Source organism: Lathyrus oleraceus, chromosome 1 (assembly GCF_024323335.1).
Source record: "Lathyrus oleraceus cultivar Zhongwan6 chromosome 1, CAAS_Psat_ZW6_1.0, whole genome shotgun sequence".
NCBI lineage: Eukaryota > Viridiplantae > Streptophyta > Magnoliopsida > Fabales > Fabaceae > Lathyrus > Lathyrus oleraceus.
The window spans coordinates 371,402,466-371,474,554 of NC_066579.1; the positions used below are offsets into that span (position 1 = coordinate 371,402,466).

The following is a 72,089-nucleotide window of genomic DNA, read 5'->3' on the forward strand; positions in this document are numbered from 1 at the left end:
AGAAAGAGACGTTAATCTCCTCTTCCAAGAGAAAAGATACTACTTGTGGTAAGTAGTCACTTCTAAAAGAAAAAGTCTCCTGCAGAAGCTATTTATGGAATGGCGTAATTACATCTCATTGTCCAGCAGTTTTAACTCTACTTCAACTCTATTTCAACACTACTTCACCTCCTATATAAATAGAGAAGAAATCAACATTCAGTAAGCAAGAAATCAACTAGCCAAAACTATACTGAATTATTTCACGCTCAAGAAAATCATCTTTGTTTTCAAAGAATTTCACTAAGCTTTTGCTTATCAAGTGAAAAATCTGTTCTTAAATTTGTAATACTTGCTTAACTAGAAGCACTCTAGATTACATATCTTGTATCTTTTATTTGTTTGATTTCCTCAAGTGACTCTTTGTAGTCTGTAGACTTGAGAGGACTAAGAGATTTTCTTCTCTCTTAGGGGTTGTTTGTAATCTTTCAAGATTAGTGGATTAAGTCCTTGTTGAAGGCGAAATCACCTTGGCCGGGTGGACTGGAGTAGCTTTGTGTTATAAGCGAACCAGTATAAAATCATTGTGTGATTTTTTTTTTTGGAAAAGCGCTTATTTTTCAAACAATTCAAACCCCCCCTTTCTTGTTTTTCTCACCTTCATCCTGCGCTCCCTTTCCATCATAGGATGAATAACGTCGGTGGCGGCTCTGTAAACTGTGTTTTTTTCCGCCGGTTGTTTTTCGCGTTGCGACATAAGCCCTAAAGGCCAATACTTTTGGTACTTATATCGAATTATTTATTAATAATAAAAGGCTTTTTCTTTATTATGTTTGTTTAATAAAGTCCCTAGAATAGCTAGTCCATTTAATGTATCAAGTGTGACTTGATCATGAGATCACATTAAACATAAGGACACTATTCTTAAAGTATCTGTAGTCGAGCTTTATTGTGAAGTGGGATAACACTAAAGCATTAAGACTATTATGTATATAGACTGATGATCATATCTCATGGATCATGGATAAGGAGTTATCAAGTCTTAAACATAGGTATGAATATTAGGAGTAATATTTATACCGGGTTGACCCGCTATGAGAATACTATATAGAAAGTTATGCAAAGTGTCATAAGTTATTCTCATGGTGATAGTGGTGTATACCACCCTTCGACCTGAAACCACTATGGACCCTAAATGTAGAGTCGAGTGCTTTATTGCTGATCAAACGCTGTCCGTAACTGGATAACCATAAAGACAATTGATGGGTACTCCACGAAGCATGCTGAGGGACATGAGTGACCTAGATGGAATTTTCCCATCCTGCATAACAGGATAAATGTCTATGGGCCCAATATTGAACTGGACAAGGATGACACGGTTTATGCCTTGTGTTCAATATAGACATAAGGGTAAAAGGGTAATTATGCACATAAGTATTATCACAGAAGGATTTGTCAAATCACATGACATTTTCGTGTCTTGGGTAGTAGTGATGTGTTGCTAGATACCGCTCACTGTTTATTATGTTAAATACATGATTTAATATAATTGACAACGCCGCGAAAACCTACAGGGTCACACACAAAGGACGGATTGATGAGAGATAGAGTAACTAACGAACACCGTAAGGTACGGTGCACTTAAGTGAATTATAGAACATCGTATGGTACGGTGTACTTAAGTAGAATACAAAATATGGTAAGGTACCATGGGCTTAAGTGATTTTGGGCATATTATAAGATATGGGCCAAAATACACTTAAGTGGGCTTTTAGCTTGAAGCCCACACAAGTGGTTCTATAAATAGAACCCTTGTGCAGAAGCATTCATTGCGGTTGCATTATTTTCGTTTTCTCTCTCTCTCTCTCTCTCTCTCTCTCTCTCTCTCTCTCTCTCTCTCTCTCTCTCTCCCTCTCTCTCTATCTCTCACTCACTCAAAGCCTTCATTCGTACCAGCTAGCACTGAGATTGAAGGAATCCGTTCGTATGGACTGAGTAGAGACGTTGTCATCGTTCAATGTTCGTGATCGCTCTGTGGATCTGCATCAAAGGTTTTGATCGTCACAAGAGATCTGCACCAAAGGTTTCAATCTTCACAAGAGGTAAATATTCTATCACTGATCATGACCATTCGTAAGGATCTCTAAAGGAGAAAATTTTAATTTCCGCTGCATTTTGGATCGCAAATTCTCCTTCAGTGGTATTAGAGCCACTTACGAAACCATGAATCGGATAGCTGTTTATTTTCTGTATTAATATGATTAAAAGACAAAATGAATCAATTAATTAAACGGGTAATTAAATTTGGCATCATGAGTGTACGAGTTGGATGATTGATGTTGACTATGCTTCGAAACCGACATTAGTATGGTGAAGCAGCGAAACATCGATCGTCCATAGGTTACGCAATTGAGACCGATCAACTTATATATGATATAAGTAATCCTAATGCAAAGTACGGTATATATGATATACTGTTTCTATTTCGTTCATTCAAACACTAAATGGTTGTTTTCCTTTGAGCGATCAATGGTCATTTGCTTCGGAATCCGACATTAGTATGGTGAAGCAATGACCTATTGATCAATCATATTGAATCAACAATCGAGGTGTGTTTGACGGTCTGGAATTGGTGCATTAGGGTTAGTGACGGTGCAAAGGTTGTGCCGTCAAGAAGTTGTGAATTAAGGGCTTGTTGGAACACGTCTGTTGACTGTTTCAAAGCGCTGGTTTTTGGTCGCGTGACGATCGTCATGGACTTGTGACGATCGTAACAAGCTGGACGTGACGGTCGTCACGTGCTTTGTGACGATCGTCACATTCACAGATCCAGAATTCTAGGCGTTTCTGTTTTTGGCCGCGTGACGTTCGTCATGGGCCTGTGACGGTCGTAACATGCTTATGACGTTTGTCACACTCACAGAGTCAGAATTCTCGGGGTTTCTGTTTTGTGACTGCGCAAGAGTTGTGTCGATGCAAAACGACGCCGATTTCAAATGAATTGTTCATTAAAATTTTCGGCCAAGGGCGCTGCCCCCTTCAACACCCGTTCCCGCTGTCCGGGCAGCGGACCCCCGGCTAACTCTGCGTAGTGTGATCGGTCGCCGAAATTTAATTTGGTTTTAATTAATTAAAGGAATTAAAAATTAATAATAATAATAATGTGTTTGTTATTATTGTCTTGTGGTGATCAGTTATGGCCTTAGTTGTCCTTTATTTTGTTTTGGGTTTTAAATACGACCTGCGTGTCGTGCCTCTCCTTTTAATCTCTTAATGTAACTTCTTTTCTCATCTCACTCTCTCGTATGTAAAACGAGTTTCTTCTGTAATATAATGTTATGAAGAAAGAAAAGAACTCAATATCAAAGGAGGACAAGGTTATGAAGAAAGAAAAGAATTCAATATCAAAGGAGGACAAGGTTATGAAGAAAGAGAAGAATTCAATGTCAAAGGAGGACAATATTATGAAGAAAGAGAAGAATTCAATATCAAAGGAGGACAACCTTGAAGATCTTGCTTGGAGAATCTTAGATCGTTATTAGGTTAGCTTAGGTTCTCTCATTGGCTTGGGAGAACAATTGCGTTAGGGGCCATAATTCTTTCATTATGTATGTTGATGCATGTGTATGTATGTTGATGCATGTGTATGTATGTTGATGCATGTGAGAGACGATTTATATGATAAATAAGCTGGTGAGATTAGAACAATTGCAATTCCCTCAAACTAAATATTAAGTTTATGCTTTCCAAGTTTTAGCACTCATCAAGACTAGTATCGGATAATCTAGGTTTCGCCTACGCGAGGTGCATGTTCTATATTAGTAAGGTGCGATGGGATAATTGTAATATCCAACTGCTAAGACAATGGGTCAAACTCAACAAATTATAATAATATTATATATGTTTAGAAGCAAGAGTTGGGAATGATCCATATGATGGATTGGAATAAGGAGTTATTCACCCAACTGAAATTTTCGAGAGTTGTATGAGATACAATTGGAAGGAGTTCCTACCTAAATAACCTAGTTTTGTGTAATCCGCCTACGCGGACTTAGAACGAAGTGAAATATGGATCTCGACCCACTAGAAAATCTTCCAACGGGATTTTCCGAATCAAATGATGAGGGTCATTTGTTTTGAGTAAAATAGTGGGAGCATATTTAATTAAAGGCCTAATTAAATATGTTAATGATACTTATATTTTCATTAATCTCAACAAACACCTCTAACAAACATTTTGCGATCAATCCTTAACAAAGATAAATTGTCTAGGACAAATTTCATGGATTGGCACCGAAATCTGAGGATTGTCCTCAAACATGATAAAAGGCTGTATGTCTTGGAGAAACCTGTTCCTGAAGAGGAACCTCCTAGTTATGCACCTAAGGCCGAAAGAGATGCTTAAAAGAAGCATATCGATGATGCCAATGAAACTGCTTGTCTCATGTTGGCTACCATGAACTCAGAATTGCAAAAGCAACATGAGAACATGACAACGTTCGATATGATCGAACACCTGAAGATGCTCTATCAAGAGCAAGCAAGGCATGAAAGGTTTGAAGTTTCAAAAGCCCTTTTTCAAGGCAAGTTAACTGAAGGAGCCCCTGTAGGTCCCCATGTGCTCAAGATGATTGGGTATGTGGAAAATCTTGAAAGGTTGGGTTTTCCCCTCGGAAAGGAACTTGTGACTGATGTGATCTTGCAATCGTTGCCAGATGGATTCAGTCAATTTGTCCTAAATTTCAATATGAATGATATGGACAAATCTCTTCCTGAACTGCTAGATATGTTAAGAACTGCTGAGCAGAATCTGAAGACAAAAGGGAAGTCCATTATGATGATCGGAAATGGAAAGAGACAGAACAAAAGGCCCACCAAGCAGGGTGATAAAGGGAAAGGCAAGGAAGTTGCCAAACCCAGACCCACTGTTGCTGCTTTGAAGCCTAGTGGAGGCATAACAAAGGCAGGCACCTACTTCCATTGCGGTAAGACTGGACACTGGAAGAGAAACTGCCCAAAGTACCTGGAAGATACGAAGAATGGAGTAGAGACTTCAACTTCAGGTATTTTTGTTATTAAAATAAATTTATCTACTTCTGCATCATGGGTATTAGATACTGGATGCGATTCTCACATTTGTACAAATGTGCAGGGGCTGAAAAGGAGTAGATATTTGGCAAAAGGTGAAGTTGACCTACGAGTTGGCAATGAAGCAAAGGTTGCTACTTTAGCCGTATGATCTTATGTATTGACTTTACCTAGTGGTTTAATAATTCAGTTAGAGAACTGTTATTATGTACCTGCAATTAGCAGGAATATTATTTCCATTTCTTGTTTGGATAAGTTTGGTTTTTCATTTATAATAAAGGATAATTGTTGCTCAATTTATTTGAATGATATATTCTATGCTACTGCACAAATGAGAAATGGACTATATGTCCTTGATCTCGAAATGCCTATTAATAACATTAATACTAAAAGGGTGAAACCTAACGAGTTAAAACCAACTAGGTAAGAATATTAAAAACTCTTCGATCAGATCGAGGTGGTGAGTATTTAAGCCTAGAGTTCGATGACCATCTGAAAGAGTGTGGGATCCTATCCCAACTTACTCCTCCTGGAACACCTCAATGGAATGGTGTATCTGAGAGAAGAAATCGAACCCTGTTGGACATGGTCCGATCCATGGTGAGTCACGCCAATCTTCCAAACTCCTTTTGGGGACATGCACCATTGACAGCAGCTTACACACTTAACCGTGTTCCATCCAAAAAGGTTGAGAAGACACCATATGAGATATGGAGTGGTAAGAAACCACATATGTCTTACATGAAGATTTGGCGTTGCGAAGTTTATGTGAAATGACAAGTTTCAACTAAGCTTGAGCCCAAATCTGACAAATGCTTATTTGTGGGGTATCCTAAAGAAACAAGAGGGTATTGCTTCTACAATCCTTCTAAGGGCAAAGTGTTTGTCGCTCGAACTGGAGTTTTCCTAGAAAAGGATTTATTTCCAAAGGAATCAGTGGGAGGAAAGTAGAGCTTGAAGAAATTCAAGAATCACAAAGCATTGATACACCTATGGAGGAATTAGAGCAGGAAACACAAGTAGTTGTGTAAGAGCAACCTGCTCAAGTAGAACAAGACCAGCGTAGGTCAGGTAGGATACGTCACCTACCTGAGAGATATGGATATCTCATAACTGATCAAGGTGATGTATCACTCATGGATCAAGAACTAAGATGAACCTTGTGTCTACAAGAAGGTTAGTGGGAGCATGATCGTTTTCCTGGTATTATATGTATATGACATATTACTCATTGGAAACGATGTCCCTGCACTGTAACAAGTAAAGTCTTGGTTGGGGAATTGCTTTTCTATGAAGGACCTAGGTGAAGCAGCCTATATATTAGGAATCAGAATCTATAGAGATAGATCACAAAACTGCTTGGCCTAAGTCAGAGTACATACATAGACAAAGTGCTGAGACGCTTTAATATGCATGATCGCAATCTGGTTATGTGTTTTGTTTAAACGGTGGCGCTGTGAGCTGGAAAAGTTCAAAGCAAGATACAGTTGCTGATTCTACAACCGAGGTCGAGTATATTGTTGCATCAAGTGCAGCAAAGGAAGCTGTTTGGATCAAAAGTTCATTAGTGAACTTGGCATAGTTCCTGGCATTGTGGATCCCATTGGTCTCTATTATGATAACAATGGTGCTATCGCACAAGCTAAGGAGTCTAGATCTCACCAACGATCCAAACACATACTTAGGCGTTATCACCTCATTCGAGAGATAACAGATAGAGGAGATGTGAAAAATATGCAGAGTACCTACACTTGACAATATTGCTGACCCACTGACAAAGCCTCTTGCGCAGCAGAAGCATGATGGCCATACTGGATCAATGGGCATTAGGGGTATGCCTGATTGGCTCTAGTGCTAGTGGGAGATTGTTGGTGTAAGCCCTATAGGCCAATACTTTTGGTACTTATATCGAATTATTTATTAATAATAAAAGGCTTTTTCTTTATTATGTTTGTTTAATAAAGTCCCTAGAATAGCTAGTCCGTTTAATGTATCAAGTGTGACTTGATCATGAGATCACATTAAACATAAGGACACTATTCTTAAAGTATCCTAGTCGATCTTTATTATGAAGCGGGATAACACTAAAGCATTAAGACTATTATGTATATAGACTGATGATCACATCTCATGGATCATGGCTAAGGAGTTATCAAGTCTTAAACATAGGTATGAATATTAGGAGTAATATTTATACCGGATTGACCCGCTATGAGAATACTATATAGAAAGTTATGCAAAGTGTCATAAGTTATTCTCATGGTGATAGTGATGTATACCACCCTTCGACCTGAAACCACTATGGACCCTAGATGTAGAGTCGAGTGCTTTATTGCTGATCAAACATTGTCCGTAACTGGATAACCATAAAGACAGTTGATGGGTACTCCACGAAGCATGCTGAGGGACATGAGTGACCTAGATGGAATTTGTCCATCCTGCATAACAGGATAAATGTCTATGGGCCCAATATTGAACTGGACAAGGATGACACGGTTTATGCCTTGTGTTCAATATAGACATAAGGGTAAAAGGGTAATTATGCACATAAGTATTATCACAGAAGGATTTGTCAGATCACATGAAATTTTCATGTCTTGGGTAGCAGTGATGTGTTGCTAGATACCGCTCACTGTTTATTATGTTAAATACATGATTTAATATAATTGTCAACACCGCGAAAACCTACAGGGTCACACACAAAGGACGGATTGATGAGAGATAGAGTAACTAAGGAACACCGTAAGGTACGGTGCACTTAAGTGAATTATAGAATATCGTATGATACGGTGTACTTAAGTAGAATACGAAATATGGTAAGGTACCATGGGCTTAAGTGATTTTGGGCATATTATAAGATATGGGCCAAAATACACTTAAGTGGGCTTTTAGCTTGAAGCCCACACAAGTGGTTCTATAAATAGAACCCTTATGTAGAAGCATTCATTGCGGTTGCATTATTTTCGTTTTCTCTCTCTCTCTCTCTCTCTCTCTCTCTCTCTCTCTCTCTCTCTCTCTCTCTCTCTCTCACACACACACACACACACACACACACACACACACACACACACACTCAAAGCCTTCATTCGTATCAGCTAGCACTGAGATTGAAGGAATTCGTTCGTGTGGACTGAGTAGAGACGTTGTCATCGTTCAACGCTCGTGATCGCTCCGTGGATCTGCATCAAAGGTTTTGATCGTCACAAGAGATCTGCACCAAAGGTTTCAATCGTCACAAGAGCTAAATATTCTATCACTGATCATGACCATTCGTAAGGATCTCTAAAGGAGAAAATTTTAATTTCCACTGCGTTTTCGATCGCAAATTCTCCTTCAGTTTGATCATTGTATGTACCTCTTGATCTTTAATTTTATTCAATTTCTTTTTGTTCATAATACTTTTTATGTGAGATACTCTTTTAATATGATTTTGGACACATAGGAAATACTGACAATTAGTTTATATGTTGGACCTAGGGAAATTGTTGCACTTACGCTGGTTGAATAGGGATAGGACACCACGAGTAGTGGCATATAAAATTAACATTGTATACATCGCCTAACCCTGCTTACGTTGACGGACTAGGAATAGAAAGCTCCTGGTAGTGGTTAGTGAGTTATTTCATGAGGGATTGTCTATAATGGTTTTGTTAATTCGTCGTGAGGTTATAATGATTAGATCATTCATAGAGAGTATTAAACATCAACAAGAGATGAATAGGGAATTCTACAATACAACATGACCGCTCTCGTGACATTGTATACACATTTATTAACTTTTCACATTGAAACTTGAAAACTACCTTTTTTTACTAGTTTTTATAAATTACACACATTTTGCCTTGCTTGGAGACAGTCCCTGTTAATTCGATCTTTTTATTATTTCGACAGTATCGATACACTTACCGAGAAGTCATCAAAGAGAAAATATTTTAGAGAGAGAAAGGAATGTGGAAAATCTCATATTTCTAGATGTGAAAAAGTGAAACGGAAGACCTCTATTTATAGGCTAACGGATGGTTCAAAAAAGGAAATGATCTATGGGCAAAATTAATTGTGCAAGTGATTGGATCCTCATTCCAATCGATTAGATAACCTAAATAATTCATTATTTGAACCAATTATTGAAGTATTTGATAGAGAGTTATTACCCTTCATTAAGAGACTATCGCAATCGATTATAGACTCAATTTTCTCTTATCTAATCGATTAGATATATGCTCTAATCGATTAGACAGTTCAAAAACCATGTCTTAATCATTGTGACAGTTTCCGACTCATTTGGTTATGCTCCTAATTATTTTTATGTTATTTTCTTTAATAAATAGAGGCTTTAAAAATATTTCTAGTGAGTGTGTGTAATTTAGCCATATTACTTTATGAAAATTACCTTGTGATTTATAAAATAGAGATCATTCATACACGATCAGGCGAGCTTTCACACTTTCTCTCTTTCACACTTTGAAGCTTCGAGTCTTTTTATCAAATATAAAAATAACATAAATACTTAACTTGAATATTCTTGGATATCTGGTTTGAGATATCTTAAAGTTAGACGCAATCATTAGAGTATATCAATGGTGATCAACCATAATTCTTCGACTTTATTCAAAGGAAGAGATTGTTCAAACTATCTTGTTCATCTTTGACCGCTTGAAACAATTTTAGCTATTGCTTGTCTATATGATTTGTTGTCGTCAAAGTCATATTTCATATTCACGAGTTATCATCATCAAAACAATGATAGGTCTAGACATGACTTGCTTAACTTTGATCACTTTCTGATTTAACTTGCAAACACATAGTTCAACAAACTCTAACAATGTTTCCATTGCTTGAGGGTAAATATTCTTAACTAGAGACTTATAATCTTTCCACACATTCTAATGCAGATTCTCACATTTCACAAATACATTTGGTAAATTTTGGGATTTTAATCCCTCGACGAATCTCAGTTTATAAAACTACACCAGATAATATAGAAACAAAATAAGCCATGTTCTCATAGCTTACGATGAATCCATGTATATGTCTATTAAGCTCTCGTTCAACTACATTCTCTACATTTTTCCTTACCCACTGTTTGACATAATCCATATTCTGATGGCTATTATATTAGTTTGAAGAGTTATTATTTCTTCTTTGAGGAGGGTTAGTTATTTTACCGATGTGTAACCACATTCAAACTCTATGATTTGAAATAAATGATTTTTAAATTGTTTTTTTTTTTGTGTGTGAAATTTTATTGACTTAAATATAATTTATCCAACAAATAGACTTAAAATTAGTCTATGATTTGATTCACATTCTAAGGGGTTTCCAAATTAATACACTTATCATTCGAATCTTTAGATATGGATAACTCAAGGACAATTTAAGCCTCAATTCAAAAAGTAATTCAAAAAATTACTACTAAAAAGACCTAGAAAATTTTGTAAATTGACTATATTATAAATAATAACGTTACATTACAAAAATCATTGGTTCGAGTCACATACTTCATCCACTGAGCCTCTAACTTGATAATGAATGTTGACATGTTTATAAAAAATAATCACTCACTACGCCAAAAACTGGAATAGACAGCGCACCTTAGAGGACGCTTTATTACAAAAGCGCCCTCTAAAGTGAAGCGAAAAATAAGGAGCAATAGACAGCGCACTTTAGAGGGCGCTTTTGTAACAAAGCGCCCTCTAAGGTGAAGCGAAAAAATAAGGAGGAGATAGAGGGACAACAATACATGGCGCTTTTTAGAAAGAGCCCTCTAAGGTTACCCTTAGAGGGCGCTTTTAATAAAGCGCTGTTATAAGTCCATGTGCATTTCCAGCTTATAGAGCGCTTCTGGAAAGCCTTAGAGAGCGCTTTCATAAGCGCCCTCTTAGGCCCCCTTTAGAGGGCGCTTTGTTTCCACAAGCGCCCTCTAAGGTGAAACGAAAAAATAAGGAGGAGATAGAGGGACAACAATACATGGCCCTTTATAGAAAGCGCCCTCTAAGGTTACCCTTAGAGGGCGCTTTTAATAAAGCGCTGTTATAAGTCCACGTGCATTTCCAGCTTATAAAGCGCTTCTGGAAAGCCTTAGAGAGCGCTTTCATAAGTGCCCTCTTAGGCCCCCTTTAGAGGGTGCTTTTTTTCCACAAGCGCCCTCTAATGTCCCCTTTAGTAAACATTAAAATTATAACATACTGCGCGTTTTGTTATTTCACTATCTGTTATTAGCGTTCTTTTTCACGTTAGGGTTCTGAGGCGTTTTCCTTCCACCTCTGTTAGATCTACATGCGCGTTTCCTCCTTCTACCAATCAAAGGTACACGCTTTTCCCAATTACTGTTTTATGTTATTGCTTTGTTTTAGCTTTGCCCAATTTCTGTTTTACCTTATTACTGCGCGTTTCCTCCTTCTACGTTTGTTTCGACCATGATAGCGGATGCACTAGGAAATTGACGGTTGGTTTTTAGTGACCATGATTGCGGATGCAATGGGTTATACGACCTATGAACATCTGATTTTGTGTCAACACCAGTATCATTAGAAACCTAGGTCCGAATGTGTTTGAACTCTTCTGAAATTGTTTTTTATTTATTCTAATTAGTAATGGATAATACATGGATGTCTTCCAATCGATTGTCGAGAGAGTACGAGAATGGGGTATCAGAATTCGTTAAGTTTGCCGTTGCGCACGCCGAAGACCCCAGTAGAATGATATGTCCTTGCTTGGGTTGTTGTTATGGGAAACGGGTTGACGCAGTTCAGTTGACATCACATCTAATGAGGCATGGAATTGATCGAAGTTATACATGTTGGAATTTGCATGGTGAGAAAAGTAACGAGAATGTTGAACCGGGGGATAGTACGACCTATGCCTCAAACTATAGTGGCGCAGATACATACGATTGTGATCGAGTTGAAGAGATTGCAGAAGCACTTGAAGGAGATCTTAAGGATTGTCCCGAAATGTTTGAGAGGTTGGTAAGTGATGCAGAGAAACCTTTGTATGATGGTTGCACTAAATTCACAAGATTGTCTGCGGTATTAAAGTTGTACAACTTAAAGGCGGGCAATGGGTGGTCGGATAAAAGTTTCACAGAGTTATTAGCCCTTTTGAAAGATATGCTTCCTGAGGATAATGTTCTTCCCAATCGAACATATGAGACCAAAAAGATGTTGTGCTCTATTGGCATGAGCTATGATAAGACACATGCATGTCCAAACGATTGCGTTTTGTTTCGAAATGAGTATGCATCGTTAAATGAGTGTCCTAAATGCGGTGTCTCGCGATATAAGAACAAGTTGTCTCCAGCAAAGGTCTTGTGGTATTTTCCTGTTATTCCGAGATTTAGACGCATGTTTCGTAGTGAAACCGATTCAAGACACTTGACCTGGCATGCAGATGAAAGAATTATAGATGGAAAGTATCGACATCCAGCAGATTCACCATAGTGGTTGAAAATTGATAATGATTATCCTGAATTTGGAGAAGAATCAAGAAACCTTCGCTTGGCATTATCTACTGATGGAATGAACCCACACGGTATCCAGAGTATCTCACACAGTACATGGCCTGTGATTATTATGATTTATAACCTACCTCCATGGCTATGTATGAAGCGTAAGTACATGATGTTGTCTATGTTGATTTCTGGACCTAAACAACCAGGGAATGACATAGACGTGTACTTGAAGCCCTTAATCGAAGATTTAAAGATTTTGTGGGAGACCGGTGTGGAGGTTTATGATGGATATAGGAAAGAAAGTTTCAACTTGAGGGCGATGTTGTTTGGCACAATTAATGATTTTCCAGCATACGGAAATCTATCAGGGTATAGCATAAAAGGTCAATGTGCGTGTCCTGTTTGTGAAGATAAAACAGATTGGAAGCGCTTGGAGTTTGGTCAGAAGAATGTCTTTCTCGGTCATCGGAGATTCTTAAATTCAAATCATCACTACCGTGGATGGAGAAAGGCGTTCAATGGAGAGACAGAACAAGGCAGAGCTCCACCTATATTGACGGGTGATCAAATTTTTGAAAAGGTGAAAGATTTGGATACTCAGTTTGGCAAGCCTTTTGCCCACACACTTGTCAAAAGTGGGTGGAAGAAGAGGTCAGTTTTTTTTGAATTGCCGTATTGGAAGTCCTTGTATGTGAGACATTTTCTTGATGTTATGCATATTGAAAAAAATGTATTTGAAAGTGTTATTGGCACGTTACTCAATATACAAGGAAAGTCTAAGGATGGCCTTAAGGCAAGAAAGGACTTGATAGCGATGGGAATAAGAACTGAATTAGGACCCTTGAAGAAAGGAAAACGAACATATCTACCGCCTGCTGCTTATACTCTATCTAGAAAGGAGAAAAAAACATTGTGTAAGTTTCTAAGTGAAGTTAAAGTTCCAGAAGGGTACTCTTCAGATATTAGAAGACTTGTGTCTATGAAAGACCTCAAGTTAAAGAGTTTAAAGACCCATGATTGCCATGTTATAATGGAACATTTTCTCCCAATAGGTATACGTTCTATTCTTCCAGAAAAAGTAAGAAGCTCTATAACTAAGTTGTGTTCTTTCTTCAAGTCAATTTGCAGTAAGGTGATCAATCCTGCGATCTTACCAATGTTGCAAAAAGAAATCGTTATTACTTTGTGTGAGCTTGAAATGTTTTTTCCTCCATCATTTTTTGACATAATGGTACATCTAGTTGTTCATCTTGTGAAAGAGACACAATTGTGTGGACCAGCTTATATGAGATGGATGTACCCTGTTGAACGTTATATGAAAATATTAAAAGGGTACGTGAAGAACCGAAGTCGACCAGAAGGTTGTATGGTTGAAAGATACATTGTTGAAGAAGCGATTGAGTTTTGTACTGGATATTTTTCTAATGTTCAGTCAATCGGACTCCCCAAGTCTCAGCTTGTCGAAAAGAAAGAAGGAAAAAATCTAATTGGAAATAAAATCGTGGCAGTATCAAGGGTCGAACGGGATCAAGTGCATTTGTATGTTCTGCACAATGAGAATGAGGTTGAGCCGTATGTTGAAATTCACAAGGATGTTCTCCGAGGTTGAAATCCCAATAGAAATGAAAATTGGATAGTACGAGAGCACAATCGATGTTTTATACCTTGGTTTAAGGATCATATTTATTCAAAGTATTATTCAGATCCCGCTTCAATAACAGAAAGGTTGAGATGCTTAGCATATGGTCCAAGTTTCCATGTTTTTTCTTATAGCGCATACGCGATTAATGGATACACATTTTATACCAAAGAACAAGATGATAAAAGTACTATGCAGAATAGTGGTGTCACCGTGGTAGCTGAAGCAATGCACATATCAAGTGTGAAGGACTTAAACCCCAAATTTGCAAATCTGTCGTATTTTGGTGTTATCGAGCGCATTTGGGTGTTTGATTATGAGAAGTTTCAGATTCCTATATTTGGTTGCAAGTGGGTTGAAAATAATAACGGCATTCGAATGGATAAGTCAGGATTTTTGCAAGTGGATCTTAATAGGGTGGGATACAAAGATGAGTCTTTTATTCTAGCCTCTCAAGCTAGACAAGTGTTCTATGTCAATGATCCGAAAAGTACGAAATGGTCTATAGTTCTTTTTTCCAACAAAGTAATTGATGAAAACACTGGAGATCAAGGTGATATTGATGTTGAGATTGAATCGTTTACCAGAAATGATCAAGATGAGAATATTATATCAAATGATTCATATATTAGAAATGATCATAATGAGGGTATTTGGATCAATCCAACCGTCCGTGTTGTTAAGAGACATGTAGAACATATTCCAACCAAGAAAAGAAAGAGAACTTAGTGAAAAAGGTACAGGTCAAATGATTTTAATTGTTTTCTTTATTACAGGTAAAATGACTTTTATGATTTTAATTGTTTTTACATTTGTCATCTGATTTTAATTGTTTTCTTTTTTACAGGTAAAATGATGGTGCTGGATATTTGTTTAGATGGAGATGCTCTATTGTCGTCAAGCCTCATTCGCGTAGATGATGATGCTGGATATTTGAAAGTATCCCTCTACGACAATGGAACATGTCCATCTAAACATATATCAATTCTATCTTCAAAAGATAAGGGTTCAATGTTGGCAAGTTACATTGGTTTCCTTGTTCGACAACATATTCCGATTACATGTGATAATTGGAGAAGTCCGGACTTGAAGGTTGGCAAAGAAAAAATATGGTCGGAGATACAGGTACTTACCATATATTGTTATATGTTTTTTGTTGCATCAACTTTGCAGCCCTGTATTGTAGGCAGAATTTAGGACTTCTCAAAGTTGATTTCTTGTTACTTTGTCGTTCATAAAATACACCACTAAATTCTCTGCGTTTAATTTTTAATTTTTTTTCATCAGGCTTGTGTCTCAATAGAGGATGGGTATCTACCTAAAGTTACTTTTGTAGTGGTCCAAAAGAGACATCACACCCGTCTCTTTCCTGTCAACCCCAAAGAGACAGATAGAAGTGGAAATATTATGCCAGGTTTTTTCAATATATTTCTCAACGCAGCTGGTATATATTATCATTTGAATTTATCACTTTTTGCTGATTTTGTTGTTCTAAATTGTCAAAGGAACCGTGGTAGACACCAGCATTTGTCACCCTAGGGAATTTGATTTTTACCTTAACAGCCATGCAGGAATTCAGGTAATATTAGCTATGTCATTTAACTTTATGCCATTGTTTACTATTTGTTGCTCAATCGCCTTTTGACAGTTCTGTGTTATTTGCATTTGGACGTGTTCTTTTTGCAGGGGACTACTTATGCTGCCATCTGTTGTTTTGGTTGAGCCTTATTTTGTATGGATGTGCGATAGAACTACAAGACAGCTTTTGGATATACAGAACATGTTTGCCACCATGGGTGGATGGGCGTTTTTGTTTAGTATTGGTTAGAACTACTAGACAGCTTTTGGATACAGTGGTCACTGGGTGTTGGTTGCTATGTTTTATTCTCTTAATTGTAGTACTTTGAGAATATGTTGTTGTATATTGTTGATCAAAGAATCATATATTAATGTTGTATATATGGAGGATTAATGTTGTATATAAATGGATTCATGTTGTATATATCAATGGATTAATGGTGTATAACATTGGATTAAAGGATGAAATCAATATGAATTTTACACTTTTGCAGCATGCGAACAGGTTACCAATTAAATATATATCCACTGTTTTTCAAACAAATTTTTTTAAAATAACTAACACTTTAGAGGGCGCTTTGTCCAGAAAGCGCCCTCTAAACACTTTACATTGACAACTTTAGAGGGCGCTTTTTCCTGAAAGCGCCCTCTAAACACTTTACATTGACAACTTTAGAGGGCGCTTTTTCCTGAAAGTGCCCTCTAAACACTTTACAATGACAACTTTAGAGGGCGCTTCTTCCTGAAAGCGCCCTCTAAACACTTTACATTGACAACTTTAGAGGGCGCTTTTTCCAGAAAGCGCCCTCTAAACACTTTACACTGACAACTTTAGAGGGCGCTTTTTCCAGAAAGCGCCCTCTAAGGTGTCCCTTTATGGACCACTCCAGAGGGCGCTTTTTTCTTAAAGCGCACTATAATGTGGCCACTTTAGACAGCGCTTTCTCCAGGAGAACAAAGCGCTGTCTTTACCTATGCCAGCGCCAGATTAGAGGGCGCTTAAAAGCGCTGTTATAGGCCAAAATAAGCGCCCTCTTTTCCCTTATTTGGCGTAGTGACTCTTCTATGAGATTTAATCAATTTATTTACACTAGATAATTTTGTTTGCATATCTAACACATGAATACGATTAAGAAAAAATCACTTTAACTAGCTAAAACTGTTATAAGTTTAAAAACAGTTGGTGTCACTTCGAACATATTTTTGTCATATAATTATTTATCTATAATATTTTGAATGCGTCTTCTCTTATGTTTATTTTCAAAAATGTCTCTATACTATTCCTTAATCTTCCATATACTCTTTCTCGAAACTCTTTCCGAATTTTAAGTTTAACATTAAGGATATTACCTTTTCCTCCCTAAATGGTGCTCCCGCAGCACTCTTATGAAAAACTAAAAATGTTCATAAAAGTTGGAAATATACTTTTGGACGCACCTCAAATACACTAAATTTATGCGTAACTGAGTCACAAGGATGCAGTTTTAGTTTCACATTCCTACTGATCTTGATCGTGTGAAGTTGAATGGGGAAGATGTTCTGATTATAATGTATAACATACAATGGATGCAGTGTTTCTTCTATGTGTTAAGTGAGGAAATTGATGCACCATTGATGAACATGAGTGTGCATGGAATAGAAGATGAACATGGATTATGAATATCAAGCTTTGATTAATTTCTCTATGATAATTCTCATTGCATTGTGATTATGGCTAATGCATATTTATATAAGGGTAAAGTTAGTTATATTCTAACTAACTTCATGCAAGCTCAAACAACCTTGTCATGCATCCTAACTACCATAACATGCACATTCACTATACTCCTTATATTTACATTCTAATACTCCCCCTCAAACTCATGATCGTTTAACACAAACAACCTTGAGTTTGTCACAAAAATTATCGAACAAAGCGAAGGAAAGAGGTTTCATGAAAATATCTGCAACCTGGGCCAAAGCTGGTACATGTTGTATGTGAAGTTTGTCTGCCATAACACGTTCACGAACGAAGTGAATATCAAGCTCAATGTGCTTTGTTTGTGCATGTACTATAGTATTATGAGACAACATGACAACACTCATGTTTTTACATAAGAGAGTTGGAGTTAGATGGGGAATTGTAAGCTCTCGAATTAATGATTTAATATATGAGATTTCAGAGGTGGCATGAGTTATTGCGTGATATTTTGCTTATGCACTCGACCCGGAAACAAGGGACTGCTTCTTGGATCTCAAAGCCACAAGATTGGGACCAAGAAAGACACATGGTCCTAACGTGGACCTACGGTCATCAGGATCAATAGCCCAATCTGAATCACTATATGCACGAAGTGAGAATATTGGGGGATTGGCGGATGACTTTAAAATGAGTCAATGATGTCATGTGCCACTTAGATAGCATAGGATCCTTTTTATGACACTCTAGTGTGATTCAAGTGGAACATCCATGTATTGGTCAACCTTGTTCACTGAGAATGCAATGTCTGGCCTTGTTAAGGTGACATATTGGAGTGCACCAATAGTGGACCTATAAAGGAATTGATCTAGCATGATGTCATCCACATGCTTGTTGAGTTTGCACGTACTGAACATGGGTGTGTTAACACATTTTGTTTCTGACATATTCACCTTGCACAATAGATATTTACTATACTTCATTTGGGTGAGGATAATGGCTCCAGTTGATGGATGATGGACCTCAATGCCCAGAAACAATTGTGGTGTGCCAAGCTTCTTGAGAGAAAATGTAGTATGCGGTTTTTCGATGAGTTTGTGTAGTAGTAAAGGTGGGGATCTTGTAATTAAGATATCATCCACATATACCAAAGCATACATGGTGACACTGTGATGATGGTAGATGAAGAGTGAGTGATCACATTGGCTTGAGACAAAGCCAAACTGAATCAGAGATTGATATAGTTTTTCATACTAGGCAGGTGGAGCCTGCTTCAGTCCATAAATCTCCTTCTTGAGTTTACATACTAAGGTGTTGTCCATATCAAGAAACCCTTATGGCTACTACATGTATACCTCCTCTTTTAAGTCACCATTCAAGAAAGCATTATTCACATCCATTTGTTGTATTTCCCATTTGCACGAGATGGCCAGTGTGAGGATGATCCTAATTGTGATGGGTTTGACCGTAGGGATGTAAGTTTGTTGATGCTTCCATATGCATTCTCCTTTACCTTGAATACCCATTTACACCCAATTGGCTTCCAATCTGATGGTAGGGATGTAAGTTCCCATGTGCCATTCTGCGTGAGTGAATCATACTCAACTTTCATGGCTAGAAACCACTGAGGATCAGCTAGAGCTTGTTTACTGGATGATGGTTCAGTGTGCACCACAAGAACTTTGGGTTTGGATCTGCCACTTTTGGATCGAGTGAGCATGGCATGATTATTTATAGTAAGTGGAGCTTGTGGTAGATATGTTTGTGTGTGAATGGAGGGTGGTCTCGTGTCTGAGCTAGAGACATGCTGGTTAATATGACTAGTTTTTAAGGACTCAAGGACAGGTGTGACAGTCATATCAACTGATTATGGATGATTAGTCATGGAGTTATGAGCCTGTATCTGAGGTGTGCCGGATGGTGGTGAGTCATGAACCAGAGGAGAGTTTGTGTCAGATACATGAGATGTACTTATATGTGTTTCTTGGAGAGGAGAATTAGAGGACATATATGTAGTGTGTGGCAAGATAGGATGTTGCACAATAGGATGTGACTAGCCATATGTACAAAGCCTCATAACTTGTGAGGTATTAGATGACTTATGACTGATAGCAGGTTGAGAAATGCTTGATGTGTAAGAAAACTCTGTTTCATTAAACATCACATTTTGGAGATGAAGATTCTGCCATCCATATTCAAACATTTGTGACCTTTGTGAGTGGGGGACACACCAAGATAGAGGCATTTTGAACTTTTGAACTCCAATTTATGCTTGTTGTATGGTCTCAAGTGTGGATAGAAAGCACATCCAAAAACTTTGATTGCTTCATAATCTGGTCGTTTATTGAACAAGACCTAAAATGGTGTTTTGAATTTAGGTAAGGCACTTGACGGAATTATGTTAATCAAATAAACAATTATGGTGAAGTTATGATCCCACAACTTCATTGGCATGGAAGCATGTGCAAGTAGAGTTAGCCCCATTTCAACAACTTGTCTGTGTTTTATTTCCACTATGCCATTTTGATGGGATGTATGTGGACATGTGAATCTGTGCATGATGCCTTTCTCATTGAGAAGTTTGGTAAAAGGTCTATACTCTCCCCCAAAATCTGACTACATGACTTTAATCTTAGCAGTGAATTATGTAGATACATAGCTTTGTAACATTTTAAATGCAGTCAAAGCATCACTTTTGTGATTTAGAAGATAAATCCAAGTGTACCTGGAAAAAGCATCAACAAATGCAATATAATAGGAGTATCCACTGCTTGAGAGTGCAAGAGAGGGACCCCATAAATCAATGTGGACCAGATTAAACATAGTAGTATATCTAGTATTTGACAAGGGAGCATATTGTTTGTGAGACTTGCCAAGGGAGCATGAATGACAAAATTAAAAGGTTTCTTTACTACTAAGAGAAACATTATGCATTTGCAGTACTTTGTGCATAGCTTTAGGGTGAGCATGTCCTAACCTAGCATGCCATATATCAGCTTTATTGGTGTTAGGACTTACTGCTCTAGCGCTACTTCCTAGTTGATCAACTGATACAGCATTATTAACAACTGAATTTAAATTTTATTACTTGAGCTTCAAGTTGGCCTTGGAAGGTGCTACATTTAGCTTATTGAAACAATATAAACCACTTTCTTCTAAGAATCCCTTTAGCAGCACATGATTAGACTCATAAGATTTCACAAAGCATGTGTTATGATGGAATTCAAAGTATACCTGATTATATTTGGCAAACTTTGAAATAGATATAAGGTTCCTAGTAATATGTGGTACATGAAGTATATCAGTAAGATTTAAAAGAGGATTAGACTTATAAGATGACTAGACCTTAGAATCTCCTATTGTTTTAACTTCAAGAATGTTACCATTGTCAACTACTATTTTGTTTGGTCTAACACATGATTTAATATAATGCAAGTTTAATAAATCAGATGTAATATGATGAGAAGCACTTGAATCAGCAAACAATGCCTGAGATTCCAACTCTTGAGGATATGCAGTTGATCCTGATGAGCTACATAGGCATTGGCTTGAGTAAGAGCATATGCTGTAGTCTTGTTGTTAGCTTGAACATTGTTTGTGTTGTGAGATGAAGCTCCTTGAGATTGTGGCTTGTGTGTTGTTCCTTTGAAACTGAAGCCTTCAAGTGCAGTAACAACCTTGTAGATGCGTGAATAAGATGAATACAGTGTCACTGACATCGTGAAGTTGTTGAGAGGTGAATGTAGTGGTGCGTTATGTGTGCAGTGGAAGACTAGGTCCCTTAGGTGATTGATACCATGTTAAGTGAGGAAATTGATGCACCATTGATGAACCTGGTTGTGCATGGAATAGAAGATGAACATGGATTTTGAATATCAAGTTTTTCTTGATTTCTCTATGATAATTCTCATTTACCAATAGTCATAAGTGGATTCTCTTGAATAATTTCTCTAAAGATGCATATCCACCTGAGGTATGAAACTTTTTTTGTTGTGATTCTAATGTATAATGTACAATGGATGCAGTGTTTCTTCTGTGTATAATTTATCAAACTTTTTCATAAATATTTATTTTGATAAGTATTTAAGAATCATCCTCAAGGTGCTATAGTAATGGATTATGCTTATATGATACACAATAAAATTGGCTATAAGATTCAAATATTTAATTTTATAAAATAATTTTTTATATGATTCTAATGTATAATGTACAATTGATTATGCTTATATGATACACACTGAAATTGTCAATAAGATGGTAGCTGCAAAGGTATCACCATTTTCATACTGATGGAATCAAGTGTCGGTCAGTAAAAGACAGGTACAGAGTAAAACCATTTTCATATAATTGTGTTATTTTTATATACTAATTTTATTATTATTATTATACACTAATTTTATTATTGAATAGTGTTTTAAATGTTGCTCAAAGATAATGCAAGTATTCAAATATTTTTATAAATAATCAAAAAACAAAAATAATAGTTATATACGGGAAAAATGCATTTTTGATTAAAATATTTTTATATAAGAAAAAAAATACTATTTTTATAAATGGAACAACTTTACTATAATCCAAATATTGAATAGTAGAAATTTATCGATCATATTTTTTAAATATGTGAAAAAGATTAAAGGAACTTATTAAAAAAGATTGAGTGTATATTTTAAAATTATTTTCTCTCTTATAAAATCATTGTCTTATTTGTAAAAAAAAAACTAAAACGACTTATTTATCTAATACAAGTTTTAATAATTTTTATTTTTAATCATATTATTCATAATATTATTGTTTATATTTCATATTCTACGTTTATTATTATTTCAACTTAAATTTACTATTATTTTTAAGTTTTTTTCTTTTTTTAACTTTTAATTTTTATGACAGTTTGCAAACAAATACACGTCCAAAATCATATCTCATCCAAAATGTACCCCGTGTGTAGGCACGAGTTTGTTACTAGTTTATCTTGAATATTTTGAATGTGTCTTCTCTTAGGTCTATTTGAAAAAATGTCTCTACACACTTCCTTAATCTTCCATATACTCTTGTTCGAAACTCTTTCCGAATTTTAAGTTTAACATTAAGGACATTACTTTTTCCACCCTAAATGGTGCTCTCGCACTCTTCGGAAAAATAAAAAATGTTCACTAAATTTGGAAGTATACTTCTGGACGCACCTCAAATTTCACCAAATTTATACGTATATGAGTCACACTCTTATTTTTAAAATAAATAAAAAACTAATCTAAAAATATATTTTAAGGATAAATTCGAAAATATACTTCCATATTCCACCAATCCTTTCACTTGACAATTTCTTCTTTATACTACTATTGTTTCTTTTATTTTTACATTCCACCAATCTTTCCACTTGAGTAAAAAATGTGTAATATAGAAGTATACTTCTGCATTTGTTTTAGAAATTTCTTTCAAGGAGGTGCTGAGTTTCTGCTTGGTGTCAACATGAGTGGTTGATGGTTTACAGGACGCCATGCCAGCATGTTCAATGATCTCTGAAGGATAAGGTGCTTTGACTGAGAAATATGCCATCAGGATGACGAGGTACTGCAATACCCAGAAAGTAACTTAGAGGGCCTAAATTCTTCATTGCAAACTCAGATGCTAAGAGTGACATAATTGATTGGCGGAGGACCTGAGTAGAGGTGATGAGGGTGATGTCGTCTCCATACAGCAGAATGTAGGTCATGTCTAAACCTTGTCGATATATGAAGAGGGAGTGGTCTGATGTGCTATGGCGAAAGTCAATGGTGGCGACATAGTTAGCAAAACGTTGGTACCATGCCATAGGCGCTTGCTTGAGACCATACAATGACTTCTTCAACCAACATACATAATCTGGATGATAGAGGTCGCGGAAACCCAATGGTTGATGCATGTAAACAGTCTCATGAATATCACCATGTAAAAAGGAATTCTGGACATCCAGTTGATGAATGGGCCAGGATTTGGAGAGAGCAATGGTAAGCACTATTTGAATGGTAGCGGCTTTCACCACGGGGCTAAAAGTATTATCACAATCCACACCTACAACCTGTGACCTTCCATCACCTACAAGACGAGCCCTATAACGCTCAAAGGAGCCATTAAAAATTTTCTTATGCCTAAAAATCCACATACGTCGAATAAGATTAGCATCACAAGGACGAGGAACTAAATCCCACGTCTTATTTCGAATAAGAGCATCAAATTCAGATTGCATTGTGGATTTCCAATTCAGGTCTGATAGGGCTAGTTTGGGGTTTTTAGGTATCGGAGAGATGGTGTGGTCAGAGTGAGACATTGATAAGTTAAATATCGTGTGGGGTTTGACAATTCCTTTCATGCTTCGGGTGGTGATGGTTCGTGTAGGTGGAGGTGGATGCGGTTGAATTGGTGGTGGTGATGGAGAGTTTATTGTAATGGGTGTGTTGATCGAAGAGGTAGGAGATTATGATTGTTGGTTTATTGAGGGTAGTGGTTGGTCAATTGGGATTGTGGGTGTTGGTTGGTTATGTGCAACAGGTGGTGGAATTTGATTTTGCCACTGATGTATAAGGTAGGGGTGAAAATCATCATCTAGGAATTGATAAGAGTGAGGTGAAGGGGAGTGTATCTTGGTGAAAGGAAATTGAGTTTCATCAAAGATAACATGCCTCGAAATTATTAATTTTCTATTAGACAAATCAAAACACTTGTAACCTCTATGATTCGGCGGATAACCCAAGAAGACACACGGAGTAGAGCGGGGTTGTAACTTATGAATGGTAGATGACAGGAATAATGGATAACATAGACAACCAAAGACTCTGCGATGTGTGTAGGTGGGATCACGATGATACATGAGTTATGTTGGTGACTGATTATGAAGTGTTTTACAGAGAATAATATTTAACAGGTAAGTTTCCATGTGGAGAGCATGATGCCAAAACGAGGGGGGAACAAAAGAATGAGCTAGCATAGTGTGTGTCATATTATTAGTGGTTCTTATCTTGCGTTCCGCTTTCCCATTTTGTGAGGATGTGTGGGAACAAGAGAAGCGAAAAACTAGACCATGATCAGTGCAATATTTTTTGAAAAAGCTCATTATTATATTCACCGCCATTGTCACATTGAAATGTTTTGACTTTTTGCAAAAATTGAGTTTGAATGAGTTGAGTAAGTGACTTGAACGTTTCAAACACATGAGATTTTCTGCTAATAGAAAAAGTCCACAAGAAGTTTGTAAAATCATCTAAAAATAAGACATAATATTTATGACCAGCATGACTTAAAATTGGAGACGTCCATAAATCACTATGTAAAATGTCAAAAGGCATCAAAGTTGTAGTTTGAGAATAAAAAATTGGCAATTTAACCAGTTTGCCTAAAACATAATAGTCACAAACGACCGAAGAATTAGAAGGTTCACAATATATGAACTTATTTTTGTGAAGGGAATTCAAAACAGACACGCCAGGATAACCAAGATGACTATGCTAAAGACTGGATGTGAGACCGCCAAAACTAGGAGGAGTGGTAACTGGATAAAGATCTCCAAGACTGTCACATCTGAGAAGGGTGATCCGCGTCTGAAAATTAGAGACAGTAAAACCAAAAGGGTCAAAGTAAACATAAACATTGTTGTCAGTGGTGAGTCGTCTCATAGAAATTAAATTTTTAATAATTTTTTGGGCACGCATGGTTAAGGTGAAGTGGTTGGTGAGATGTGGTTATTTGTGTGTGTTCGGTATCGTGAATTGGAATTCTATAGCCACTACAAATAATGACCTTCTGATTTGAATTACTTACTGAAAAATAAGACGAGAGATTACCTTGTGATGCGGCTATGTGAGATGTTGCGCTCGTGTCCATGTATCACTGATTGTCAGAAGTGTGGAGTGACATGGTGTGCATTGTGGTCTCAATGTCTGTCGGTATATGAGATGAGGTAGAGGTTGCATACACCTGAGTATGCTGTCCTAGAATGCATGGCTGCTTAGGAGGACCGGCAAGGCGTGTCCACTAAGAGGTGGGATTGAAGGAGAAGGGCGATCCAAAACGCAACGGAATTTAAAATTTCTCCTTTAGTGATCCTTACGAATGGGCATGATCAGTGATAGAATTGTTACCTCTTGTGGCGATTGTAATCTTTGATGCAGATCTACGGAGCGATCACGAACGTTGAACGATGACAACGCCTCTACTCAGTCCACACGAACGAATTCCTTCAATCTCAGTGCTAGCTGCTATGAATGAAAGCTTTGAGTGAGTGAGAGAGAAATGAAATTGCAACTGCACAAATGCTTCTACACAAGGGTTCTATTTATAAAACCACTTGTGTGGGCTGCAAGCTAAATAGCCCACTCAAGTGTATGTGGCACATATCTTATAATATGCCAAAATCACTTAAGCGCGTGGTACCTTACCATATTTCGTATTCTACTTAAGTACGCCGTACCTTACGATGTTCTACAATTCACTTAATGGCACCTTACATTACGGTATTCCTTAGTTACTTTATCTCTCATCAATCTGTCCTTTTGTGTGTGACCCTGTAGGTTTTTGCGGCATTGGCAATTATATTAAATCACATATTTAACATAATAAACAGTGAGTGGTATCTAGCAACATATCACTGCTACCCAAGACACGAAAATGTCATGTGATCTGACAAATCCTTTTGTGATAATACTTATATGTACAATTACCCTTTTGCCCTTATGTCTATATTGAACACAAGGCATAGATCGTGTCATCCTTGTCCAGTTCAATATTGGGCCCATTGACATTTATCCTGTTACGCAGAATGGGCAAATTCCATCTAGGTCACTCATGTCCCTAAGCACGCTTCGTGGAGTACCCATCAACTATCTTTATGATCATCCAGTTACGGACAATGTTTGATCAGCAATAAGGCACTTGACTCTACATCTAGGGTCCATAGTGGTTTCAGGTCGAAGGGTGGTATACACCATTATCACCATGAGAATAACTTATGACACTTTGCATAACATTCTATATAGTATTCTCATAGCGGGTCAATCTAGTATAAACATTACTCTTAATATTCATACCTATGTTTAAGACTTGATAACTCCTTATCCATGATCCATGAGATGTGATCATCAGTCTATATACATAATAGTCTTAATGCTTTAATGTTATCCCACTTCACAATAAAGCTCGACTATGGATACTTTAAGAATAATGTCCTTATGTTTAATGTGATCTCATGATTAAGTCACACTTGATACATTAAACGGACTATTTATTCTAAGGACTTTAGTAGACAAACATAATAAAAAAAGCCTTTTATTATTAATAAATAATTCGATACAAGTACCAAAAGTATTGGCCTCTAGGGCTTACACCAACAGGGATACGTACACGGTGGCATAGTCCATGGTGGTGGAGTCCAACCCCATGGTTTCCAGGTTGGGTATTACTGTTGTTGTTGCCAAGAAGGAGCAGACCAAGGTGGGGGAGCACTGGGAGTTCCATATTGAGGTGCGTTGTGGTTACCACGTCCCCCTCCGCGACCCTGGTTGCCAAGGGAGCGAGAACGGTTGCCGAGGCAGCGGTTGCCACGCTGAGATGTGTCTTCAGTAGGTTTCTGTTGAGTGATATGCATAGCAACATGAGAGCCTGTGTTTTCCATCTTATCCATACCGACTTCTTCCAAAGTGAGCATGGAACGAGCCTGATAGAATGTCGGAAGAGGGTTGCTCTGGCGAATCAAAGTAGCAACGCTGCGGTAAGCTTCTGGGAGACCAGAGATCAGCTGAAGGACCAGATGATGATTGTTGACAGGGGAGCTGACATTTCTCAACTGATTAGAAAGCATCTTAAGACGTTGATAGTAAGCAGAGACATTGCGAAAATCCTCCATACGAGTGTTAGAAAACTCTTGCTCAAGAGTGACAACTCGAGCATTTTGGTTGTCCTGAAAAATATCTTCCAAGCGATTCCATGCTTCCATTGCAGTGGAGTTGGGTTCCAGAATAGTGGTCAGCAAATCGGTAGAAATAGTGGAATAAATCTACTGAAGAACGGTGGCATCAAGAGTGGATCATTGTTCATGGTTAGCGTCGGTAACAACTGATGGCTCTTTTCTGATAGATGGAACGATGTGATGTAGGACTCGATGTGAGCGAGCATGGATGCGGAAAAGCTCGAACCAGGTACCATATTGATCTTTTTCCATCTCAAGAATAATAGGAATGTGGTTCATAATATTGGAGACGGCAAGAGCGGGATGAAACTCCGATTTAGAACCTCGAGACGTGGTATTCTTGGGCTGGCCAGAATCACCAGTATCGGCAGATTTGTGGGTATCGGTGTCACTGTGTTCTGAATGGTCTGAATCAGACATGGCGGAAGGCAAGAGAATTGGGTGATTCTCGTGTTCGGCGGCGGTGGTACAGAGGACGGTAGTCCTGTTGCGGCGACAGACTTCAAGGAGGGAGAAGAAGCATGCGGCGACGGACTGTAATGAGGGAGAAGAAGAAACGCGTTTCTGTGTTTGCTTTTTTTTTAGAGAGAGGGATCGATTATGATTGATATCATGTAAGATAATGAAAATCGTGTCCTTTTCATTGATCAGAATAGAATATATATACATCAATGTGTAACATTTGGTCAACTATCTAATTATGATACAACATAATTATAAGAAATTAATTATGACTAATTATAACAAAATATTCTATTCTATCAGGAAATTATGTTGTATCAGGAAATTATATGAAATTGGAGAAATCAAGTTATTGATCAAAATATTGAATGATAACGAGAACAATTTTACTATTGATTCAAATACTTTTATAAATAATCAAAAAACAAAAATAATAGTTATATACGGAAAAAATACATTGTTGATTAAAATATTTTTATATACGAAAAAAAATGTTATTGTTATAAATGGGAACAACTTTACTACTGATCTAAATATTGAATGATAGAAATTTATCGACCATGTTTTTCAAATGTGTGAAAAAGATTAAGGGAACTTATTAAAAAAGATTGAGTGTATTGTTTTCTCTCTTATAAAATCATTGTCTTATTTGTATAAAAACTAAAACGACTGATTTATCTAATACAAATTTTAATAATTTTTATTTTTATCATATTATTCATAATATTATTATTTACATTTCATATTCTACATTTATTACTATTTCAACTTAAATTTACTATTATTCTTTAAAAAAAAATAACTTTTAATTTTTATGACAGTTTGCAAACAAATATGCGTCCAAAATCATATCTCATCCAAAAACCCGTATGTATGCACAAGTTTGTTATTAGTTTATCTTGAACATTTTGAATGTGTCTTCTCTTGGGTCTATTTGAAAAAATGTCTCTACACAATTCCTTAATCTTCCATGTACTCTTGCTCAAAACTCTTTTCTAATTTTAAGTTTAACATTAAGGACATTACTTTTTCCACCTTAAACGGTGTTCCAGCACTTTTATGAAAAACTAAAAATATTCATAAAATTTGAAAGTATATTTCTGAACGCACTTCAAATACATCAAATATATGCGTAAGTGAGTCACACTCTTATTTTATAAATAAATAAAAAATTAATCTAAAAATACACTTTCTGTATAAATTTGAAAGTATACTCTCATATTCCACCGATCCTTTCACTTGACAATTTCTACTTTATCCTACTATTGTTTCTTTTATTTTTATATTCCACCAATTTTTTCACTTGAGTGAAAAGATTTGTGTAATACAGAAGTATACTTCTGAATTTATTTTAGAAATTTCTTTCAAGAATATATTTCTTTAGTAAAATAAAGATGTGATTCATTTATCCATAAATTTAATAGATTTGAAGTGCCTTTGAAATTAAAGACAAAGTAAAATTGAAAATCCGAAGACCTTATTAGAGAATGTTAAACTCTTCCTATGATCCATCGAAGCAGTGGTTTAAAAGGTGGCCCACAGACCTTAGCATCGATAGAGAGTGGAATAATGGTTGGAGACACAAACTCCTTCACGACCCTCGTACATCTCTCTCACAAGTCCTTTTCTCAAGTTGTACATGATTGACAATTATGGAAGTATTAAATTCTGTGATGCAAACTTCAATTTAGGTATCGTGCATTTCTAACCTCCAAGTCCATATTGTTTAATGCAAGTTTGGACTTTGGACCCATACATCGTGTTTCTTTTTTATTCTATTTTTTAATTCTATTTTTAGTAGATTAAGGGTAGGAAGCAATCTCATGTTGATAGATGTCTCTTAGACTTTGCTTGCAAAAAACGTTAATAACAAAAGTTTGTTTTTCTCAACAAAGTTAAACTCCAACTTTTCAAAATGAAGAAAACATTATCTTCATTAGCCGAAGAAATTTCGTTGATAATCATGTTTTTTTTTTCTTTTTGTTTGGACTTGTGTACAACCATGTTTTGACATTAATTGATAAGAAGCTACATATATTCCACAATTTTTATAAAAAAATAAAATAAATAGAAACGGTAGTAGTACTCCATTGTTAGAAAATTTATCATCTTACAAGGTGGTAATCCTTTTTATCTTAGAAAATTTCAGCACAAATCCTTAAAGGTAAAAATATGTATGTCTATCAAAATCAATCTCAAAAAAATATATGATTGAATTAACTACAATTTTGTTGAAAATTGTTTGAAGGAGTATAAATTTTCGATAAAGATTATTCAGATGATCCACTATCGTATTTCACACATACGCATACGCGCGCGCACACACACATATATAGAGACAGAGAGACCCAATAAGATATATATACAAAATACATTGATTAAGGTACAAGTAACAAACAAAAAATAGAAAAATCCAAAGTTGTAATCGGTTACGTCCTAGCAATAACTGATTATTGAACGAACCTATATTTGGATTAATCGGTTACTCAACTATTGGTTTGTTTTATCCAAAGGGGCACAAGTGGCTACAACCCCGCAGTAATCGGTTACAAGCATGTGAATTACTTTTTTCACTTAATACACCACCTTAATTCATGTGCTCCAAGTCTTCCATGCCCAAATGTTTCTTCAATCTTTTGAATATTTCAATCGACCCTCCTTTGGCCAGCAAATCGGGTATTTGGTTTTCACTTCTACACTACTCGAACTTCAATCTTCCTTCACTAACAAGTTCTCATAAATAGTGAAACCTCTTCTAAAAATGTTTGTTTTTGCCATGTGTAATGGAATTCTTAGCAAGATTTATAGAGAAAGTGTTATCAACCATGAGCATTACAACCTCACCCTCTTCACTACACAACTCATTTAACATTCATAAACCATACGGCTTGACAAGCACACAACGAAGTTGCAATAAACTCGGCCTCACAAGAAGAGAATGTCACTACTGGTTTCTTCTTCAAACGCCATGAGATTGGTGTTTCACGGTACATAAAGATGTATCCACTTGTAGATTTGATATCATCTTTATCACTACACCAATTGAAATCGGTATATATGAGTAAATTGCACTTTCTACCATTATCCGTTGCAGGAAACAAAATTTCGTAGCTAATAGAACCTTTGACGTATCTTAGAATCCTCTTGATTGTTGCCAAGTGACACACATTCGGTCTCTCCATGAATCTACTCACAATTTCGACACTAAACACCAAATCTGGTATCGTATTACACAAGTACCATAACGATCTAACCAGCCTCCGATATTGAGTTGGATTAACATCCTGCTCATGTTCACTTTTCGACAACTGCAACATTGGTTCACTAGGAGTAATGGAAATGTTACAATGTTACATTTAAGAATTTTTTTTCAAAATCTCAAAAGCATACCTTCTTTGATGTATGAGCAGTCCATTTTTTGGACTTATGAAACTCAATGCCAATGAAGTATGTCATGTGGCCAATGTAACAACCCAAATTCGATCAAATTATTTAATTGAATTATTTAGAATTTATTTGATTAGTTGGTATCTTAATTAAAGTGAAATTATGTGATCATGGGGTGTAATGGTATTGGTAGGGTGTGGTGAGAAATAGATGATTGGTAGAATGATTAGAAAATAACTAGAATATGGATATTTTAATTAAATAATGAAATTTAGTTATCTTATTTATTTAATTAGGATAATGAAATTTTTTAATAATTAGTCTATAATTATTTTATTTTATTGGTTGGAATAAAATAGAAGAGTAGAAATAGAAGGGAGAAAGGGAGAATATTATTAGTATTATTTTTATTAAAATAAAACTAGAGCCAAGAGGGGCATGGTGGTAAGTAAAAAGATAAGTGAGGGTAACGGGGGAAGTCTCTAATTGAGGGAGATTAGGTTAATGATAAAAGAGGGTAGTAAGAGAGTTTGAATAGTTTTACGTAAAATAAAATTTTACGGTGAGAATAAGCAAGGGCTAGGGCTAAACGAAAACTCCATTGTTAGAGCTTGAAGTTTGCATCTTGCTGGAAAATCTAAGGTAAGGGTGAGAAAGGGCTATCAATTTAGGTGTATTGCATGATGGGTAGTTATTAGAAGTCCTTAATCTCATTAGGCTTCTAGTTTTTATTTTAATAAATTGTTATATGATGAAATTCTGGAAATTGATTGGTTGATCTTGTGTTTGTATGAGTTGTTATGATTGAATCGATGTTTGAATGATCATGAATATGTCTGTGTGAAGTTCTGCCATTAATGAATGTGTGAAAGCTTGAGTTTTATTCATGATAATGATGAAACTTGTTGTTGAATTTGATGATGAAATTGCTATGAATTATGGTGAAATAAGTGATGTGTATGTTATGATTGTGCTAACTTGATTCATTATTAAAAATCATGTCTAGGTTTGCTAAATTAGTTAAATTAATTGGAATAATGTATGAAGGTTTTGGAATGAGAGGGATGAAGATCGTGGGAGAAAATTTGGGATTTTTGGAAGAAAAAATGCAGTGTCAATCGATTGACATTCCCATTCAATTGATTTATGCATTCAAGAAGTGAGAAAAAATAAGTAGTACAATCGATTAAAGGGGGATTATAATCAACTGACATGCCTGGAAAAGTGAAATTTTGTGAAGTCAATAGCTAGACATGTTTCCTGACAATCAATTGGCCTAAGCCAAATTTCTAAAATTTTGTTTGAAGCATTGTCCGACAATTTTGGTTGTAACTTTCGTCCCGTAAGTCCAAATGAGATGAAGTTTGAAGCATTAGAAAGTTAACGCACATAGCTACCTTATGGTAGTGCTTGGTGAATTGTTTGAATAATAATCATATGTCTTATATGGCAATGTTTGTGTTAACATGTATGATCGATTAGTGAATCGTTATGTTTATATAATGATGTGTTGTTATTTTGGTGAAGTAACATGAATGCCTATGAAGTTACATTTGTTGAGTTGTTGTTTGTTGTTGTTTATTGATGTCTTAACATTGATTAATTATTGTGTATGATGAATGATATGGTGCATAAATGGTGAGATGTGCATGATGATCCTTTTGTGAAGCTTTTGGTGGTAATACATGTTGTTGAGAGTCATGCATCATGGTGTAGGGACTTCGTTCCAATTTTAGTATGCTTTGGTCCTATGGTGGGGATCCTGAACGAGTAATCAGTTCTATATGGGAACTGGTGAAGCATTACCTATGATCATGGTAACGATTTAATCTGTTTTGGTCCTATGGTGGAGATCGGGAGCGAGATGAAACTGAGTGTTCTGAATGGTACCACATGCATTTGAGCCAATTGTGGAGTACATTTGCATATATGATTGCATATATCGTTGATTGTTAATTATGTTATTGATTGATTGTGAATATGTACATGTTATTATGAAGGGTGTGTCGCGCCGCGGAAAATTCAGAGTTGCCACCAGAATTTATTTATTCCAAAGGAAAGGGAAAATAACGATAAAACCCCAAATCAAGATAATGGTATCGCAACCAAGAGCGAATTCAGAAGTCGATTATGCAATGGGAAGGTATTAGCACCCCTCACATCCATGGTACTCCATGGGAACCACTTACTCGTATCAAATGTGTATGGATGTTGTTTATCGGTATGTTGCTTGCTATCGGGATGAGATGAAAGAATAAGATGGGGAGAGAATAAGTTTTAAGTTATTGTGTTCGCCAAGGATTTGGGCCCTTGTGCCTATGTATCCTCATACGTGCAATAAGGAAATCAGAGCTTCATAGTTTGACTCACAAACGGAACATTTGCTTTGTTATTTTTACTTAACAACATTGGCGCTCGCGTGCTACTGTTCACTTGCTTGTATACTCTGTCATGGGAGCGAGAATTATTTACGTGTTTGCGGTAAAGTGGATGCGCTTGGATCACACTCTAGCAGTTAAACATTACTTGCTCACACATGGAGGCTTAAGCATCACTCACGGTAGGACGGAACTAACATGTCCTTATTGAAAGGTTTTGAAGAGTGCACTAAGGCAAAAGATGATTTGATTTATTGGGGTTGATTTTATATGCGGAGACAGACATCAGACCCTTAGCTAGATACAGCCAACACTCCAAGAACTTGGGAGTTAAGAGGACAATGTTATCCTAACCGCTATTTTTCATCCAAAAAAAGAGATTCGAATTGTGAAAAGGGTTTGACAAGTCTAATCATTGGAATTTATAGGGAGACAAGTATCTGACCCTTGACTAAGTACGACCAACAATCAGAGTACTTGGGAGTTGAGAGGAAAATGGAGTTCTAACTGCCATTTTTCTCCCTCAGAGCACCTAGATCTAACTTGTTTGGATCATTAGATGTTTTAAGGGGGAAAGTCAAGTGTCGGATCCTCAAGCTAGGTACGGCCGACAACCCAAGTACTTGAATATTGTGTACAAGCACGTACACCCCATTTTTGCATTCCGGTTTGTTATGAAAATGGTTTTGAAAAAGGAACTTGACGTTGGATCAAGTGTTTGAGTTTATTATGAAAAGAGTGTGTGAAGAATGGATGAGAGAGATAGAATAAAGTTGAGAAGAGAATGGATAAGAGATGTGAATCCTGGATCATGGCATGAATGGGAAATACTTGATGTTGGATCAAGTATTCACGTTGCAATGGTGTAAGTTTTATTTGGAAAACAACTTGATGTTGGATCAAGTACCTTTTGTTTCTTTTGAAATGCTCTATTTATCGTTTTGTTTTTTATCTTCGTTATTAGCATGCATGGTGAATTAACTAAAGGGAATAAACCTAAGTTATTACATGATCATGGGGTGGGGGACATTTGACCCGCAATGGGGGGATGTAAGAAATCACAACATGAATGGAAATGGAAATAAAATCTAGACAAGATTGCAAACTATGTACCATGCCTAAAGCATACAAGTTGCACGATACTTCAAACAATACAAGGCTATTGGATAGGTTAGAAGCATGGCTAGTTAAGAGTGAGCTTGAATCTCAAAGTCACATGTGGAAATACAAAGCAACAAAGGGGTTAGCATGAGATCAAGTCAAATGAATGAGAATGATGTAATAATATGTAAGCATGTTCAAAGATTTAAATCAATTCAAATGGTAATGGATTAATTGATGAAAAGTAATCAAAGATCTATCATGTGATCATGACAAATGAAATCAAGGCACACAAGACATTCATCATCTAAATTAAAATGGGATTTTCAATTTATCAAACACCGATTGCCAAGGAAAAATCAAGAAATTGGTTTCTCCCTTCGTCGAAGAACCAAGAACACAGTTAAATCCACGTGGAAACCCAACATCGAAACGTAATCGAGACATACATTGAATTCGCAATGCTCTTTTTCTTACGCGTGGAATGAAAATACATTGAAAACCTCAGGGTTTTTTTGACATTGTTATCGGATGTTTCAGTGGTGGTTATCATTTTTCCATTCTTCAATCCAAGCTCTACTTTTATGCCCACGACAACCAAGTCAGAGAAGCTTCTCGATACACTACTCACACTCCTTTCATAGAACACATGCTTTACTATATCCATGAACCAATCTACTAACTCCTTCTCAACAAGGGGTGGTTCAACTTGCGAGGCCACTTTCCTCCAACATTGTGCATATTCCTTAAAAGACTCATTATCTTTCTGGGACATGCTGAGCAATTGCCTCCTATCCGGGGCCGTATCCATGTTATACTTATAATGTTGGATGAAAGCATCAGATAAGTCTTAGAAATAGTGAATTCTACTTTGATTAAGGCTTAAGTACCACTTAGAGGGAGCACCATTCAAGCTGTATTAAAAGCAATGTATCATAAGTTTTTCGTCCTCAACGTGTGCATCCATTTTCCAATAGTATATAATAAGGTGACTTTTAAGGCATGAGTGGCCCTCGTACCTATCGAAATCTAGGGTCTTGAATTTCGCGGGGATCACAAGACCAGACACTAAGCACATCTCCCTAGTAGCAGCACCAAAGACTTTGTCACCTTCCATAGCCTTTAACCTTTTCTCAAGAATATGAAAATTCTCCTTCATTCCTCTTATGTCTTCATGCCTTTTATCATCTTCGTCAGAAAAATTCGGAGCATGTCGTTGATCTTCAAAATAAGGTTGCACATGTGCATGGACAATGGGTGGTGCAAATGTGTGGACCACGTGATGAGCTTCATTGATAGTTGGTAGAGGAATTGTTTGTTGAGTGGATTGTACAACGCCAGGGCGCCTTCAACTGGAGGTGTAAAGTCGGGAGGTAAACCGAAGACTGGCCAAGCAGTAGGCACTGTCCTTGTAGGTTGGGGTTCAATCGTAGGACCGGTGACTTCTGAAATGACCGTCGTTTGGGTGTCCAACTTAGCCTTAATGACTTGTAGTATCTCCATGACTTGACCCATGTTTCCTCGTAGGTCCTCAAGTTCTGAGCTTACTCTCTCCAATTCTTGCTCTTGATCTGCCATTCTTTGACAAGCATTGGCTCTTATTGTAGTGGTGTTGGGGACTCAGTGTGGAACTAGAAGAAGATACAAAATGAGTTTTGTTTGAAGAATGACATGGATGCATGTATGGGCGTATATGGATGCATTTTATACAAAACTCTTAGTTGTCTTTGTTATTTATTTCAGCAATATCAGAACATATTGTTTGCAATATCTTGAATAAGAATAAAAGCATAATAATTGAGGCCCAAAATGACAACTTTCATTCATTTAAATTCAAATTCTAATACAAAGTGATTTTAATTCAAGTACAAATGATTCAAATTCAAATACAAAAGATTCAAATACAAGCAATTCAAATTCAAGTACAAGTAAACTTAAGCTCTATCTCAGCCTTTTTGATGGTAGCAAGTTTTGTGGTGAGCTCCTTAACCATTTTCTTGTAAAACTCGACAAAATTGAAAACTTGGGGAGGTGTGTTCTCTGGACACATACACCAATCAACTTCTTAGAGTTTTTCTGGGAGTTCTAACATGTTGAGGTTAGAAAATCTAGCCAATTTGAGAAACTTACCATTCCATTCAACATAGAGGTCTTGGTGTTTCTTGATGATGCAATGATCTTCATTTAAGGCTGCTCTAGCCTCTCTATACAACCTCCTCTAACACACACAATCATTCTTTAAGATCAAGTAGGCTACATCACCTTCTTGGATCTCTAAAACTGCAAACCTCTTATTAGCTTCTTCCAACTGGTACTCGATGCGATGGCAGTTTCTTTCGGCTTATTCTTTCTGAAGGATCTTGCGAGACAACTTATCTTTGCACTTCTTATGAGTCCTCTTCAGTTCACGGATCTGTGCTTCAAAGTCAAGCTTAATTTCCTTCTTTTCCATAAGAGACCTATCCAACATCCTTCCTAACTCATAAATTCTATATCAAGCTTTCTTGAGCTCTTCCTTTCTAGTCTAGATCACTAATGTGGAACCTATAAGGATATGATCAAGATCATCCTTCTGGTCTTCCAATAACCTGGATCTCTTGTTACTATCTTCAAGTTCATGAGCTTTCCCCTTACATTCATACTTTAAATTTTGATTTTCCAAGACAACTCGGTTCATCTTAATCTGTAATTCAGTATTCTCCAATTTGAGCTCTTTAACCTTAGCATTGAGTTTCTCCATGTCCTCAGGAAGTATAGGTTTTGGCTCAGGTATCTTAGGGAAAGCTAAAGCATCAAAGATAAATGGCAAATGGATTACTTCAACTTTCTCCTTCACCCATCAAGTGTAAGATTCTTTGACAAGAGTGTTCCATTTTCCGAACTCTTTACCCTTTCTAACAATCTTCAACCAAGCCTTTTGGATCGTTCTTACATTAGGAGTACTTGCTTAGATGTCAAAGAGCACAAATGGATGCAAGTGTTTTGCTTCAGGAGGACCATCCATGGAGTAGTCGTGCTGCATTTGAGATAACATAGGGTTATAATTGATGCAACCCTTAATTTCTAACAACGACACATTAGGAAATTCCCCACAGCTGACAATGATGTATGGGGTTTCTCATTCTCTGACATACCATCTGATGGAACTTGCAGTGAGAGAAGATAGTCTTTGAGGATATTTAAGCTCTTTCGCAATAAAAAGGGCCTTTTTCAGGCATATGTTGCATGAACCAAGTCTAAAGCAAAGGAGCACAGTATAACAAAGTTCCACCCCTCTTTTCATGTTGAGTGTGAAGGGCATGGTAAATGTCAGCTAAGAGAAATGGTACAGTATTGCTGGAGAGAAAGACTTCTACGACTACATGATCCACAAACTTTTCAATGTTTGGGAAGAGCATAATTCCATGGATAAATAGAGCCAACAGAGCATATAAAGCCTTCCAATTTCCTTCTTTCTTGAACTTCATAGCTAATTCTTCCAAGAACCTCGTGGCAAAACCTTTAAAATCCCATTTCTCGACCCAATTGGCTAGAACAGTTGGGACATTGCTACTTAGGACTAAGGCTAACTTCTTTGGGCCTACTTCCTCATCAATATTTGGAAATGGATTGAAATATTTCAACTTTAGACCCACAATTCTCTCAACTTCTTCCAAAGTAAAAGCTAGTTGCAAATCAGCAAATGTGAAACAACGTGGAGGCGGATCATAATATTGTGCCAAATAGCTGATAATCCCATAGTCAACTTTCTTAGTCAGAAGGCTCAAAATTTTCCCATAGTCTTTTCTGAAATCATCACGCTTATTGAGAGACAAACCAGAGATCAATCCTTGTAGTCTGTCAAGCTTAGGTTCCTTGTACTTGAGTGAGAAAGTGTTTCTTCTTAGAGTTGTCATTTTCAAATTCTCAATTCCTGAAACAAACATGAGATAACTAAGAGTTTGCTTTTTGTGATGTTGATGCAATGTATATGGATGAATGTGTTTTTTTTATAAGTTCATAGGCTCGAGGTATGGATAAATTTGATTGCTTCGTATGGAACAGGGTTCTCACCAGGTATGGTCTAGGGTTTCAAAAAAGTCCCTAGAGTTATGGATCCATTAGACTGTTTGCTTCATGTGGCAACTTACTTGTCGGGCATCAACTTTATCCAAATAATCTACTCTAAGTGAGGTTCTCGTGTCGACCCAACGAGGAATTTATCTCACGGACCCACACTATGCAACCATTTTTCCCAATTGGCCAAAGGATTAAGGTTCTACAAATGGTCCTTAGAGTCATGGATCCTAATGAAAATATCGAAGCTTACGGCAACTTACTTGTCGGGAGACAACATCCTCCCAAGGATCTACTCTAAGTAAGGTTCTCATACTAACCCGGCGAGAAATTCATCTCGCGGACCCGCACTACTCAACCTCGTCCTATCTTATGTTTTTACCCGAGACTTAGGTAAAAAGTATTTCCCACAAGGTTTGCAATCAGAGTGTCAAAGTACCAAAGCATAATGGAACCAATATAATAGATTATATCAATATGATAATAAAGATAACAAAAGCAATAAAGAAAAGCCACACAAGTAAACAAGCAAAGGCACACGAACAACCTAACTAGGCTTGACTCACTTAGGGAATTCGCATTCCCCGGTAGAGTCCCCATCTACCGCACCTTGTAAAATGAGAACACGACTTAGCGAAGCGCAATCGCACGCTCGCATGATGGACTGAACAGAGTCGTCACCGAACTTTATTTATTCCTAAAAAGGAAAGCGGAAATATCGATAAAACCCAAGAAAGAACGACAATGATTATGGTCACCGCAACCAATATCAGGGTTCGGGAGTCGATTATACAAGGGGAAGGTATTAGAACCCCTCACGTCCGTTATACTCAAAGGGAACCATTAGGTTAGTTATGCGTGTTAGTGTTAGATTTAAATGTTATGAGGGAAAAATAATAAGATCAAAAGAAAATAGAAGATGTTTTTTGGATTTTTTGCAACGAAGGGGACTAAGCCTAAGTTTTTTATTAATGGGCCTGAGAAGATTTCACAATCTTGTTCCTATGTATCTCAATAGAGAACTCAAGGCACACATAGTTCTGGGTATAAAATGTTTGTTCGTGGGTCGATTTTAGAAAAAGCTACATTGTATTAATCGACGAAGAACATTGTTTTACCCAAAACAGGTGAGGAGCGAACGTTTGCATCACATCGAATAGATTTACAAATTAACATTCGGGAAAATGTCACTTATCTCAACTAAATAGTTGTGGATGAAGCATTGCTTTGCATCAACTTAAGACAAAATTTCTTTCGTTTTTGAAAAGGTTTTTCTGATCAATCACACAACGACGAAAAAAGAGTTTGATTAGTTGAATGCATTTTTGGGCTTGAAAGACGAGTATTTATGACTTGCAAGCTCTTACAACTTGGGTATAATACTCGGGACTACGTCTGGATCTTTCACCCAGGTAACCTTTTTCTTTCAATTTTATTAAGAAAAGAAGTCTGAATATTTATAAGTGTTTTGGAGGGAAGACGAACACTTATGGCTTGCAAGCTCTTACAACTTGGGCCTAACATTCGGGATTACGAGTGGACCTTTCACCCAGGTAATCTTTTTCTTTCGATTTTAGTTAAGAAAATAAATTTGAATATTAGTGCAAAAGTTTGAAATTAAATTAAAATGATCAAAGTATAGAAGTTTGAAATCATTGAAAATTGAATAAAAAAACTCGATGTAAGAAGACCCCAAAAATAAGTCGAGTAAAATAAATAAATAAGGTTAATTACAACACACTTAAAAATTAAAACGAAATGAATAAAAAATCAAAAAGTATTTAAAATATGGGATTAGATAAAGGGTACAAAGTGGTTAAAATAAATCATAAAAAGTTATAAAAAGAAAATCAATAAAATGGCAATTATAAAAAATAAAAACAAGTGAACTTAACACTTGATAACACTAGAGATCAAACTCATGGCCGGGTGGGAAGCAGCGAATGCCTCAACCACCCAGGCATGGTTGACTAGTTGGGAGATAAACACATTCACTAATACAAGTACAAAAGTTATTCAAATTTTTAAAAATAAAAAAAAGAGTTGGGCCCAAATGGGCAGACAACTGGGCTTGGAGCGGGTCAGAATGATTCGAACCAGTTTTCTTAACAAAGGGGAGAGGGAAAACCCTAAAAGACAAAATATTTGGTCGGTTCCCTATATGCAGAAACACAACCTCCTCACCCTTCTCCTTCGAAATCGACCTTAACCAAAACCTATGCCAAAAACATTCATGAACAAACATAGCCCTCTTCTATAATCATAACCCAATGAATCCTAAGTTAACATCTCAGAGAAGAAAAACAATAACGACGATACGTCATAAAAAAAGAACGTCAATGACGAGGAAAAGATACAGATAAACAAGCGAATCAAAACATGGAGCAAAGCAAATAAACAAATCCAATCGCAGTAACAAAAGGCCTTTGTCTGGACAATCCCAAGCCCTCACTGATCTCATGATGTTGGTAAGTTACAGAATATAGAGCAAACAGAAAGAAAAAAAACTGAGTGAAAGCAATGAAGTCAAACAAAAAGTCAGCAGCGCAAAGGGAAAATGGGTTCTATGTACACGAAAAAAACAGAGTCCACATGTATCGGTAACTTTCCTCATTTCTCCTTATCGTTGCTTTTCCTTTCTCTTCTTCTATTTTTTTGCTCGTTTTGGTGTGTGTGGGATAGTCGTATGTGATTTTATTGAGGTATATTTTCTGGTCGATGGCTGGAAAAAAAATTGTGTGTGTGGAGTATGTCTATTGCTATGAAATTGTAGCTCCTAGGTTGATGAAGGAGAGTTTTTGATAGATTTCTTTCTTCTTTTCTGTTATTGATTTCTCAATGCTTCTTTTGAAAGTGGTGGTCTTTCGGTGTTGGCTAGGATGTTACTGGGTTTTTTTTTGTTCCTTGTGTGCTTGAATAGTGTGTCTCCTTAGTTTTTTAATCCCCTTTATATTGAGTGCACTAGGGTTCTGTTTGTGTTTGATGTGTTGTTGTTTGTGGTTACATTCATGGTAATGAAAATAATAGGCTTTTATGATGCCCAAAAATGGTGTTGCCAAAACAGTGATTCTGCTCTGTACCTGATGTCCCTCTTTTAACATTTTTCTTGTATGATCACTTAAAAATAACAGAAAAAATCGGCTACCATAAAGTGTATATGTTACAACAACAAATTATTTTTCCCTCTTTTTTTCAAATTGAATTTCTAATTCTCCTTTCATAGTTTGTAACTGAACTAGTTCTTATTTTGTTAGGTTCATTATGAAGGAAATGGCTTGAAGATGGAGGCATAAGACTAGGAGAATGAGGATGGTCTTGGAAAAACTTGGATTTTAAAGTGAATGAAGATGCTTGAAGATTGATTTTTTTTTTAGAATTTCTTAAATTAAGAAACAAGATTTGTAAAAACCAAATAGTGTAATATTTTTTCATGTAAATTGGTCAATTTGAAAAGAAAATAAAATCTAATGAAAATTATGCAAATAAATATCATTAAAATGAAATTAAAAAATGGAATGATTTATGAATATGAATGATTATGAATAAATGTCCTATTTTTTTATGTGAATTGGTCAATTGAAAATAGAAAAAATTCTAATGAAAATTATGCAAATAAATATCATTAAAATGAAATTAAAAAATGGAATGATATATGAATATGAATGAAGGTCCTATTTTTTTTATGTGAATTGGTAAATTGAAATAGAAAAAATTCTAATGAAAATTATGCAAATAAATGTCATTAAAATGAAATTAAAAAATAGAATGGTTTTTGAATATGAATAATTATGAATGAAGGTCCTATTTTTTTTATGAATTGATAAATTGAAATAGAAAAAATTGTAATGAAAATTATGCAAGTAAATGTCATTAAAATAAAATAAAAAAATTGAATAATTTATGAATATGAATGATTATGAATGAATGTCCTTTTTTTTTATGTTAATCGGTAAATTGAAACAGAAAAAATTCTAATGAAAATTATGTAAATAAATATCATTAAAATGAAATTAAAAAAATGAAATGATTTATGAAGATTAATGATTATGAATGAAGGTCCTATTTTTTTTTATGTGAATTGGTAAATTGAAATAGAAAAAATTCTAATGAAAATTATGCAAATAAATGTCATTAAAATGAAATTAATAAAATGGGATGATTTGTGAATATGAATGATTATGAATGAAGGTCCTATTTTTTTTATGTGAATTGGTAAATTGAAATAGAAAATATTCTAATGAAAATTATGCAAATAAATGTCATTAAAATGAAATTAAAAAATGAAATAATTTATGAATATAAATGATTATGAATGAAAATCCTATTAGCTTAGGGGTATGAATGTATGCCTTGAAAAACAATTTGGTCTATACTTGTAATTACTTATGGATTCCTTAATTAAAATGTGATCCAAACCTAACTCATAATATTGACTTTCCAAACATCTAAATATCAAACTTTAACATATATCTAAATTTAGGAATATGTGGAAGTCACCTATTAAGAGACTTGTAACATGTAACCAAATTTATTTATGTAGTATGACAAATTGTAGCTTCATGAATTTGAATGCAACTTCCACCCCTTTGTAAATTCCAAACTAAATAGTTCATTTTTAAAAAAAAACTTTTATCACCTTTTTTTTTCTTCAAAACTTAAATCAATCATGAACTAAAACTAAATTCTAAAAGAAATCGAACCTTTTTATGATCTTTCTTAAAAATAAAAAACATGACTGAAACTAAAAAACTATATTTATTTATTTAAATCCACATTCGAAACAAAAGTCAAACATTAAGACTTTACTTGTTAAAAAGGAATTGTGATGACAAATGATCATGGATGGTAAATTAAAATGGAATGTGACTTACAACTATTCTAAATTGAGTGAAATTGTGTATGAATGAAAGATGTATGTATGATAAGAATGTATGCACTGGTCTTAACAAAACGACACAAGCAAAGTTAATTTCTCCTTGATTAATGAATTATGACATATGCATGGAAATGGGATCTTAACCAAATGAAATTATCATGGGACATATTGCAACTGAAATACTTAATAAATATATATCAATGAGTGGATGCAAATTGATAAATACAAATGCTTGAAATGTAAATGAATGCCTTTAGGCGAGGCAAATTTTAGGGTATGACACAAAACATCTTTGCCTTTACTTTATTAACATTCATTTCCTTCATTCTCTGCTCATTACAAAACACTATGAATTATACTTTTAACACACCACCTAATTCAATATATTTAGACTATCTACATTCATCGTGATCGTTAACCTTTTGAATAATTCAATATGAATATCTTTGGGCATGATGTCAGCTATTTAATTCTCACTTCTGCAATGCTCCAAGAACAACCTTCCATTGCTTACTTCCTCTCTAAGATAGTGAAACCTCATTTTAATATGCTTATTCATTCCATATGCAATTGGGTTCTTGAACAAATTGATAACATACATGTTTTCAATTATCATAATAATAGCTCAATGATCCTTGCCTTCAATCTCATATATTAGATTCACCATCAATGTTGTTTGACAGACATAAAGGGAAGATGTTATATATTCATCTTCACATGATGGCAATGCAATTACTGGTTCCTTTCTTGAGTTCCAAGAAACTGGTGCAATGCCTAACATGAACACATAACCAACTGTAGACTTTCTATCCTCATCATCACCATATCAACTTGATTCAGTTCATAAGTTTTCACTTATTTTCTTCATATGCTACTGGGAACAATATTCTAAAGTCTAGCGTGCCTTTAAGATCCCTCATTATCCTCTTTGTGGCTGAAAGATGTGACAACTTTGGCTTCTGCATAAATTTACTCACCATGCTTACATTGTATGTTAGGTCAGGCCTTGTGTGACAAATTTATCTCAATGATCCAATAAGTCTTCTATATTGTGTTGGGTCAACATCATTTTCATTTGAATCATTTGTCAACTACAGTTTTGGTTCAGCTGGTGTTGAAGCAAGGTTACATTCCTCCATTTCAAATCTCTTGAGTATCTCACTAGCATATTTTTTTTGGTGTATCATCAACCCTCTACCACACTTGTAAAACTAAACTTCAAGGATGTATGAGATGTTGCCAAGATCATACATCTCAAGATCCCTGCTCAAGTCAACTTTTAAATCTCCAATCTCTTTCTTGTAGATATATTTGATTAACAGATCAACATAGAGACAAAGCATTAGCAATTAACATTTGCTCCTTATGACATATAAACCATGCTCAGTTGTACATTTTACAAGTTCCTTTTCTATTAGAAAGCTACAAATCTTCTTATTTCAAGCTCTTGGGGCTTATTTAAGCCCATACAATTCCTTACTCAACTTGTACACTTTGCTCTTTTGGACTTTCTTCTTAAAACCAAAAGGTTGCGACACATATACCTCTCCAGAAATGTACATTTCACATACATCTAACATATTGACCAGTTATTCATATTTGTTAGGTCAACAACCAACCTGATTGTTTCAATCTTGGAAAGTGGTGTCAAAACCTCATCAAAATCAATGTCGTCTCTTTGAAGAAATATTTTGGCCATAAGTCTTGCTTTGTGACTGGTCACTTATCTTTTGGGATTCATATTCACCTTGTACATCCATTTTACATCAATTATTTTCTTTCATAATGGTAATTTAATTAATGATTAAGTTTTGTTGATCTTTATGGATTTCAGCTTCTCCAGCATAGAATTCATCCACTTTGGATCCTTTAGTTCTTCATTCACATTTACAGGCCCAATGTCTACATATAATGCATAATGTATCATTTCACTTTAATCATTGACCATATCATCTAATGTGATTACACAATCTTGCAACTTTGTTGGCATTTTATAGTCTTTTTGAGGTTTGTTGGTGCTTGCTTGAATCTGCTGCCATGTGATTGAATCCCCTTATCAACTTTACAACTTGGTTTATTACACATGATCCTCACTGAATTCTTCTTGGCATTATTACTCAAGACACATTCTTTCAGTTCATAAATGATCACAAATCTGTTTATCATAATTTGCATGTTCATAGGATCAAACAACTTGTAGCCACCAGTTGAATGATAGCCAATTAAGACCACTTGGATTGATTTTTCATCAAGCTTTCTTCTCTGATCAGGCACATGCATGTATGCAATAAACCCAAAGAACTTCAAGTGGATTAGACTTGGCTTGACACCAGACTAAAATTCTTCTTGGGCAATTCCTTCTAACCACTTGGTTGGACATCTATTCAAGATGTATGTTACAGTGGACACAACCTTGCCCCATAGCTCATTTGGTAGGTATTTTCCCTTCAACACACTCATTACCATGTTCATTATGGTTATTGTAACACCTTAAAATTTGCCCTCCTCTTCTTGGGACTAGTTTAGCATTGCATTTCATTTTTTAGGACATTAAGCATTGCATCTTGCATATCATTTGAAAATAAGAAAAGATCTTCCTCCAAAGTCTTCTCAGAGATGGAGATGTTACATGATTCAAGCCTGAGGGTCTATGTGAATTGATGATCAGCCATCTGAGGGTTGGCACTTCAATTAGGGTTTTCCTGGTCCTTCAAAGGTTATGAGTATTATCTTGTGTTCAAGGATATGTCACCATCATCTTGGTTTTGTCATCACCAGGGGTTTCATTGTTCATGCTCAGGTTCCTCTGGATTAGGGTTTTGACCTCTGGTCAACCCTAATCAATGGCATTCTTCCAGCCAGGGTTTCCCAAGGAGATGAGGCATTCTATTTAGATGAGGATCATATGAGTATCATATTGAGCTTATATGAGCTAGGGTTTCATTTCTGAGCCATTTCCCTAAGTAGTTGAGGCTCAAGCTGATCAGGGCATGTCAAGGTCATCTGAGGACCTATAAAGTCAACTGTGTAAGAGCTGAGGGCTTTGAGGTGGGGAAATGAGTTGAGACACCTCATTCATGTTCAAAATAAGTTCATTTGTCATTAAAAACACCTATCTTGAAGAATTTGAAGTCAAAGCAAAAGTTTCCAAAAATGGAAAGTGACATGTAATTTCAAGTTTCCAAAAATGGCAAGTTTTTGGTCCACATTCAACTTGACTTTCCAACATCAAAGGAGCTTCAAATGGATTTTGGGTGAACATGAAGGTTGAAGATCTTTCTCTCCTCTTTTCAAAAAGTCCAAGATCATGTTCATCTGATGGATGGTTGAGAAGTTATAGCCAAATGATCACAAAGTGTACATGGAAGTTCAACATAGCATAACTTTTGATCCAAGACTCCAAATTGGTCCACTCTTTTTGCAAAACGCTTGTCTTGACCAATATTTTCCAAATCCATCATTGCATTGCATGAAATAACATCACATGATCATTTGTCCATACATGAGTATTTTGGAGGGAAAAGGCCTAATTTAAATTTGGTGCATCATACATGCTTAATTCCAATCTAATTATGTTCATGAACTGATTTCAAATGGTTTTACACACTCACATGGTACTATTCACGTCCATTTTTCCATGCATAAGGTGCACTTACCAATTTTGCATCACACCTTTTTTCTCATTAATTTTCCATTAGCCAAGCTTAATTTGGATTAGCAGGGTAATTAACATGTCATATATAAGGCTAATCATAACAGAATTGCTCAGTTTAACACATTCTAGATCTAGAAATTGGTTTTCCCTCCAAAAATTCTCTCAATTGAAATTGCAAATTTCTTCACATAACACATCAATTTTCTTGCATATTCGTGTTCATTGAGCATCATTTAGTAGGAATCAAGGCTTGGATTGGTGAATTTGGTCAAGAATCGTGCAAATCCAAAGCTTGAAGATGAAGATGGATCTTGAAGATTGAGCTCGATTGAGGTGGTTTCAGCTGTTGTTTTTCACATCAAGCTTCATAACAAAGTTGAGGAAGAAGATCTGGACATTGTGGAGCCTGGAAAACGCGTATCAACCAACTGTCATCTTGAACAAGGTTGGAATTTGAATCTCTTGCTTTGCCTTTTTATGCACATGATTAGGTAGAGTTTTCAATGTTGATGATCATGATGTGTTTAGACTTTAATTTGGTGAAGTATTGAATGAGATATGTCGAGTTGAAATTTTGTTGTGCATTATGTTTCTGTTCGATTTGCCTTAGTCATGGAGAATTAGGTTTAGATGATGTTAGATCCGTGTTCTACGTGTTGAGACGGTTCCAACGGTATAGGATATGCGAAATTCTGGAAAAAAAATATGAATGTTCGTTGTTGCTCGCCGGAAAACCATCGGGGAAGATGACCGGAAGCACTGTTTTGGTCATCTGGTTCAGGCGCTAGGGTTTTGAATAGGAAGCGCTATTAACCTTGCCGTCCTCAGTTCGAGTCCACGCGAATGCTATTTTATTTTTCCATCTGTTTTCCATCGTTTAGCCAAACGCAGCGTTTCAAGGTTGAAGCGCTTGCAATCATATGTTCCCCTGTTCGATCCCGTGTGTGAGCGTTTGGAATTTCCACTTATTTTCCCTTGCCATGCCTTAAGCTCTGCATTTTGATGCTAAGCGCTTGCAACCTCACGTTCGTTGGTTCGATTCCCACTTATGGCATCTATGTTAGTTGTTTTGCTTGAGCGCTTCTTGTGACTCACCGTTCCTCTGTTCGATTCCCAGGCTTGGCATTTGTTAATTGATTTTCACTGAATGCGCCTTGTAGCCTTGAGACCTGGGTTCGATTCCTGTTGATGTTGTTTCTAATTTTCATTTGCAAATATTATTTCCACATGATTTTCATTTTATTCATTTTATTTTCTTCAACTTGCAAAAATCATAAAAAATAGTAGGATTGTCCAAATTAATCCAAACTTTTTTTCACTTTCTTGTTTCAATGTCTATTATTTTTTGATGAGAATTTCCTGATTTGTGCATTTCTGGAATTTTAATTGTGATTTTGTGTTTGAATATGATGCCATGATGACATGTTGTGACCAATTGCTTGTGAAATGCTCATACTTTCTCCAATTGCCTTGAAATTTAACATGCTTGATCCTAACATGTTGCCTGATTTTTGAGAATTGGTTTGGCATTTTTATCATTTTCCATTTCTGTTTTGGACACATGAATACATGGTGTGACAATGTGTGTCACACATTTGGATGTTGCTCTTGTGCATTTTCATTGACATGCCATTTGATATCTTCTGGTCCTAATTTTTTTCATGAGGCTTGTGTTTAACATGTTGTGTGCACATGAAAAATTTCATGATCATTGGATGTGTTTCTGATTTAATGTGCATTTTCTCATTTGTATGTCCAATTGTATGCACATTGATTGCCTTTGCCTTATCTTGATTAATTGATGGCTTTGCCTTATGATTTGGCTTTGGTCCTTTTTAGGACATGTTCTATTTTGATTGAATATGCTTCATGTGAAATATTAGCTTCTGTTTTGGTCATTTACCTTGCCTTTGACCCTAGTCTTTGTACTAGTGGTTTGTACTCACCAATTGTGTTTGTGTTTCAGGTATTTAGCACTAATGATTGGTGTGGCCTCATCATTTGAGATGCCATTTGCTTGGTTTACTAACCTTTGTTGTGTTGTAGGTCCCTTGATGTGATGAACTCACTTGAGTGATTGCACTTGAAACTTACCTTGTGTATAACTGTTGGATGTTCCTCTGGTGTCTGTTTGATTTGCCTGAATGTGAATACTGATTGTTTGGCTTTTGTACAGGTACATTAGCCGCTTTTAGCTCATTGCTTGAGCTTTGCTTTGCTTGTGGTTGGTATACCACCTAGGTAAGCACTCTCTAACTCCATGTAGTCTGGAAGCCCTGTCGTTTCTTTTGGCAGGCATTTGGCTGAAGTCCTCCTTAAGAGGCAATGACTGTGTTTGTTTACTTTTGTGCTAAAGACCTCCTTGTCGAGGCATGGTTACTTAAGTCCTCCTAAGTGAAGAGGCAATTGACAGATAGAAGAGATTAGTAATCAATCCCCTGTTAATCGTTGAGTCGTTCATTATGCTCGCACTACGTGTTGATGCTCTTGAACCTAACCCAAGATCCTTGTTTATAGAGTCAGTCAAGTGGAGTAGGGTCCCTCATTCTGGATCCCCACGTTTTCATGATTCAAGCTCACCCAGGCCAGGGTTAAGAGCATGAGGTCTAATTCTTATTACCTTTCATCAGCTTCACCCTAACTCTCAATGTTAGTGGTTAAGAGCTTCAGCATACCCCTACAGTTGGCTTGTTTGTCGAGGTTGATATGACCCCTCTTGACTAAAGCCCGACTTGTTTGTCGAGGTTGATATGACCCCTTGACTAAAGCCCAACCGTGTCTAAGCCTCTTGTTTGTATATAGAGTGTGATGATTGCTTGTGTGTTTACTTTTGGCATGTTTATTGGCTGTTCGTTTTGACTTGCTGCCTGTGCGAGTTAGGTTCTGTTTAGATACCTCAACCTAGGGCTATTGTGGATTGCATGACAACTATTAGGCTCGAGTCAGTCTCCCTTTTAGTTTGTTGTTTCCCTGGTCTCTGGTTAGGAGGAAGTTTCTCCCCTGTTAAGGGGAACTACGTCGCCCTGATTCTCATACCAAATGAGATACGTAGGCAGGAGATCGTGCGAGATCTCTCTGGGCGCCCTTTTCTCTTTTTGTTGTGTTGTGTGCGTGCAACCTGTTTGTTTCTTTGGAAGTCTCAGCGTCTCTTTGTGTTTATGTGGTGACTTTTAGGTTCGAGTTCCAGACTCCCTATTAGTTTGTTGTCTCCTTTCCCCTGTTAAGGGGAACTACATCGCCCTGATTCTCATACCAGATGAGATACGTAGGCAGGAGATCGTGCGAGATCTCTCCGGGCAACCTTTTTCTTTTTTGTGTGTATTTTGTGTGACAACTATTAGGCTCGAGTTCCAAACTTCCTATTAGCTTGTTGATCTGATACCCTTTGGCTTCGGTGTTCGCTGGTTAGCGTGTGCTTGTTTGGAGTCGGATGTAAGTCCAGGTTTGGCATTCTGTTTCCTTGTTTGTGTTGTTTGTTTGGAGTCGGATGTAAGTCCAGGTTTGGCATTCTGTTTCCTTGTTGGTGTTGTTTGTTTGGAGTCGGATATAAGTCCATTGATTGGCATTCCGTTTCCTGTTGTGTGTTTCTTTTGACGTCTCAGCGTCTCTTTTCAGTGTTTTATTTTGGCGTGCGTTAGCCGAGCTACGAGTGCTCTGATTCTTCCTCTAGTTAGAGAAGATACGTATGCACATGATGCGATGTCCTAGCGAGCACGTTCCCCATTTCCCCGAACTACGTCGACTCTGATGTTTGTTTCTGACAAACTACGTAGGCCCAGGATGCGACATCCTGCCGAGTCCGCTTTCCCCGTCTTCTTCAGCCTGTTTTTATTATTCCAGTGTGTGCATTCTTTGAGCAGTTTATCAGCAACCTTTTTCTATTCTTTTGAGCGTGGATCCCGTCGAGTACGACGGACGTGAGGGGTGCTAATACCTTCCCCTTGCGTAACCGACTCCTGTACCTTGCAAATCTCTGGTCGTAAGACCGTTCCTTTCCCTTTTTCAGGTTTACTTCGAGCGTTTCCTTTCCCTCCTTTGGGATAAATAACGCACGGTGGCGGCTCTGTGTCTTTTCCCGCTGGTTGTTTTTCGCGTTGCGACAATTATGTTCTTTTTCTATGCAGTTCCATTTTGTTGAGGTGTATATGGTGACACCACCTCATGCATAATCCCTTCTCTTTCACATAGTGCATCAAAATCATTTGATACATATTCTTCTCCACCACCAATCCCCAAATTCCTGATCTTGTGACCACCTTGCCACTTCACCGTGGATTTGAATTTAGTGAACACTTCAATCACCTCATTTTTATTTTTGATCTAGTATGTCCACACTTTTATGTTGTAGTCATCTATGAATGTAACAAAATAATTTTTACCTCCAATTGAATCCACATGAATAGGCCCACACACATCTGAGTATATGAGTTAAATAAAGGCTTTAGAATTGCTTCCTGCATCTTTGCTGAAGTTATTCTTATGTTGTTTGGCCTATACACATTCCTCACACACTTTATTAGGAATATGGATTTCTGTAGACCTGAAACCATGTTTATCTTCTTCAGGTGTCGATGTCCCTAAATTTGAGATGACCAAGCTAGTAATGCCATAGCCAATCATCTCTGCTAGCTACAATTGTTAGGCATTTGTGTTCCATCACATAAAGTTCAATCTTAAAGGTTCTATTAGAGACATATGTGCATTTAAGATTAATCTTCTACTTGAGTCATGCACTTTCATCATCTTGTCTTCTATCATCACTTTGTAGTTCTTCTCAATCAGTTGGTTGATGCTAAATAGATTTCTTTTCATACTTGGAATGTATATCACATTTGAAATTAATGATTGCTTGCAATTTTTCCTCATGATCAAGACATCATTGATGTCTTTAGCTGCTTAAATGTTGACATTCGCAAACTTTACTTTGTTCTTCATGGATGAAATAATATTAACAAATCAGTCTTTCCTACCAGTCATGTGTGAGGAACATCCTGAGTCGAAGTACTATTGGTCTCTATGTTTTTCTTCCTCCTTTGTTGTCACTATCAATAACACATCTTCACCATCTTATTTTGCAAGTTTTGCATCACTTTCTTGGTTGTTCCTCATGTCTGCACTATACTCTTTACCATAATTACCATATTTATGGCAGTTGTAACACCGAACACGGGTTTTGTCAAGTTTCTTTCTTCTTCCTCCTCCTTTATTTGTAGCATTACCTTTGTGACTACCTTGACTAATAACTTGCTTTTGACTTGATAAGCTCCCTTCTTGCTGGTAACTTTTGTCATTTGAATTGTTGTAGCCTCCTCTTACTTTATTTCCATTCCATTTTCCTTTGCCCTTTTTATCTCTTATTGATTGTGCCTGCAATGCCATATCACTTTTATTCTTGCTTGCATATCTCTCAATCATTCTTTACTTATGGGATTCAAGTGTCTCTTGTAGTCTTCATTTGTTAGGCTTGACAAGTCCATTGATTATTCTATGGCTATTACAATATGATCAAATTTTGGAAGCAAAGATCTCAAGATCTTTGCAACTATCGACCTAGATGACATTACTTCACCATACATTTTGATATGATTCACCAAACTAGTCACCCTATTGAAGAAGTCCCCTATACTTTCATTTTTTTTCCATCTGAAGTAATTCACACAATCTTTTATAAGTTTGTAACATCACCTCCTTCACCTTTTCAACACCACCAAATGACTTTTCTAAGATATCTCAAGCCTCATTCGACGAATCAACATCTCCAACATTTTCAAGATTATCCAAATCAACACATTGTTGAATTATAACGAGGGCTTTATAATCCTCCTTCTTTAATTATTTGTGAGTAGTCTTTTGTTCATCATTGGCACAATCACTGATTGGTGTCACTCAATTCTTTACAAGATCCCACAAATCTTGATAGTAGAAAACCACTTTCATCTGCTTACACCAATTATCACAATTCTTTCCGTTCAAAATGGGAAGATTTGGAGAAAAGTGTCCATTCGAATGATATGTCATTGCTCGATATTTCTCAAGAATTGTAGTCAGTGCTCTAGATACCAAATGTTTGAACAAACATTTCAAAAACAAGATCAATCTTCACTCGATTGATGTAGTCACCTTCACCAACACTCTTCACCCGAGTGATGCACACACACACAAGGTTTTAATGTTCAAACCTATTATCCACACTATAGAAATTGAGAAGAAGAATAAAGATTGAAAAAAGAAATAGTGTATAGAGAAACAAAAAAGTATTAGCAATTAACTAATTTTTACAATGTTAAAACCTATACATCTTGAGATTACTTGCGAGTCAAATTCCATTATATTAACAATTTTTTTACATCTAACTTGTTTTCTAAATAACACAAAACACTATGAATTATACTTTTCTAAGAGTCTCAGTATTAAAATAAAACTCATATATTTGAAAGTATGTTTTTAAATGATATAAGTTGTCTAGAGTAAATTATTTATATGCACTATATTTATTGTAAATCTCAAAATTCGAATTCGATTCTACTACTAATAAATACAGTATAAATTATAAGATTTTTCTTTTTGTTGAGGGTTTTTCTAATTCCATATTTCTAATAGTGAGAAAGTTGAGGCTACTTTTTCATCCATTAAAGTTACTAGCAATAGCAAGCAAGGCGGGCCACGCATAATAGGCTTTAAGACAATTTACACAAAATAATAGTATTAGCCGGTGACCGACCTTTTCCAATTTCCCTCTTTTTGGCATCAAACCCTTCTAATGAACAGGCCACATTGCTCTCACACTGCCAATCCTCAACTCTTTCCCGGACCGACCCTTTTCCCTTTCTGTCATTTCTCTAAAACTCACATGTATTTCACTATCAACAAAAAAACAGAAACTTCTAGCCTAGGAAATAAAAATAACACTACATTGAGACGATGGATAAACCAAACAAATTCTTTCAGCATATATTTGAATATTATGAAACGAAATAGTACACGGAACAAAAGTGAAATTATTTTTATTTATGAAAATTTTATAACCGAAACTACACAAATTGTTTATTCTGTTTATATCAAAGAAAAAAAATATATAAAAGTGATATAATAAAATAAAATTCACGATATTTTATTCGAATTTAATCATTCAAATAATATAATATTATTCTATTCTATCTTCTTCGATTCCATAAATTCAAACAAAATCTTAATTATTTAATATGATTCGAATTGGTAAGAAAAATATTAAATCAAATCAGTTATTTTTAATTGTTTTATGATAAATTTAATTTTATATAATATTTTTTATAATAATTGTCAAATATGGAAAATTTGTCAATAATAAATAATCAAAATTTTCTTTTATTTTCTATCGATTAATTAACATTCAAATAGATATTTATAAGAAAAGAAAAGTACGGTGACTCAACCTCCGATACAGTATTTCATTTAAACTACTAATATAAATAAATCATTAAATTATAGCCATGCTAGCAAATTAATCAAAATAGTCTATTAATTTTTATATATGATTGATTATTAAATATTAATTTAATGGTCAATACATACATAAATAAATAATAATAAAGAGGTGAATAGGATGACTTGAATTTGAATCCAATATTCCACATAAAATATATTTGTGATCAAATTATCAAAGTTGTAACAACAACTAGCACTGGTCTATTAAAATTTTGTTACAAAACTAAATACTCTTTTGGGCGGTTCACAAAATTTAGGATGAAAGATTTATAACCAAAGCAAGAAAGCATATGCGAGAAACAAAAGTTTCTTTATTCTCTTCTAGAGTAGATAACTCTATCTTTGGAGAATTATCAATTGTCTAAATCAATCAGACGTCCGACCATGATCCACGTTACACTCCCCGCTTTCAGTTTAAATCGCTCCCATCATATAAGATAGAAAGGGTGTCATCCTTATGTATTTAAATTCATTCCAACTCTCACATCACTTTTTATTTCTCGCAACTTATGCGTTGGAGTGCTAACCTTGCAGGTCAGCTCCTATCCACCACACTAGAAACACAAGACCACCGTAATGAAGCATTACTACGCCGTTCTCCGAACAACTTTGTTTTCTCAACGAAACAGTGGCGCCGTCTGTGGAAAACAAAATTTGATTCTCACTTATTTCCACGTTCAGATCTCATTTAACCCAAAGATCCAAATCTACTTTCCTAAAAGGCCAAAATCTCTATTTCTTGATCTTTTTCCTTGAAGTTTCTTGATTTTTTAACCCTTAATAAATTCATCATTAGATTCATCAATAATGCTGACATCCAAAGCCACTCAATCCGCCATTCAATAACAATCAGTCGTTGTTGAAACTTAAGTTGTTAAGACTTTTAATCATCCTCATCCTCAAGCAGAGGAAGTTCTAGTCCTAGTAGCATCTCCTTTCAATCCTTCACAACAAAATCCCTCTTCATCGAGATTCGGTCAAGAAGCAATTTAAGCTCTTCCTTTCTTTGGGTTTACGAAACAACTCCATCAAGGCAAACCATCACATTGACTTCCATTACTTCCTGTGGTACTGTTTACCATGAAAATTGGTAAACAACCTCTGGTCTCCAAAAATGATTTACTTTACAGGATCAACCAGTGAATCCTAGGACATGTGCTCTTGTTAAATTATATTTGAAAGTCTATGAACACTTTGACAATGCCCATGATTTGAGAATGTTTAAAGTTTAAAAGTAAAATGCAGATTTTGTAAAGGAATTGCAATAAAGAACTTCAAAGTAAATTGCAATAAGAAGAAATAATAGATAAACTGCAAATAACTTCAATTGAAATGAGAAAATGGTGATTCATACGTACATTCTCAACGAACTCGTTTCTCAAACACACTTAGATACTTAGAGTAATTTGTGAGTATTTGTACAATGATTGAACACACTAAGACCCCTATTTATACTAAGTCGAAAATAACCGCTATCAACGGTCTTTTCTCTAAAAAAAATGACACGTTTCGCTTCACCGTATCTTTACACTCGTCATTTTAGATAAACAGATAAGGACAAAAGACCGTTATCATCCTTATTCAAAATTCAAAAATTTTCTTCGAACACAACCTCAGTATTACTTCTGTCGAAGTTGCATTCTAAACTCAAAAGTATTTTTAAGTCTTAAAACTAGCATTTCCCTCTTATACAAAAGACCTCTTCGACTAAGATCTCCTAAAATACGTCCTGTCAAAGTCGAAACATAAAAAATATTTCTTTTGCCCACCATACTTAATTTAACCTTGGCGTTGAAATCTCAGCTAACAAATCCCCCCCCCCTCTCCAAAAATGTTGTTTTCGACTAAAAAGAGAGAAAGGCATTTTTTGAAAGTCTCTTTTGATGCTATAGACTTTCCATCTACTATGGTGTAATGATCATCATGACACATTTTCTCAAACATCTTCCCAAAAGCATGCGAGAATATTTTGCAATCATCACGCTCCTAGCTCCTAAGAGATCGTGGGCTAACTCAACTGCCATCGTTCCATCGCTTGTTCTCCGACTGGCACGTGTCCCACTTTCTTGTCAACCATTAACGTTTGAAGTGAACCGCTTCCACTTCACTATCTATAAATAAATAATATAACCTTTCTTCAACTTTTTCCATTATGAAAACTTCCCCTAACAAAGAAAAAGTTCCTCATAAACTCTTCATCTTTCACAAAACAAAACCCAGTTTTTCTTCAATCCTACTACATCAATGGCGTCTTCTATCAAAGTTGCTAAAGATTCAATAAAGGCCACCAAAGAGTCCAAGAAATCATTTGGTCTCGCTCCAGTTCACAAAGTATTAGGTCCAAACATTGTGGGTAACCAACAGTACATACCCGAGCCTCCATTTGCCGAAGAAAAGAGAAGAATCTACCAATCACATGTATTGATTCCTATTTCTGTTTCTGGTAAGACGCATGCTATGTTAGGACCCCTATCATATACAAATGTTAATCCTGATAGTCTTAGAGATTTTTTCCTAGCATACCATCGTTACAAACCCATAGCTAATGGGAAAAAACCTAGGGCTAGTAATGAAATTGAAACTGCTGAAAATCCACACCCTGATAACCAAAGCACACCTTCGATAGAAAAACCCATTGACATAAACTATATGAACAATGATTTTAGGGTATTCCGATTGTGTCCTTTATTCAAGGATCCCTCAGATTATCTAGGCTGGTTAAAAAATATAGAAAACAAGAAATCCCAAGCCTGGAAAAACATGGGTATCTTCAACATGATTCAATTGTCGAAGGTTGGACCTGGGTATTTCTAGTCCATGTTAGTTTCTTCAGAACAACCATAAAAAAAGACTATGGAATAACTCGAAAGCGACAATTCCAGCCCTGGGGCTGAAGGTCCTAAGGTAAAAAAAAATTACCTTCATTTCTCAAGTTATTAATTACTTCTCTTGGCTTTCGACTCATCCATGTTTGATTTTTTTTTCAGGGGGTCGCAGATGGCACAAAGTAACCAAACATCAAATAAAATATCCCAATAAGCAGTAGTGATCCTTCCTATCACCCCACCAGCACTCCCTCTTATCATCCAACATCTCCCAAATATTAGACAAAAGAGTCTACATATGAAGTGGACAAGCCTATTGAAGAAATGCAAAAGGATCATACCAGTGATTCTGAACATGAGGATGAGTAAGAGAAAAATACCCATATTTAGGGGAAGTGGATGAGAAGATGCAGAATGCTGATGACGTTATCGAAGACATATCTTAAGATGACTCTCCAACCATTGCAAACCCATGCACTGATGGCCCAGACGACGAAGAAGAAGAGGATCATTATATTTCCAACCTTCACACGAAGCCTATTGAGGATGAAGATGAGGAACAAGATAATGAACAAGGGAAAGAGCAAACTAATGACATGCCCATGACCAAACCAACTTCTGATGCCGCCAAAAAGGCCATCGCAACTTCGACCAGAACCATTGCTGCCCTCTCTCCCGAAGAGCTATAAGCGCTGAAGCAAAGCAAACTAGTGGAATATCTGAAGGCCATTATTAGTGCAAGGGGTAGCTCGACTAAGAAAAGTCTCAGTACTTCGACAATGTTAGGTGGCCAATCTACAAGCAAATATGGCGACGAATTACTCCTCAAAATCAAAGAAAAAGCCTTTGACATTGATCTGCTCCAACTCTTGGAGAATGACATTACTGCTTGCTTTGGGATCAAAGATCTCTTGAAACAAGTTGACATCTTGAACGCTTCCCTAGAATTTGCAGATGTCATGATGGATATGGGGTTGTTGATTGATCAAGTTGTTGCGGAACCTAATCGTATAATGGGAACTTCGAACAAAATCCACAACAAATCAAAGACCTAAGCAGCGGAATGGGACGCCGCCACTGAATCTACTGTAAAAGTTGCAGAATTAGAGAAGGGCTCTAAGAAAAACCAAAAAGAGGTTGAAACCTGCGACAGAAATATCGAATCTTGGGAACAACAAATAAAGGAATTGCAAGCCAATATTTCCAAGGCCAAGGAGCGCAATGATGAACTCCAAAGGCTTGATCAAGACGACCTGGCCAAGGAAATTCAATTTGGCATGCATCATGTCGAAAGGGCTCAGAAACTGGGAAGGGAAATTGATAGCCTCACTTCAAAAAAAATATGTTTATGAATGGCGCTTGAGACTTCAGAAGTCGAAGTACCACAAGATGAAGGCTTCTCTTCCCTTTTAGTTTCGTTGTAATTGTTGAACATTTGACATTGAAAGAAGGGGGATTTTTTATGTAATGACTTTAAGCCCTTTGTGGCATTTGTATAATGACTTTGCCATCTTGGCATTATCCATTTCGACTTTCCATTTTGGCTTCAATTGTTGTGTATAACTTATTATGTCCTTATTTTTACTTCCTGAAGCACGGACCTATATTTTTTCAAATATTTCTCGTTTACTCTTAGGACTCTTCATTCTTCATTTAATTCTTCGATCTCATATGCGCCATTAGAAAATACTTAAATAATTTGAAAAAGGCCTTCCCACTTAAGGGACCATTTACCCAAGGCTCTATCATTTCGGTCCATGGGTAGGATTACTTTCCAAACTAAGTCTTTAGGCAAAAATGTTTTAAGTTTAACCTTTTTATTGTAAGATTTCTCCACTCTATTTTTATGCCTCTTTAATAACTCTAAGGCTTTTAACCTTTCTTCGTCTAAGTTAACTAACTCGTCCAACATCATGTTCCAATAGGACTCATATGGAATCTCATTTTTCCTTTAGACTCTAGTTGATTGAAGATAAAGTTCGATTGGTAATACTGCATCGTGACCATATGCCAGATGAAAAGGCGTAGTATTTGTAGCCTCTTTAGGGGAGGTTCGACATGCCCATAAAACTTGGTCTAATGTCTTATGCCAATTCCTTAGCTTATTCCCCAAGTGTTTCTTAATCAATCCAATAAATACCTTATTTGCTGCTTCGACTTGACCATTTGCCTGAGCATAATAAGGTGTGGATGTCAATAGCTTGAACCCCATTTCTTTAGAAAACTCCTGAACCTTTCAATTAGTGAAAACGGATCCCTGATCAATTATAATAGTTTATGGGATTCCAAACCTATAAATGATATGCCTTTGGATGAATTCGATCACTGCTTCTTGATCAACATTCACCAAAGGTATGGCCTCGATCCACTTAGTGAAATAATCTATACCTAGTAGAGTGTATCTTTGACTCTTAGATGATGCTGGTCGAATTTCTCTAACCAGATCCAACACCCAACCTCTAAAAGGCCAAGGCTTCATAATGGAGTGTAGTTCGCTTACAGGGACATGTTGTATGTCTGCATGTGTCTAGCATTCTTGGCATCCTTTAGCGAATTCAATACAATCCTTAAGCATGGTAGGTTAATACATCCCTTGTCGAAACAACAACCATTTCATCTTGTGGCCTACCGGATGTGTTTCACATGCCCCACTATGGACACTAGAGAGATTTAAATATGCCTTAGATTCGCTAAGGTATTTAAGTAAGACTCATTAAGGCGTCTTTTTAAATAGTTTGTTCCCCATAAGAGTATAACTTAAAGCGTGGTACCTGACTTTTCGTTCAGCAGATGTTGTTGGATTTTGTAAGTATTCTACAATTGGATTTCTTCAATCTTCGTCTGCCAAACTTTCTATGGCTAGTATCTCAAAATTATCTTCGTCAGCATATCCTAACTTTGTTTTTTCCAAGTCTGTTGGGGATAATCTAGTTGACACAACTCTTCCCCTGACTTCGATTGCATCTTGCAATTTTTCTTTTGAAATCTTATATCCAGAAGCAATTTGGGCCAAGTCATTTGCCTCTTGGTTCTCAAGTCGAGGTATGTGTCGAATGCTTATCATTTTGAACCTTCGTAATAGTTTATTAGCTATTATAAAACACATTATAATATTTTCTTTAACACACTTATACTCCTTTATGATTTTTTTTATAACTAACTCTGAGTCACCCATTATTTCGACTCGAGTTGCCTCCAATTCCAACAATATCTCAAGTCCGGCTATCAAAGCCTCATATTCGACCTCATTGTTTGAACAAAGGCCTTCGACCTTGTACTTAATTTTGTTGGAATTTTGTTAGGCGAGATAATCAATACTCCCACGCACGTTCCATCTTTATGACTATAACCATCGAAGTATAATTTCCAGGGTTCAAGCTCCAGATAACTTAGGGAGTTATCGACTATAGAATGATCGACTATAAATTATGCTACCACTTGTCATTTAACAGCCTTTAAAGGCATGTAGGTTAAATAATACTCAGTTAAGGCCAATGCCCATTTACCGATTCGACTATGTAAAATTGGTTTCGATAACATATGTTTAATAATGTCAAAGTGAGGCGAAACATAGACATCAACTGACTTTATATAATGCTTCAACTTTGTACATGAGAAATATAGACATAGACATAACTTTTTGATTATACTATATCTAGTTTCTGCATCATTTAAAACTATACTAAGGTAGTAAATGTCTCTTTCAACGCCATTTTCATTCTCTTAAGCCAACATGCTCCTTAAAGTCATATAAGATGCATATACGTACAATCTCATACTTCTATTCCTACAAGGAGGCGCTAGAATTGAAGGATGAATAAGGTGTCTTTGATCTGGTCGAAAGCCTCTTGTTGCACTTGCCCCCATTCTAAACATTCCTTCATGAATCAAAGTAAAGGCCAAAAAGCTTGAGTCTGACCACTTAAGTTTGAGATGAACCTCCTTAGGAAGTTGATCTTTCCTAGCAGCGACCGCATTTCCTTCTTCGTCGATGGTGCTTTCGCTTCCATGATGGCCTTGGTCTTGTTCTAGTTAAATTTGATTCCTTTCTTATTAACCACAAAGCCTAGAAAATCCTCAACCTGCACACAAAAAGCACATTTAAGAGGATTCATCTTTAGACCATGTTTCCTCATTCTTTCGAATGATTGTCGAAGATTGTCCATATGACTTTTTCCTGAAACAGACTTAACCACAATGTCATCAATATAAATTTGCATGAAAGTTTCAATAAAGTCATGAAATAAAGTTCATTTCTCTTTGATAAGTTTCCCCTGCATTTTATAGGCCAAAAGGCCTCACCACCCATTCGTGGGTGCCTAAGGCTCTGGGACATCGAAATGTCGTTTTTGGCACATCTTCTTCATCAATGAAAAACTCGTTATACCTAGAATATCCATCGAGCATACTAATATATTCATGCCTTGCAGCGGAATCAATAAGCATTTTTGCCATGGGCATTGGATATTCATCCTTTGGGGTTGCAGCATTCAAATCTCTTAATTCAATGCAAACCCTTAAAGTGCCATTTTTCTTAATGACTGGTACAATATTCACAATCCATTCGACATACCTGGTTATACGAATGAATTTGCATTTGAGAACCTTTCGACCTCTTCCTTGATTTTTGACAGAACTTCAGGTGCGAAACGCCTCAGAGTCTGCTTGATTGGGTTCTTCCCAGGATTTATAGGCAACTTTAGTTCGACTAATTCCCTGCTTAAACTTGACATCTCGTCATAATCCCAGGCGAAGTAGTCGTTGAAGTCTTCCAACAGTTGGATTAGTTCGACCTTGAGTTTTGGGCTAATGTTAACACTCATGTACGTTGGTATTTTGGTTGCCCCATCTCCCAGGTCAATAATTTCTAAAGGATCTTGCGTTAGCATCTTTATGTCATTTGCCAACGGATCCTTTTCGAAACCCAAAGGCTCGTCATCATAAATGGCGTCGAGCCTTTAGCCTTGCAATTCATCTTGAACCTTATCAGGTGGTTCTGGCTCGAAGTCCTTATCAGGACCTTCTAAGTGTGCTTCATTCCTTTTGGCTTCGACAACCATGTATTTGACTTCAGCCTCTAAGGTCACTTTTAATTTCCCTTGGCTATATAAGCCAAAATCTTTTCTAATGTCTTTGACTCAGACATCGTCATCAAATTCACTTCCCCAACCAATTGGTTGGATTCCTTATGTTCCTCCAAATCCTAAATCTTCCTCACCTACTACCTCCATATCCCATTGTAAATAATGGTTTGGGTGTAGGTACAAGGAACAAAATGTGTTTTCAGTTGGCGTAAAGTCGAATCCTGCAGGATTGCAAAGGGCAATGTGTGCCAGGTGTTTGTCGAAGTGCCTTCTATCTACCTGGTTGACTTTCTCCATGTAATAACTTTGGTTCGCCTCTATATTCTCCATTATTCCATCGTTTCGCCAGATTGAAATCTGCTGATGTAGTGAAGAAGGGATTGCGCCAATACCATGGATCCATTCTCGACCCAAAAGTAGATTATAGTTGGCTTTTGACGCTATGACCATAAACATAGTTGGCCTTGTGATGGTGCCGACTGTGAGGTCCACTTGGATTACCCCCATTGTATTACCAACCTTTCCCTCATAGTTCTATAAAACCATATTATGGGGTTTAGTGTCAGTATCATCTTTCCCTATTCTTTTCAACATGTAATGCAACATAAAATTCACAATCGCTCCACCATCCACTAAGATCTTATTCACTCTTACGTTTTCCACTTTGCCCCTAATAAATAAAGGTTTTAAGTGGTTCTTCATTCCTTCGTCGGGCCTCTCAAAAAAGGCGTTTTGCCTCTTCCACGCATCTATTGTTCATTATGTAGTAGCAAACTGACATATGCCTGGCCATTTCCAAATCAGTTGCATCCTCAAGTTCCTCTATCTCCATAACTTGGTCGTATTCCCTGGGCAATACAGACACCACGTTACACGTGATATCCAATGACGACTCTGAATCTGTGTCAAAATTATCTGCCAACATATCATCTTCTTATATTGCTTGGTCAGACTTCTCTCAAGATTCCTCCTTTTGAGAGGAAAAGAGCTTCCTTTCGACAGGCTTATTCTCTTCGTTCATGTCATGTTTGAGGGGTACGTTACTACTTGATTCAACCTTTGCCATTTCTCCAGTCTCTCGCTCATCCTTTCTTCTTCTCTGTTGTCTCCTCCATCGAGACCTTGACATAGGGTTTTTCCCTTTGTAGTTTTTGGAGTGATATGCTAACTCTTTTGAGGTTTGGAATTCCTTGCGGTATTCCAGTGAGGAACCTCTCTCTACTTCAAAGTTGTTCCACTTCTTATGACCTTGCTCCCCTCTTTCGACAGGCTTCACCCACTTACCTTTAGGGGCATCAACCATAGGCTTGTAGGTGTCTGGTTTGTAGCTATGGGGTCCTGATTTTCCTTGCTCTTGCTTCCTGGGTATTCCCCTTCTGTCAAAGGCAAATTGGTTATGGGTGTCTCTCAAGTTTCTCCTGTTTTTGGCTAGTCGAACCCCCTCGACTTCTCTGCTTCCTTCCTATCGAAGACTGAGTTGCACCTTGGGCATAACATCACCTTAGACTTCTTCCTCTGGTACCGGTGGAGGAATTCGACCAAGCTTTCATCTTGATTTGGATATGCTACTTTGACATACTCCTCTTGCCCGAGGCTTTGTTCGTCAACCTCCATTGCAGTCTCTTGGGTCACTTCAACCATGTTAACTGCTAAGATGGCGCCTTCAGTGATGTAACTTGACTCTCAGGCCTTCAATGGCCTCAATTATGTTATTAATCTGTATCAAACCTTCAGTAGTTTCATTTGTTGTGATCATTTGACTGGAACCCTCGGTGATTCCCTTGTTGAATCCTTCAGTGACTCCCTGAATGGAACCCTCAGTGGTTCCATTGTCGAAGCCTTCAGTGACTCCCTGAATGGAACCCTTAGTGGTTCCCTTGTCGAAGCCTTCATTGACTCCTTGTTTGAAGCCTTTAGTAGCTTCGCCCATTACATCTTTCTTGGCACAACCCTCATACACTTCCACCACATAAACAAAAGATGGTTCAGTCAAGTGGGTATCTGCCACCTGGAGAGGATCTGAGTCGATCCTCATTTGAGACTTTGACTTGTCTCCGAACTTGAGCCTACCGTCTCTGATAGCCTTCTGCACAAGATCCATGAAGATAAAATATTGCGAAGTTTTATGGCCCACAATATCATGATACTTACAAAAACCTCTCTTTTTTCTTTGTTCTATAGGAGGTATTTTAGCACTATGAGGCACTATCATATGGTCATCTTTAACTAATAAATCAAAAATCTCGTCACACTTGGTGACGTCAAAGGTGTATGTTTTCTTAGGGAAAGCCTCACTCTTTTATGGTTTGACTGGGTTTTTTCCATTCGACGACGCTAGGACTTTGCAGGAATAAGGTGGTCCTTGCATTAGTTCAGCGATGTCAATTTCGTATTCGTCGAAATTTAAAGGACCATTATACATTGTTGGATCATCTTCATCTGGTTCAACATAGGCTACCCTTTCCCTCCTGTTATTCTTATTTGCCCTAGATTTTTCATCCTTCAGTCGTTCTACCTGTCGAACTCTGTCAGCTAACTGGGCCATGTCCCTTAGATATTGGATATCCAGTTTCTTCCTAATGGAATAATCAAGGCCTCCAGCGGCCATTTCGACCAATTCATGTCCAGGCACTTGTGTAAAACATATGGCCTTAAGTAAACATAATCTATTCAAATAATCATCTATTGGTTTAGAGAATTTTCGTTTAACACTGGACAATTCCTTCAAACTGATCTTCGATTTCCCCATGTAGAATTGTTCATGGAACAATCTTTCCAGTCGAGTCCAATCATGGATTGAATTTGCTGGCAACGTGGTGAACCACGTAAAGGCATTCTTCATAAGGGAACTTGTGAAGTATTTTATCCTTACGTTATCGTTATTAGCAATTCCCATGTTTCTATTAGGTACCTAGCCACGTGTTCGACAATGGACTCATTAGTGTCCTCAGAAAACTTAGTAAACTTGGGGACTTTCCACCTAGGGGGTAATTCTAATTGCAGAATATATTCAGACAACGGTGATTTGTAATTTAGCCTATGAGGGCCAACATTCACCCCATTTCGCGACATGATTCTTTCGACCATGGCTGCTAGGTTATTGTCCTTCGCCATATCAACACGTCAAATTTGATGTATAACTTCATCAACATCTTGGTTCCTATTCACCATAACTACTCTTGGTTGTCTCTCCATTGGGATTTATGGCTCAGGACCTGGGTTCTACTCTAGGGGGGTCGACTCCTACTCCCTGATTTACCATGTTCGCTTGGGGTACATTTCTTTGGTTTTTATGGAACTGGTTAATGGTGGGATCTTCTTTAAAGGCTATCCACTGATTTTTTATCATCCACTCCCTTTGGGGATGTCGAGGAGGTTGTGGGACACCAAAGAAATCAGCAATGTGCGTCATCTGTGTTGTCATCTATTGGTTCGTTTGGGTAGTATTTTGGATTAAAGGGTTAAATATTGTACCCATTTGGTTAGCCAACATTTGAACCATTTCATGGTTGCTTTCGTCCATTTGTTGCCTTATTAGTGACGCAGAATTGTTGGTAAGATTGGACATTTGGGTAGGAAACCCCATCCCTAAGGGCTGACTCATTCTAACCATGTTATTAATGGCTGAACTGGATCCTTGTAGTGGCGAAGTCGTGTTCACCATTGCTTCTGCAAACGTTGATGCTGTATTATGCAAACTTGCCATCATCAAAGTAAGCATGCCATAAGACTGTTCGCGACCATTTAAAGGTATCAAAAATTTCGGCATATAAGGCATGAATAAGTTATTCCCCACTGGAGGGGGGTCATTGGTGGACCTTGCGTCCATACATATAACAAAATGGGTCCACTTTGGGCAATCGACTACACAGGCGTCGTACTTGTCGTGGATGGTATAGGTTCAGATACAGACCCTACAACCGTAGTTCCCCCCGTCGAAGATGAAATGGGTGGTTCTCCATTATTATTTGGTGGATTTTGACTCACCATCCTCCTTATGTATCCTCTCCTTAGTCTTTCCTCATTGTTTGTGGCTATTTTACCACTTCTTAGTCTCATACAACGAAGTTAGAGAGATAGTAAAATGAAGAACTTATACAAACAAAAAAATCCAGAAAGAAAATAGTTCTAACAATAACACGATCCCATTGGGTGTGCCAATTTGTTTACTGTGAAAATTAGTAAACAACCTATGATCTCCAAAAATGGTTTACTTTACAGGACCAACTAGTGAATCCTAGGACATGTGCTCTTGTTAAATTATATTTGAAAGTCTATGAACACTTCGACAATGCTCATGATTTGAGAATGTTTAAAGTTTAAAAGTAAAATGCAGAATTTGTAAAGGAATTGCAATAAAGAACTTTAAAGTAAATTGCAATAAGAAGAAATAATTGATAAACTGAAAATAACTTCAATTAAAATGAAAAGATGACGATTCATACGTACATTCTCAACAAACTAATTTCTCAAACACACTTAGATACTTAGAGTAATTTGTGAGTATTTGTACAATGATTGAACACACGGAAATCCTACACACTAAAACCCCTATTTATACTAAGTCGAAAATAACCGCTATCAACGGTCTTTTCTCCAGAAAATGACACGTTTCGCTTGTATGCCTTCACTTCGCTATATCTTTACACACGTCATTTTAGATAAATGGATAAGGACAAAAGACATTTATCATCTTTATTTAAAATCCAAAACCTTTCGTCGTACGCAACCTCAGTATTGCTTCCGTCGAAGTTGCAGTCTAAACTCAGAAATATTTCTAAGTCTTAAAACCAACATTTCCCTCTTATACAAAAGACCTATTCGACTAAGATCTCCTAAAATACCTCATGTCGAAGTCAAATCATAAAAAAATATTTATTTTGCCCACCATACTTAATCCAACCTTGGCGTCGAAATATCAGCTAATAGGTATCCAAACAAGAAATGTTATTTGACCTTCACCTGTTACAAGTCAACCTTTGAATATCGAGAGTTACAAACATGCTGAAGAATGTTTATAATATAATGCAACAACAAAATTCATAATTATTGGTAGAGAGGCTCTATAAGATTAAAGAGAGCTTGTAACATGTCACACCAAGAAACAATATTATGCAAGAGGCGACCTCCCAAGGTAATCAAGCCAGAGTTATTTGAGCATCCTCAATTAGGACAACAATATAGCGAGGGAAGACCCTGAGGTCCCTTTCTCGCAAGTGTCACATAAGACATATGACTCTTCCCCCGATCTTGAAAGGAGGAGTGGTAGCCACACTCCTCTAGAGGTCAGTCGTCCTCGAATGAGGGAGTGGTATGACTAAGACACATTGGTTCAAGAGAGAAAAAAGAACCATGTGTCAGTTCGAATCCTTGATAGAAAGATTTAAAGGTCATTGGAGAAACCTTTGAGGTTGAAGAGCTATGACGGGACTGGAGACCTAAATGAACACGTTGAACACGTAAACATCAAGTTATACTAGTATCATGCCCAATAGTCATTAAAATGCAATCTCTTTGCGCTAATCTTAATCGGATCTATAATGACACGGTTCAAGACCCTATCTGATGAGAGCATAGATTCTTGGAAGGACCTCCTTGAAACTTTCACTCGCCAATTCACCGTATGAAAGCGGTAACCCGCGACAATATCAGACTCAGCGAGGTACCTAAATTAAAGAAAGAAATCTTACCCAAATACATTGATCTCTTCACTAAAGTGATAGTAGTCGTGGAGGGCGCAAATGACAATTCAAAATATTAGATATTCGAGAAGGGATTAAAACTGAACTGCATGTTTTAGAAAAATCTAAAACTTACTGGAGTCCGCAACTTAAGTGATTTCCTAAGTAGGGCACAACCATACATTAATTATGAAGAAAAACTCTTAATCAAGGAAAGCGAAAGAGGTCGAGGAGCTTGAAACTCACAATAATGGATGGTAAACTTCTGACGTTGAAACATTGTCAATATTATTTTTAACATATTATTAATTATAAATTAATTATATATATAAACTAAATTAATTCAACCATTTATTTTTGTAATATACTTTTATTTTCCTCCCTATTTTTTTTTATCTTTCTTCCAATATTTTATTAAATTAGTTTTATAATTAATTATTTAAGTTTCATCTGATAATTTGTATTATCACTTAAATTATTTCATTAAACTTTGAAAATAAACTTAACCAATTAGATCATTTAACATTTTTAAATGGATTTAATCTATTGCTTAAATTTTTTATTTTGTAAATAAATTATATGATTAATTTTTTTGAATAAAAAATTAAATAATTAATAAATATATAGATAGTAGTTCCGTAAATAAAATTTCTATCCACAAGTTTAATTTATCTATCGGCCATATAATATCAATTTAAGAGAGATGCATGCACGTAATAAGCAACTTTTATTAATTTAATAAATAAAAATCTCTATTAATGTTAATTTAAGAGAAATAAATACAAATGATAAATAAATTTCAATAATTTTAAATAGTTTATTTTCAGTTGTGTCTATCAAACTAATCCATAAATAAAGATTCTAAATAAATGGTCTATTAATAGAACAAAGCCTAACTCAATAACCACATATTGTCGAATCCATCTAAAACCCAATTCCATTACATTGAATTAAATCTTCACCTACATTAGTACTACCTTCTCATTGGACCACCACCTTACTTAAGCAAACATTAATTTCATGCCTAAAAATTTCAACAAAACTACACCCAAAGAAACATACTAAGCGTAGTAAGTGACTTGTACATTTAGCAACAAACAAAAAAACACGCTAGTAACTCTTAAAGATTTTTCACCATTACAAATTTACAATGGCCCCACACCACAACCTCAAAAAAAAATAAAGTGATAAAATTATTGGGGTGAGTTTAGTGGTTGAATTTTAAAAAATATTTTATTAAAGAAAATCAATTTTAATATTTAAAAGATGAATTTACAATCCGTAAAATATAAATGTTTTATTGATTTTTAACTTATATCTTAAGAATAAAAATTAAAAATAATTACATTTTTAAGACTGTCAAATATTTTTAACAAATAAGTACTAATATTAATAATAAAAATATATACATCAAGCTAGATCTATCCGGTATAAAACCAACAATAAAAAAAAATTAGGAGATAAATTCTCTACCAAACTTTACTTCTAATCTTTTTATATGTGAATCTTACTCTCCGACCTGGATAGAAAACTTAAACAAATCATTAAGAATTTTTCTTAATGCATCTTATATCTTACTAGCACATTACGTAAAAATATTTAAATATTTTTCAGATTTCGGAGATGCACCTCCGGACGCACTTTGAAACGTTAAATGATTCGGAGATGCATCTCCGTAATATTTTAAAAGTCATGCACTATATATTAACTTACATTAAATGATTCAGAGATGCATCTTCGTAATATTTTAAAAGTCATGAACTATATGTTAACTTTGAAAGGCTTGACACACATATTGTATCGGAGATACATCGCCGATTATTTTACGGAGATACATTTCGTAACATACTAGAACATTACATGTTATGTTTTGTTTATATTTGTTCAGATGAAGATTTATAAACGTTATTTAGCCCAATAGGTCACGAGATTTATATGCAAAAAGTGGGGTATATAAATCTAAATGGTCCAAAAAGTGTCATATATAAATAAAGTCGAAATACGCTATAAAGTAACATGAGGCGAAAATAAAATACAATCCATAATGAATCCAAAGTACAACTATTATATACTACTGCACTACTACATATGTTAGACTACATCTCCCCTACCTCCTCTGACTCCTCTGCTATTAATCCGCACCCCCTCTCCCCCCCCCCCCCCCGCTCTCCAGCGATGTCTCCGATACATCAATGTCCCTTGTGCCTCCATCATGATGACATTTATGACTTGCCTCACATCAGACCCATCAGAGAAGATACCTCTGTCAATACCTTCCTGCGCAATCTCAACTATACGACGTCATCTAGGCAAGACATCCTCAACATGATCTAACTGTGCCCGCTCCTCCTCTAGTATCTCCTGATGAGATGGCCTCGGTGGATCTCCTAAAGTAACCTGCACCATATACGAATGTGACACCCTAAAGAACCACGTAATGTACCCGTCAACGTAGTTCCAATCGGTCTCAACTATGGTATACTGTGCCTCCTCCGATACCAAAGATCTCTCATACTCATCAGGCATGACATCCATCTGTCTATGTGTCAAAGCAGGATGAATATATACAACAGGGTGTCTAGGAATGGTATGAGTGCAATGAACTGCCGCATCACGCACTCGGGTATATGAGGAGTAGTGAGACGTGATCCGCAAGCCAACCATCTAGAGTATAACATTATCTCGTCAAATGGCCACGTCTCATGTGATCGATATAGTTGTTGAAGTGCATATCCTCGGCAACCAAGCGGTTAAGATGCACTTTGAACGATCTAATCGCTTGGTTATATCTGAGCGAGACAAATGCAATAGCACACGATATAACCTCAGTGTAAGTCGATACACTTGGTCAGCCAAAGATGCGGGAAGTGCTGGAGGATCCAAGCCTGAAAAGTTTGGAAAACATAAATCATTGGTAGTGGCGTTGTAAAGATGAAATGAAAAGGACATAAAAACATTAAAAGACCAATAAATATTATCGTCAATAGTTTGATACTTCCCGTGACCTACTTCGTCTTCCACATACAACCCTTTGATAACTTCAAATACAAGTAGACCAAATAAGCAGCTCCTCAGTTATACTCATGGCTCCACTCGAAGTCCTCAAAGTATCATAGGTGGATGACATCTGTATAAGTGGTACTTTTGTCCATAAAAATTACAGTGCCAACCAAATATAGTAGGTATGCTCTCATAACATAAGCTCTATGCAGCCCCACCTGCTCGTCATCACCTATAGCATCCTCAGCTCTCTGAAGCCCATTCGCATATACTTTTTCAGAAATTCAAACCTAGCATGAGCCCATATAGTTCTGGTCATCTCTAACAACGCAACCTCTGGATCAACTCCCAAATAGTTTACTATTAACTCGAGTGACTCGTCTTTGGTAATCCTCTAGTGATCTAGAAGTTTTCTCCTAATCGGAAGATGCAGTAAACACGACACATCATCGGCTATGATAGACATCTCACTAAGCGAGAGATGAAATGACGAGGTCTCGGTGTGCCATCTCTCCATGAATGCATTAAGCATCCCGTGGTTGACCATAATATAACCGATCATGTATAAGTCTTTCATCCCAGATAGGGACAAAGCTACCTAAAACCACTCCTCATTCGCTTGAGGCAAGCCAATAATCTTTCGCTCGTGGTTAATAATTTTCAGCGGATCATGGTCTTGCAGAAAATAAAAAATAATGTAAGAAACTTGTAATACATTAATAAACATAAATTAAAAGATTTAATCCAACTAATGATACCTATCTGTCTCAGATA

The 72,089-nt window shown here is 36.4% G+C and overlaps 2 protein-coding genes and 1 pseudogene across 2 annotated transcripts; all 3 read right to left on the minus strand.

Annotated features, from left to right (window-relative positions):
• Positions 1 to 26,836: 26,836 nt before the first annotated feature.
• On the minus strand, positions 26,837 to 27,766 carry LOC127107533 (uncharacterized; annotated as a pseudogene).
• Positions 27,767 to 30,669: 2,903 nt separating this feature from the next.
• LOC127107542 (secreted RxLR effector protein 161-like) lies at positions 30,670 to 37,414 on the minus strand. The gene is made up of 2 exons (XM_051044828.1): positions 37,263 to 37,414; positions 30,670 to 31,132 (listed from the first exon to the last, which is right to left on the minus strand). Exons 1-2 carry the CDS (start codon positions 37,412 to 37,414, stop codon positions 30,670 to 30,672), a joined length of 615 nt encoding a protein of 204 aa, XP_050900785.1.
• A 496-nt stretch (positions 37,415 to 37,910) lies between these two features.
• Positions 37,911 to 38,570, minus strand: LOC127107549 (uncharacterized). Its single transcript, XM_051044840.1, has one exon. The coding sequence runs from the start codon at positions 38,568 to 38,570 to the stop codon at positions 37,911 to 37,913; it is 660 nt and encodes a 219-aa protein (XP_050900797.1).
• Between the last annotated feature and the right edge of the window lie 33,519 nt (positions 38,571 to 72,089).

Excerpts from the sequence above, each read along its gene's own strand:
- LOC127107542 (XM_051044828.1), bottom strand. The coding sequence starts at position 37,414 with ATGGAGAAACTCAATGCTAAGGTTAAAGAGCTCAAATTGGAGAATACT. Across the intron at positions 31,133-37,262 it reads GATAGTAACAAGAGATCCAG|TGAACCAATGTTGCAGTTGT; the intron begins GTTATTGGAAGA and ends CATTACTCCTAG.
- LOC127107549 (XM_051044840.1), bottom strand. The coding sequence starts at position 38,570 with ATGACAACTCTAAGAAGAAACACTTTCTCACTCAAGTACAAGGAACCT.